The sequence below is a fragment of the Homalodisca vitripennis genome, chromosome 2, assembly GCF_021130785.1.
Source record: "Homalodisca vitripennis isolate AUS2020 chromosome 2, UT_GWSS_2.1, whole genome shotgun sequence".
Classification (NCBI taxonomy): Eukaryota; Metazoa; Arthropoda; class Insecta; order Hemiptera; family Cicadellidae; genus Homalodisca; species Homalodisca vitripennis.
Genome location: NC_060208.1, coordinates 126,995,767 through 127,061,555, shown reverse-complemented (window position 1 = coordinate 127,061,555; position 65,789 = coordinate 126,995,767). Strand labels below are relative to the sequence as shown.

Below are 65,789 nucleotides of genomic sequence, written 5' to 3'. Positions count from 1 at the left end.
GATTGGCTGTGACGCTAATTGGCACAATAAGGCATGGGGCTACACCAACACAAATATCAAAGGCAAGTCGCTTCTGGAGTATATAATGTCCCGCAGTCAGGTAATTGTAAATGTGGGTAATGTTCCTACGTTACGCACACGGACGCGTAGGGAGGTGATAGATGAGACCTTATGACCGGGGGGGGGTTATGTTAATCGGATACCCGGCTGGCATGTGTCTGACGAGCCCCCCTCTCTGATCATGCTCACGTCTGCTTTAAAATCGGAAACCTGGAACTTCAAAACGTTCACTATAGGAATCCAAGAAACACAGACTGGTGTCATACAAGGTGAACCTAAGGTAAAAATAGAATCTGACGGTAGTAACCGGAAACGGATTCACAATACAGAAATACAGTGCAGTTGGATAAATCTGACGGCAATTTGATATCTGCAAATGTGGGTTTATTTGATCTAGTTGTCCTGTTATTTACAGGAAAAGATCCAAAGTAGCCTGGTGGACCTTTGAACTGGCCTTTTGAGGAGGAGAGTCAGAGCTCTATTCAGGAGAGCAAAAACTTGGGGTACTTGGGAGATCTACCACGAGGCTCTTGCACTGTACAACTGCACGGTCCGTATAGCTAAGAGATTAACCGGGAAGAAACTCTCTGCACTGACATTGACAGCGTACAGGGTTGTGCAAGGCTTCAAAAGCTATTAGCAAAAAATTCATCTCCGCTTAGTGGTCTCAGGGACGTCCAAGGTATATGTTACTTAAACGGAGGGATTTCTAAAACTCATGATGGAATCACACTCTCCGGACTGTATCCTTTATTACAAGGATAAACCACTCAACTGTGTAGGGAGACCTGCGGGGCATGCTCACTCACAGTGGAGTTTGGCTTGTCGTGCAATAACCTTCAGAAGGATTGAGTGGGCGATTACCTCATTTAGCACCTGGGTAGATGGAGTGAGACCGCTTTGCTTGCAACGGGGGTTAGATGTTCTCCTTCTCCTACTTTTGTAGGCTTTTCAGGGCCTTCGTGGCCCACAGGCGTATTCCTCTGTTCTGGAGGGTATCCAGGGTAGTGTTTATACCGAAGTAGGGGACTTCTAGCATGTCTGTCCTCCTCAAAACCATGGAGAAGATGGATTTATTTGGGAGGGATCTCTCTTGGAACGCCCTCTACATCCAAATCAGCGTGGTTACACTCGAGGAAGATCATGCGACTCAGCCTTGCATCAGGAGCCATAGTTTTCTTTATGGACATGGAAGAAGCTTGTGACAATACAGGCACTCAGGCGATTGACAATGTTGCCTAAATACGTGGTATTGATGGTCAAATATGCGACCGAATATGACCACAGACCATAGAATAAGCACCAGTGCTAGGACTACGTGGGGCTGTCCCCAGTGAGGTGTCCTTTCTCCTCTTCTGTAGAACCTAGTTGCAGACGACCTGCTCATATCTTTGAACAACAGTGGTATCTTAGCATAGGGGTACGAGTATTACATTGTTATTCTTGTGAGCGGCAAGTTCAACACAACAATCATGGAACTGACCAATAATGCTCTGAACATGGTGGGGAATTTGTGTGATGGGATGGGCCTTAGCGTCAACCCCACCAAAGCTGCCATGGTTGCCTTTACTTCGAGGCGTCAGCTAGAGGGTATTGGGTCATTCTTACTGAGAGTCTCTTCCATTGAGTTGAAATCTGTTGTTTAGTACTGGGGTGTAATCTTTGATAAGGTCCTGAACTGGGGACCCCATCTGGAAAGGGTTATCGCCAGAGGGAAATGGTCTTTAATTCAATGCAGACATATGATAGGTGGGTCTTGGGACTTAAGCGAAGGCATTTGTATTGGCTTTATGTCCCCGTGGTTAGATCTGCAATAATGTTTGGGGCTGTTGTCTGGTGGCCAAAGACGGAGGCCAAGATATTAGCAGCATACCTGGCTAGCATCCAAAGGTTGGCTTGCCTTGCTATCACTGGGGTTTTCCAAGTGCGCCGGGCAAAGCTCTAGACTGTTGCCTTAACCTCGCACTCCTGGACATTTTCATTCGGGCTATGGCCAGGAGAAGTGTCTATACTGTCTTCAGCAGGCGGGACTTTGGTCGGCCTCGGGCTGTAGCAGGAGGCACTGCAGAATTAGCATCCTTATTCAGGGAAATGCTCTGGGCATGCTACATACTCGTATTCTTGCCATATCTTCTAGGGAGGCTTAGTCAGAGGGAAATAAACTTCTTCCATCAGCGGAGCTTAATTATTTACAGACGGCTCTAAAACCAAAACTCTAAAACCATGGCACAGGCGCTATGGAATTGTGGGGATCATGTAGGGAGCTGGTGGTCCGTAGGGGTCCTTTTTCCACAGTATTTCAGGTTGAAGTTACTAGCCATTACGGAGTGTGCTCTGGGACAGATGTGGCTAATTTCCTGGCTAACTTGGACTCATCGTCCAATATGATGGAACCTTGGCAGTGTTTGGGGCATTTCTAGATGTCAATCCTTTGGGGACAAGGAATGGGTTCACATTGAACATGAGAGAAGGTGGAGGTTTCAACCGAGTCTGAAAATGAGTACAATGATTCTACTGTCGCCTTCCCCTAGGGTCCCGTCTGACCTCTCATTAAGTAGATCGGTGTTTTTTCGGGTTGTGGGTTTGATTACGGAACATGGTCACCTGAGGAAGTATCTTCACAAAGTCGGTATCCTTCGGGAGGATGCGCTCTGTAGAATGTGTGACGTTCAGGAGGAACCTGCTGAACACCTGCTCTTTGACTGCCCTGCAATAGTAAGGGAGCAGTACGCCATATTTGGTAGTTTGGACAAGGGTGGCGAATTTCCCCAGGAGGACCTGATGGGTTGTTTTCTGTCGTTTGTAGAGCTGTTGAAACCGTGGACTGGTCGGCTTTTTTGTGTGCTTTCGGGGTGAGCGAAATGCATGGTAATAGGCAGCCCAATAGAAGAAGAACTCTGAAGACCGTATAAATGGTATGACCAATTTAAAATTGGAAATGAATCGGTTGAAGACGAGCAACATTCGTGATTTCCATTAACCTCAAAAAAACAACCCAGCAGCAGTGGTCACTTCTGACTAGTTTATACCTTCCAGTTGAATCCACCCTGGGCACAGCCAAAACCGATGTGTCACTTAAATCTGGGCATCCTTATGTATGTCCAGGAGCGGCACATCACTAACCTCAAATATAGAGATTCTGGGGAGCAAGGGTAATTCGATAGGACTCCTCTACTGCTGGAGATTGTTGTAGTTGGTGGGGTTCGTTCCCTAAGTGTCAAAGTTTCTTGCTAGCTAAGACATAAGGTTGTGCTACTCCCTGCTTGTTTTGACTGGAGAGGCTGGTTCTGAGCTGGCTTCCCATTCTTCCAAGGGACATGACTTGTGATTAGTGTCCTAAATCACATTTACTAAATCTTTGAACATTAGGTTATGCCATTGACTATGTCCAGATCTGATAATCCTGACTTAAAATTTTTGATTTTGATTTCTTACCCATAGGGGTTTTGTAACCACCAGTTGTTTTATAATCAAGAAAAGTGGACTTGAATATTAGGCTAAATAAAATAGTATACAATACTTTAGTTTTATTATTTACATTCTTTAGAGTTCTTGTTGGGTTAAAAATGTTAGCATGATTTATCCACTATCTCAAATGTATTAATGTTTAATTCAATTGATTGAAAACTGTAATAAATGGTGATTCAAAAAGAACGCCGGTTTTGATATATCAAATTAAGAGATTTATTTTAACGAAAATCTGAAATCAAATTCATAAATATGTTCATAAAACCTTCCGATTTCATGTATGAAAAATAATGTCATGCATTGTCCTCCTCTGCTACGCTGGCACGCAACAACTCTGTCCATGAAATCAGCCATGACTGCACGACAAGTTTCCACTTCAATTTGGCCGACAACCCGTCGAATTTCCTCCTTCAACTCATTGATGGTTCGGGGTTTATTGGCATAAACTAATGACTTTAGATAACCCCAAAGGTGAAAGTCACAAGGTCACACGACCTTGGTGGCCATTGATGGTCGGAATTACGAGAAATGACGCGATCCTGAAAGCAATCACGGAGCAACACAATTGTTTCACGGGCAGCGTGGCACCATCCTGCTGAAACAACAACTGGTCAATGTCTACGTTATCCAAATGAGGCCACAAAAACTCCCTAATCATCGTACGGTATCGGTCTCCATTTACTGTCACAGCTTGCCCTTCCTGATCTTCGAAAAATAAAGGCCGATGACGCCGTCCGACCAAAAGCCGCACCAAACTGTCACTCGTTGTGGATATATTTCCCTTTCGTTAATCATGCGAGGGTTTTCTGAACCCCAGATACGGCAGTTCTGTTTATTAACAATTCCATTCAATTGGAAGTGCGCTTCATCACTGAAGATGATATTCATTGCGAAGTTTTCTTCCTCCTGCGAATTTCTCATTACCCAATCAACAAACTGTCGTCTCTTCTGGTGATCTGCCACTTTCAATTGTTGCGGTCAGCCGAATTTTAAATGGGTGATATTTGAGATCGTACCTAAGAATTCTCCGTACAGAACACCTTAAACCCAATGGTTGAGAACGGCGACGTATTGATTTCGCTGGGCTAACAGCCACACTGTCACGAACCACCTCAATGTTCTGTTCAGTTCGGGCACAACGACGACATCCAGAACTTTTGAGGTCGACTGTTGAACCCGTTTCTTGAAACTTTTTCATGAGTCTGCGAATTGTTGATTCATTCGGTGCTTCATTACGTCCTAGAGTACCGCGAAGTCGCCTAACAGTAGCCGCATAACTCTCTCCACTCTGATAAAACGTTTTCACACGTTTGCAACTATTAACACTCGTTGCGCACAAGTAAACTTCTCCATAGTTAGACACAGAATGCACTAATGAGAGAAATATCAGCTGCGTCAACAATCAAGGTCAAACATTGTTGCCAACCGATAAAATAAAATTTAATGGTCTTTTCAAAACCGGCGCTCTTTTTGAATCACCCATTAATACTCACAAACTTATTAAATAAAACATTTTATTTTGTAATGCAAACTAAACATTAAACAATTAGTGATATGTATCTAGACACAAGTCAATAGAGTTATTAAAATGGTTGTACTGAAATGCTAGACATTCTTACGCTCCCTGGTATGAATATAGGCCTATTCTTTTTTTGTAAATCCCTCCGGGCTACTCTCCACTGATGTTTTATGTAGCAAAAAACCCACCTTGATCTCTAAAGTTGTGAGATATTTATTTAAAGAGCCTGTCAAACGTAATGAACTGTTCTTTGTAAACATTGTTTTATGCCATCAAGGTTTGTTAACATATTGTGATTATGTCAATGTATTTTCTTTCTTCTTCCCCAATATATGATCGTTGGGTTCTACACTTCAAAGAGCAGTTGGGGCACCTTGTTTTATTAGCTGAGGGTTTATACTGTAGTATCATTATCAACATATCAGCAGTAAAAATAAATTCTTATGTCATTTATTATTTACATTATTTAAAGTTCTTGTTGGGTTAAAAATGTTAACATGATTTATCCACATTATCAAATTTATTCATGTTTAATTCAATTTATTGAAAACTGTAATAATACTAATAACAGACTCAGATTTTTTGCCTCTTTTAACTCATTAAATAGAGCATTTTATTTTGTAATGTAAACTAAACATTAAACAATTAATTATATGTATCTAGTCCATTTCCCACTAAAAATATTATTTATGTTTCAACTTTCAAAGAAATCTCAATAAAATGTATAAATTCAAACCATATATATATATTTCAATTTACGAAATATATGGGACTGCACATATAATAATTTAAGCTTTTCAACTCCCAATATAATTCTACCGTCATGCTCCAACCACAAAAGCAATGTTAGTTCTTTCTATTTCTACCTGTATCCGGTACTTCAGTAACCGAGTACAAGTTGTACTAGTCCTTATTTATTTACACTCATACGTTACAGAGTGCTCCTGAAATTTTCCAGTTACTGCTACTGCTAAACTAGTCTGAGTACTTTGTACCAGGAATGGCGGTAAGCGTGTACCAAGTACTTTCCGTTTACGATAACTTGTACGCTCTGTACAGACGAGTAACCGATACAATAAGTATCTTTAGTAGTAGTCCCAAGTCCCAACGTGATCAGTTGTCTCAGTAGCGATTGAGTTGCCCAGCTCTGAGCAGTTATGTACTGTGTTAGTTTGTTGTCATTCATTGCCATTAAGAGGCAACACCTAATTTTATTTTAATTAAATACACTTCATATAAACTGTATTTGTTACAGAAGATTTGAATTATCCCTGTATAAGCTTCCCCTGGTTATTGGTACAGTAGATCGTTTTTATTATAAACTTTATACATTCTGACCTGATCTTTGCCCTCCTTTTATTACTTCAGAAGTACTATTTTAACGATTTATAACCTAGTATTAAAAACTTTCCTTGGAGGGGATCCCCAAAGAAGATATCTGGGTGCGCCACTGGCGAGTGGCGAGGTGGCAGGTGGCATAGGATTACCGAAACGAAACCTATCCTATCGTATTCGCAGGCCCTCTTATCTCTACATATGTACATGTCAAATACAGTTCACAGCATCAATAAGTGATAGCTCTTATGAGAGAAAGATAATTGGATAGCCTATTTTATTTGTGGTTTAAAAGCTTTGTATTGGTTGCTGTGGGGCTGAGGTTTGTTATATCTGTTACAGTGCTAAATGTTATATATTTGGAGGTTACTATAATGTAAATAATACATTTACAGCCTAAGAAGATACTAGGCTTATAAAAGTAAATTTTTACTGTCAAATAATGATAGTAATTACAAGTCATAGGCCCTAGTATTTCACTTATCTAGAATGGTTAAATTCAATGTTTATAATTCCTACTTAGCAGGTTTTCTTAACTTTTTGACTAGAACATACTTAAAATGTAAATAGTATAGCAATTATATTTAAATAAAAGTTAGGAAAGACCTAACAAAAAAATAAATATTCAGAAAAGAGGATAGCTGTCAATGTCTAATGTATACTACCATAAGTTAAATCTAAATTTAATTTTAACCAACAATTCATTGAAACATTGACTAAGTATAACAGTCAAAAATATCCTTATAAGAAAACTATGAAAAAACTTGCCTTTACACCTAATTACCTGACCATTTTGCACATGCTTAGACCTACCCTGTATGAGGGCCTACCACCCCTCTTGAGACACAATCAGGCTGTAGTATAATAAGCGGCCACTAACACAATTGAATTACAATTGAATAATGATTATAGAATCATCAATATTCATGACTATCTAAAAATACTGATAACAAAACATCATACCAAAGGTAAATCACCCAGTGTTTGATAGCTTACCAGTGTTCTATAGGCCAAACATATTTTAGTTTCTGCTAAGCTCAGATGATATTTAATTATATGTTTGAGATTTTAAAAAAGTACAATTCTTTTTTAACCTATCCAGCTGATTAATTCTGTATTTGGAGGGAAGCAGTTTTGGTGGTAATTGTTAGAGTTAGTTATCAGCAAATAGAGCTCCCCTTAATAAGAAGGCTAAGTTAAGTATTTTAAATATATATTTTTTTAATTGCTAATTAATATGATATATACAGAAGGAATTTACATTAAATTCTCTTCAATTCTGTGTAAAACACAATTATCTAACCTTAACCTCAAAAAATAGGGTACTGAATCAATTACTGGATTGTAAAATTGTGTTTTAACCCAGTGTTTGAGTATAACAAACTATTAATCACTAGATGGGTAGGGTACGATAAGCGTACCTGGTCTTTTACATCGAAGAAAGTAATCATCAATACCTAATATTCACATCTCAAATCCTAGACTATCAATCGATATAAAAGTATCTATAGTCCTCAATGACAATCATATGTTTTAAATTAAAACATCAATTTAATATTTACAGTGATCAAACAAATTATTATAACCAAAATAGGAAAACTGAAGACGACCATATTTGCTCCTCTCACAGTTACTTCTTTCCCACAAATTTCACATAATGGGTTTTTTGATACGAGTCCAACATGTTGAAGTCACGAAAAACATGTCTCATCATCTTTCAAAGCAATGTTGTGTAGTTTTCTAAAATTGATTGCCATTTTTAATAATCAAATGCTACTTATATAAAATTGAAATATTACATTACGAGTATTATTTGAAAGTGTTTACAGCTGGTGTTATAGATTATTTAAGTTAATTGTTCAAAATAATTAATCAGTATCGATTGATTATATTGATGGTTATGATTAAGTAATGTCATTTGCCAATTTCGATATAGAAAACCGGGTCCGCTTATCGTACCCTACCCCACTAGATGACACGATTTCTAATGTTTGATAAATGGTTTATGAAGCTTTTAAAAATTAAATATTTTATGTAGAGGTTACAATTTTAATTAATTGTAGTTAACAATGTTACTAGGTCTAATAACAAGAACCTGAAAAAATTTTATTTTTCACTGATAAAAATCAAAGTTTGCTATAAACATGAAGACCTACTTGCATTGGATGCTGATAAAAAGAGTGAAAGCATCAATTCTGCCAGCAAGCGCTTTGGAATCCCACAATCAACTTTATCATACAAGGTATCTGGGAATACACCACTAGATAGGAAAATGGGATCACAGCCTCTTCTTGGGACTCAAGCTGAGGAAATGCTTTCTAATTAGGTAAAAGGTTTAGCTGCTCAATGATTTCCTGTCAACAAATTGGACTTTCTCACTTTTGTGCAACAGATCACTAAAGATCTTCACTTTACAAGATAAATTCCCGAATGGGTCCCCAGGGAATAAATGGCTTAGTCTGTTACTTTTAAGGGATCCTGAAATCTCTGAAAGAAAACTAGAGAAGTTGAGCTCTGTTAGAGTTTCAGTAAAGGAAGAGTTCATAAGAAGTTGGTTTTCTCAGATCAGCATATATCTGAAAGAAAATAATTTGTACGATGTGATTTAAGACCCTGCACAGGTGTTCAATATGGATGAGACTTTTTTTTTCTTGTGTCCAAAAAGCAGGAAGGTACTTGGCATAAAAGGATATTGCATTTTTTAGATATTTACATAAAAAAATCTTATAAATAATATTATATAAAGTCATTTTAACTTTAAAAGTGACAACCTGTTATAGTTGTTTGAAAGTAGTTTCTTTACAAATGCGATTTTGAAGACTATCAAAAACTGGTAATATTGTAATCAAACACTGGGTAAAGTGTTTTTCTTTGAATTTATACGTTTTTTTTTCATAAAACATATAAATTTTACTGGTGTATACACATTTAATAGAAACTAGATTTATAACTTGATAATTTTTATGTCTCTACAATAAAAAGTTATTGAGGTATGAATTTTTGTCTCACTTTTTTCCTTAATATTGATAGTATTAAGGAAAAAAGTGAGACAAATTAATGAGATTTATTACTTTTTTATATATGAAAAAAGTTGAACTGAACTGTTATTTGAAATACCCGTAACAAAATTTGATTAAACATTTTAGTTTCGATAGTTTAGATAAACATGAATATCGATTGTTTTGTTGGCTGCTTATTATACTGCAACATATAATTTGACCTATAGATATCATAATGAATAACTGCCAGCTGTTTTTATTTTACAGAATAACTATATTGTTTGATAAAATCTCAAAAGCCTATAAGTAATTTGGTTTGACATTATTATTCCAAATGAATTAAAGCAAGGTAAAATCATGAGTAAGGTATTTGAGTAAAGGCTGGCTGCAAGTGCACAATGGCGATATACATGTGTTATTTGTGTCACAAGGTGTTAAACACATTTATCCTTCAAAATAGCACAAAGATTCTAAGTGCACTTTTTTTTGTTACATTTAATAAATATACATAGCCTAGATAGTTTTTTATTCGTTATTACATTATTATTTTAAGATATAAAAACAGCTGAATTATACTGTAATTTGAAATACCTATAACGTGATATGATTTTTGTATTCATATCGAGGATTTGTTACTCTTCAATTAAATAATCATGAATATCAATGATCGATTGTCGTGGTGGTTGGTTATTATACTGCAACCCAGAACTCGTACTCTCACTCTGAAGAAACAAGATGACGAATTAAAAATGGAATACATTAATTTTGTAAAATTTTAATTGTTGTTTAAAATAGGTACTCTAATTATTCTCAAGGCAGTCAAGCCTATTACAAGGGATGGTTGTCAGTGTTGTACTAGGCTGTTCTGACCAAAGAACACTCAGATAAGCTATTGGGTGCAGATAACACTAAAATTCATTGATAAAAAAAATTAATAAAAAAATACTATAAAAAAAACGATTTAATTGATTTTTATTTTCTGCTCTTCGAGGCATTTATTATTGAATCATGACCATAATTATAGCTTTTAAGAGATAAAGAAAACCATTTATACCACAATAACACCCAAATTGTAATATGCAAAAGTCTGTAATCATTTATGGTAGGTTGGTTTCATGCCACGTCATATGATGTGACTACTCCTTAAAAGGTTTGGGTTACTACTCATTCAATTTTTGTAGTAAAGACAAAAAATGCATAACGGGTGTTTTTGGTCTGGTACCTTTTTGGTATATAAGAAAATCGCTTCCACCCAAACCAACCACCTTTAATTTAAGGTGGGCCCTCTTAATGGCTTTACCACTGACGTGTGGTAGAGCAGACTGTACAAATGTACAGACTGTATATTTGTACAGCAGACTGTAAAAATACCTAACGTCAGGCATGTGAATCAAAACCAAGGCTAACTCCCATCACTGAGAGTACCTTAGACCACACAGCCATCCTGACTTGATGTCTAGAATGTGCAGATAGCTCACTTACGATAGCCTGAGCTTTAATTCTTATTAATAACTACAGAATATAATTTTGTTAGCATTGTTAATATAACCTTTTAAAATGTATTCTCTAAACCGTCATACAATTTTTGATAGGATAATAGTCTGTCACAGCGTCAGATCCCAGACTCTCTCTGCACTAAGAGGAAGATGAATTGGAGCTTACCTCAATAATCACATGAAATCAACTCTTCCCACCATAGCTACTTTATGAATAGATTGTTTTTTATTAATTTTACTAGTATATCTCTAGTGATATTTATTGTGTGTGCCGAAAAAGAGTAGATATTTTATAATCCCTTATATGGAATTTTCTACAGATGGGGAAGGAATAACCAACTTAGTGAAAGACTACACAATGAACATGCAACATGGACAGGACTGGACCAAGCAGTGTGTTAAGCCAGTACTGTATGACTGTCGGGTTCTTTTGTGTCATACTCTACATGTATGGATTTTTTCCGATTAAGGCATCTACCAATATATTTTCCTCAAGAACAGACCTACCAACAAATCTGCATGATTTAAAGTAAGAACTAGATTGTAATCTACCTTATTGTAATATTCTTTATATACTTTAAAAATGTTATACCTTAAAATACATAAACCGTTTTTTAACCTTGAAATAGCCTACACAAAAAAAACTATTTTATCAATCAAAGTTATGTGCCGTGCTCTCCACTTCTGATGTAACAAATCTATCACCTGTGCAATAAATTTCTGAAATAAAATTACTCAGTTGCTTACCAGAAATCTCAAACTGAGATTCCTGAGGTACAAACATTACATTCATACATGTAATGTTTGTATTTCGTCTACATGTATAAATTTCAAATTTGAGATTTCTACTTAGTAACTGAGCAGTTACAGATTTCAGTCACCTTGGAGGTGGAGGCAAGGCACCTTTAACAAAATCTTCATAACAATATCAAACACCCAAGTTTGTTTATTTTAGATACTAAGCTATGTTTTTGTGCATATTGCAAGCTTTATTATTAATTTATTCTTTTTTAGATATTTTAGATATAAAATGCTCAATATCTGTAATTTTATTGTACATAGACATTTTAAATTTTAATAATTTAAAATTACTTTTCTATTTCTAATAAATAAAGTCAAGAGTACTATTAACTTTCTCTATTAATATAAACTATTCAATGAACTACCAACATAGTTTGAATCATTCTAAATAAATTATCTTGAACAGTTTTTGATAACTTAATCCTTGGTTATTGAATCTTATCTCTCAAGTAGGTGGAAAAATTCTATATCTGTCTGTCTGTCTGCACAATAACTCGAAAACAAACTGACCTATAGACTTGAAATTTTCCATGAAGCTTCATTTCTATGTAAATTCTGTTTGATATTGGTGCATATCACTCTATAATATGGTCTGTGATTGTTAGCAAACTTGTTTAGAATATGCGTATGGGTAACCATGGTAGCAACAGCAAATATTGCAAAAATAAATAAATAAAGTACAATCATATGATATTTATATATGTGACATATTAACACATGTATCCTAACTATCTGCAAGACATTTCAAAATTTAATCTGTACCATGACCATAAATATACAGTGTGCTACTTTAGAAAATAAGGAAATCGGAAGAAGTCCTTGGCAAGCTATGAGACCTGCATTAAAGAGTCAATGTCAATCAACTTCACAAGCAGTTTATTATACCATATGAATCTTATGTCCAACTATGAGTAAAAAAAGCAATGTCCCTTTACAGTCTAAATCTCGATAGGAGCCTAATGCCTAAAATTTATGAAATAACTAGCAATTATCCACGGATTTGCACTCAATTTTACAGCTGTTGTACCTGTATGAGCACTTCTGATTGGAGTGAATTATATTTCTTACGGCAATGTTGAGTTTGCCTTCTTCAAATCAAGAAAATATGTTAAAAAGTGTAGATTTATGGTCATTATAATTTACTCCGATATTTGTATTTATTGTTACATAGCTGATTTTTCCTCTTTCCCGAGCAAGAAAATATACAGGGTGTCCCATGAAGAAACGGAGAAACTGTCAGGACTTGTTCTTACGGTGAAAATAACGAAAAAAGTTCATATACACATAGGTCCAGAAACGCTTAGTTAGCGAGCTATACAGGGTGAAAGATTTCGCCCAGAATTCAGTGCCACCGTTAAAAGAGAGCCCTATTAAATTATTTTGGGTGTTACCCAGGACGTAAAATTTAATGTATATTATGCAAATTGAACTGAAAAATTGAATAAAATTGGTACCAGACCTCTAGCTGCAGTAATTTTTAAGATATCTGAAGAAATACGCAAAATTCGGTGTCCAAAAACAAGTTTCATTTAGGTTTCAAGTAGATTAACTTTGTTAAATGTGTAACAAACACGTAAAATTCTTTAACAAAACTTGTAAAGAATTAATTTCTTAAGATAATGATGTAAAATAAGCCACTAAAAATTATACGTAAACTTTAAGAAAATCAATTTTTAATTAAATAAATAACGTACGAAGAATAGACAAAATCGGTTACACTTTTTTTTCTTACTGAATGTACATCCTAATATTTTGAGAAAACAAGTTAATTATTGAAAATAATTATGTATAGATTTTATTTATAGAAACATTCTTCTATTTTTTCTAATGAATTACATACTAGTAAAAAAACTTTCGTATGATAAAATCTGAAACTTAACAGATTTAAAACAGATCTGAAACTTAACAGATTGGGAATTAATTTACGTTATTCTACAACTTTTGTAACAAAAATATTATTTTCATAGGTTGGCAGTACTAACAGCTGTTCAACAATCACAATTACGAACTCTTTTTGAATATTTTAAATTGAAGTGTCATACAGATAAGTTAAGTGTAAATATTGATACAGTAAAAAAGTTAATATGCCGTTTCAATTTTTTAATGAAGAATATGCCGACATAATGTTTTAGCTGCTCGACGTGAATATCAGGAAAGATTTCCTGCAAGGCGGATTCCGAATGCGAAAACCTTTTCTTCAGTGTTTCAGTTTTTAAGAACGAATGGATCATTTCCAACAATTTCGTTTTCGGTTGAACGGCAGGCACATCGTCGCGTTAACGATGAATTTCAAGTGATTCAACATATTCATCGTGGCTCGGGTACTAGTACGAGGCGAATTGCGTATTGCACTGGTTTATCAAGAGACAAAGTGTGGCGCATCTTGCGTAAAGAGAGACTTCATCCTTTTCAACTGCAAAAGGTACAACATTTGCTGCCGACAGATTACCCTTTACGGTTAAACTTTTCTCATTGGCTTCTAGACAATGCTGATAGGGTGAATTCAATTTTATTTACTGATGAAGCAACTTTCACGAGAAACGGGTCCTTCAATTGTAGAAATAGTCATTTATGGAGCGAAGAAAATCCACATGGTACCGTAGAAACCTTTTTCCAACACAGATTTCACATTAATGTTTGGTGTGCCGTTATTGATGACAAAATTCTAGGACCATTCGTTTTTGAAGGAAACCTTACAGGAAATATGTACGAACAATTTCTGAAAAATGATTTACCGGCTCTTCTGGAAGATATCCCTTTACAAAAAAGATTAAAAATGATTTTCCAACACGATGGTGCAACTCCTCATTTTTCTTTAGTAGCTAGAAATCATTTGAATGCTAATTTCTTGAACTGGATTGGGCGTGGTAGACCAATCAACTGGCCACCACGATCGCCTGACTTATCGCCTCTTGACTACTTCTTATGGGGATATATCAAAGCTATGGACTGGTGTATAAACGTAAAGTTGATACCAAGAAAGAATTACTCGTTAGAATTCGCAACGCATTTGACAGTATAAGAAACAATCCAGACATAATTCGCAGAGCCACCACAAATATTTTACGTCGAGCAGAGTGCTGTGTGCATTATGAAGGAGGGAATTTCGAACAGTTACTAAACTAAGGTTAGTTATTTTGTTAGCATTTATTTTTTTTTGCAATAGTAAGTGAAAATAAAAGTTTATAAAAACATGTACGTTCAGCAAGAAAAAAAGTGCAACCGATTTTGTCTATTCTTCGTACGTTATTTATTTAATTAAAAATTGATTTTCTTAACGTTTACGTAAAATTTTTACTGGCTTATTTTACATCATTATCTTAAGAAATTAATTCTTTACAAGTTTTGTTAAAGAATTTTACGTGTTTGTTACACATTTAACAAAGTTAATCTACTTGAAACCTAAATGGAACTTGTTTTTGGACACCGAATTTTGCGTATTTCTTCAGATATCTTAACAATTACTGCAGCTAGAGGTCTGGTACCAATTTTATTCAATTTTTCAGTTCAATTTGCATAATATACATTAAATTTTACGTCCTGGGTAACGCCCAAAATAATGTAATAGGGCTCTCTTTTAAAGGTGGCACCAAAATCTGGGCGAAATCTGTCACCCTGTATAGCTCGCTAACTAAGCGTTTCTGGACCTATGTGTATATGAACTTTTTTCTTTATTTTCACCGTAAGAACAAGTCCTGACAGTTTCTCCGTTTCTTCATGGGACACCCTGTATATACATACACAGCCCTGAGAAGCCTACTTCTGTTAAAAGACTCATCATCATCGTCAGACGTTTCCGTTAAAAGACTATTATAGATAAACCACTTGCAAAGAAATCTGCGCAGAAGCAAATATCTGAGAGCCCCTAATCCGGCGGGGGTTGTGGTGGGGAGTGGGACCAACACCTTCTTGTCTCTGTTTATCAGCTGTGTGGATCGTGTCTCGCTCGAACAGTTTTGTTTACACTGCAGCTACTTTATCCTGTTCTATAACTATATTTGTGTGTGAAGGCCTATACAAGTGTTGCTGTCTAAAGTACTGTGACTGGCCCGGCCTACCACCGCCCACTGCCACCGGCCTGTCCGGCCTCGGTCGGCTCTTGGGGCAACTGTGTAGGCCGAGTGTCCCGGGCCTGGTCGGCCCGCTCGCAGTGGTCAGGTGTCTATTTGATTGTGTGCATTTCAACTTCACAAAAAGGCCGGGTTAGGCCGTGCCATCGCAGTGGGTGCCGTGCCTAAGCGTAAAGTATTAATTGAACAGATTAATATACCCATAGACGTATCCAGGAAGTTGCATTTTGTTATGAGTTTAGCTGCGTAGTGGCAGTGGCCAATAGAGATGTGTCGTTCAATTTTGATCTGTTCAATTCGAAAGGGTCAGTTAGGTGAACAAGTAATCTGGATCAGAGTGTTTCAAAAGACCCGTTCACCGCGAGCGTTTTGTTCACTTTTCCCTGCCAACTGAAGTAATTTGATATTTTTTTGAAACCAGTTATATTATCTTTCAGGTTAAAACTTACAATATTATAATTAAGTTCATTTCAAAACTCTTATCCAGGAAAAATAGCTAATAAAAATCATTTGGAACTAACTAAAACTATAGAGTTTATGCGTTGGTTACACTAGGTCTCCAAAATTGTTCAGTCATTCCTTTCATTCACTGCTAACCAATTAAAAATAAAACCGTAATTGTATAACTCAAAGGGGGGAGTAGGGAGTCTGGAGTATTATGAAAAGTGGTGGCAAGTTAATTGGTTGGATAAAAAATCATTTGTAATTTATAAAAATGAATTATTTTCAAACAACCAATGCGTCTGTTTAACTTTCAGTAATTTGTTTAAAACATTTGTAAGAGAATAACCTTACTTATAATAATTAAAGGCATATAAATGAACCAAGTCCATTGATTATAACTATAACGTTTAAAATATTTAGTAATGTATCTGGTAACGTACAATTAAATTTTTTTAATCAGTTTTAATAATATATTTTAATCAGATATATTTACATTTACTAGTTTCCTGAAACAATACATTTATTGTTATATATCTATCCATTCACTGTACGATATGCTGTTTCTTCCTCTATTCGAACACTTTTTTGCAACCGGATCCTTTCGTTCACTTGGTCATTCCTTCCATCCATTAATTTTGTTAGGTCAACACGATGACCGGTAAAACACGCTCTAGCGGGAAGGCTCAGTAACTCTGCACTTGGCGGTTTGTGGAACTGCTGAAATCATGGACAGGTAGGCCTCATGGTGTTCTTCCGGGGCGCAAAAGGCCCTCGAGGCTAAAGTGCATGGCAATAGGCTGCCCCATAGAAGAAGAAGAAGAGGAACTCTGCACTGACCGGTTCATCTGAACGAATTGCAGCAGTGAACGAGACTGACTGAGCCTGATCGGTCAGATGATCTGATAAAGCAAGTAAAAGGATTATATTGTCTCATATATTTGTACCGCAAGCAGTTACCCGTTGCTTTGATCTGATACCAGTTTTCCCAATCAAGAAAATATATATCACAGTTCAGAGAAGCCTACCTCCATCAAAAGAGAACTAAATGGGTTTTATTTAAGTTTTTTAAATTTATAGTAAAAGTTTTAAAAATATTTTAGAACAGTTAGAGCTGGAGATGGTACATAGTTGAAATGAACAGACCAATGAAATTTCATCTAACAAAGTTCTTGTGGACTGCTTCAACCCTTTTTAACTCCCTAGTCTTCGGAGTTAAATTCTGACCGTATGTTATAGAGTATTTTTTAACGTGGATTATTGGTACTTGCCTAATCGCTGAAATCTAAATGGGCTTAAAAAATTATGGTTACTCTTTTGACAATTTACACACTGTAAATGTAAACAAATTGAAAATAATAAACAATGTGTAAACAGAACTGTTGATTACATTTGACTGGATCATTTCATTAATATTACACAACTTTAGAGACCAAAATGAGATATTTTGCTGCTTTAAAGACCAGTGGAGAGTAGCCCAAAGGGATTTTCAAAAAGAGAATAGGCCTATATTACAGGAACCGTAAGAATGTCCATATAAAATTTCAGTACAATCAGTTGAGTAGTTTACATGTGAAAACCCAACAAAGGCACTTTTGCATTTATAATATTACTAGCTATATCCCGCGGCTTCGCACGCTTTACGTAAGCCTTGGCCATGTATTTGCACTTCTGGTTCAAGCGCATTATATTTCTAACACCGGTGTAGAGTTTGCCTTGTTGTCACGATCAAGAAATTCTGTATGCTTATTATATAGCCATTATACATGTACATGTGTTTTATTATAAAGCGGTCTAACAGTCAAGCTTTAAGTTCAACCATATCATAAAGACAAACATATATTCTAACTTAGTGCCTTCAAATAGTCTTTGGCAAATTAATATACGTAATTGTCTCGTAATTGCAGTTTATAATGTGCAGGCGCATTGAAAACTTTTATATTTTGCAGCGCCACCTCGTGGTGAGTTTTATAAATGAGTATAGCATATAAACCTTCTCCGTCGAAAAATACATATACATTCAAATTTTCATAATGATTGGTCAAATAGTGTACGATTCCATAAAGGACAAACACACAAACATTCATTTATATATATATATATATATATATATATATATATATATATATATATATATATATATATATATAGATTATGATAACATTGTAAATTTAGCATTTTTGAAGTAATTGACATTTAAGAAATTATGTTTTTATAAGCATACATTTGCTAAATGAGATACATGGAAGAACCCTTATTTTAAAAACTTTTTATATTATATGATTTTTTTAAAATTTACTAACAATAGAACATTTTGTATGTTCAAATTACTTATATGTTTTAAAACATTAAACCACACAGATTCTGAGATGTTCCTTTTCACTCAGATTCCATACTGAAAACTTGTACAACGGCAGTGTGAGTAAGACTGTACTGATGGTGATTGATGGAATCAGGCTGGATTTTGTGACAAAGGACAACATGCCATACACAACGGGGAAGTTGGAGGGGAAAGAGGGTTGCCACCTGACTGCTAGGGTGTCTGCCCCAACAGTCACCCTGCCCAGGATCAAGGTGAGATGTAACAGTTGTATCAAACACTACGGGTTCCATACTGGTATTGATAGTTTATTTTACATCAATATAATAAAATGAGATCATTCAGTTTACAGGGATGTATAGTATTCTGTGCAGTGTCAGCTTCTGTGATCTGTATCAGTTTGAAAAGTAAACAATAAAATATACAAATTCCAGTCTTTTGGTTATTGATTAATTTTAAAAAATCTATCTTTTGATATTTTCTCAAATTAAGAGGATTCAGTTTTAAAATAGTAAAAATAAGAAATTCAATAAAAAATTACATTTTTATCTAGGTGTCTGTACATAACAAAATAATTCTTAACTAGAATAATAAAACTAGAAACAATAATAACGTACCTTCGTCAAACAGTTCAAACTGTAGTCATACACTACTATAGTTTCAAATTTGAATATGTCATCTTCTGGTGTCAGTGTCAATAAATATTAAAAGCAAGGATTACCCATCTGTAGTCATCATAGTTTAAATTTTACAAATACAGTACAAAACGCAACAAATAACTTAATAATAATGAGAAACACAACATTTGATAACATTAAGGCCGGTAGAAGACAGGACAACTGAAACTAGGTTATTTCAGTTCCTGGTGCATCAACGTTATCAGCTGATTGGTCGGTTGGCGAAACTAAGAAACTTAAATTTTTTTGGGCTATCAAGATTACTTACAGTAAAAAATAAATTTATGCACAATCATTATGTTATGGAATTTGTGAAATATATAAAACATGTGATAGTACAGAATTTTATTTCCTGAAAAAACTTAAGTTGTTCTGTTAATGTTGTCTAGTACGTGTATATACAACAGGCATCAGGAAAGTTCTGAGAAGACGAAAAGGTTTCAGTGAACTCTTGACCTGTAAATTGCTTGCCTTTCAATTTCTTATGAGGCTTATTTTGTAGTTTTTACTGTAGAAATTAAATTATATCAGACTTGTTGAAAATTCAATATAGAGCAGTTACAAAGTTTTTAACTCAATAAAGAAATTTGTTAAAGAACTTTCTTACTTCTGTGACAGTTGTATTGGAAAACAACGCTCATTCTGTGCTACTGTACAATTTTGATACAATTCTTAAAATAATACTTATGACCAGGAAAATTAGAAACTGTAAAACTTTCTTTTTTATGACCATGTTGTAATTTTTTTGGTTGTTATGGTAAAATTATGTTTAGATAAATTTTACACTGTAAACAGTAAAAAAGCCTCAAGGAATATTTTGCCTGTTACATTTGTAATTTGTAGGATGATTATCTCTTTGTTTATTTGTTATTCTATTGAATATTATTATATTGAAAATGTTTAGTTGCCCCCCTTTACTCAATTGTAAATTTGTCATAAAATCTGTTAAAATAAATGTAGAGACCTCTAGTTTGCATTATTGTATTTCTTTTTTTATTCCCTTTAAAATGAGGGGGTCACATGATAGGGGTTTGTATTTGAAAATTTTTAGTTGCCCCCCTTTAGAAAAGGGGGGCAAAATTTTCAACTACTTGAAATATTAAAAAAATATGTTATAATAGGTAGGGTCAAGGTTTCACATAGATAGCTCGGGCCGTTTAAATTATATCCAGTTGTGCCAGGTCATAAAACTCGCTCTGTATATATATATATAAATGTCTTAAAAAATCCATATATATACCGTATATATATGTATATGCCTTGAAAAATGCTTCAAGTTTCTTTACCTTCCATTTGTGATATACTGCACATCTTTGGGGGCTGGATTTTTTCCAGTTGCAGGAATCACAGTTATGAGGACTATCCAGAAAGTAGATTATGTATGGATATAAATAAAAAAACAAAGTTCAAGAAAAGAATTGTATTATATACATTTGAAAGTGACACAAACATACTATATTTCAACATAGTCACTATACAGATTTAGGCACATCATAGTGGTGAACTAGTTTTGAAATTCCAGCGTTATTAAATTCTGCTGTCTAATACTTCAACCAGGTATTCACACCCTCCTGCAGTTCCATGTTATCATCAAAGTGGTGCATATCAAGCCAGGTCTTCATTGTGGGAAACATGTGGTAGTCGCTGGGTCCGGACTGTGAGGGAGATGTGGAAACACCTCCCACTTAAAAGCATCCAGGACTTCTCGAGTCCGATTTGCCGTGTGTGGTCGGTACCCATCTTGCACAACATTTTTAGTAACCAACTTCTTCATAACAATTTCGTGTAACTAACTCCTTGAAATTTGAGGAAAACTCGACTCTACTTTAGAGACAATTTTATTGGTTACAATGCTACGCCATCCACTTTGTTCGTCATCATGCACATTAGTTTGGTCATTTTTAAACCTTATACTTCCCACTTCCACTTTACAACTCGTGGGATTTTCAATTGTGTCATACATTTTAAACTGCTATTGTAAAACAAGGAGCGATAATAACCTCTAACTAGCTTGGCTGGATACTAATGAATGGAGAAACGCCTTGACATCAAAATGGCCACAATAGTCTGCCCATGGTGACTACTGAGTGAAACGTAATCTATTTTCTGAATAGGTTTTCAGAACGCAGAAAATCACAAAACCAAAATGTTCAAAATAAAATGTTAGACGAATACACATATTAAAAATATCACTTATAACAATAACCACAGGAAATGCCAACATTGAGTTCCCCATCATTGCCGCACCTTCGTTAGTTCAGGTGTGACGTGTTGTTTTTAATTTTGTGTCCTTTACAGTGAAATTGGTTAGTTAATTCTCTTCAGTCTGGACTTTATGCCTTTCATCAGATATCACTTAATAATTATTGTATCTTTGGGTGGTAGTACATTACCACATTCCGTAGTCTTTTGATGTCTTGGGACATTTTTTTACACCTGAGGAAGTGGATAGATTTCAATCCTCGAAACATAGTGTTATACTGAGTTATACTTTTTTTGTATCATATAATGATGGGAAATGTCCGAAATCCCACTATCCTTTCAAATCGTCAATATCAAATTTTAAATAAAGAATTACAATTAAATGTAATTGCAGTTATAAAAATAGAAAAAAAAAACAACAAGACCTGATGTAAATAAAATATTCAAACATCTGATTTAACCTTCTAACACTAACTGTTTAGTTGCTGTCTGTCATCAGCTAGCTCACAATCAATGGTTTTTACTACATGGAATAGAAAACTTTAAATTGATGTGTAATTTTAACTATTTAATACCATAACTCATTTCCTTTAAAAAGAATATACATATCTAATACATTCATCTGAAAATAATTGAATATTTACTGAATGAAGAGTTGAAATTCACAAAACTGAGTATATCATGGTACAAGCTCATTGAAATAACATGAACATGCGATGTATGTCGCAATTCGTTGAAGGGTTACCACCCTACTAATAAGTGAAGGATACAAATTTATTAAAAGGTAATTGGTTTCAGTACTGAATGGGAAAAATATATTTAATATTCATGGTTAATTTGAAATATGTCCCATACAAGTTAATTTTAGAATGTAAAAAATGTTTAAAAACTGAATTTGAAACTTGGTAACAGCAACAGTGTGTTTAATTTTCCTACAGGTAAAAGAGCTCCTTCTATCGTATTTCTGATTTATCGTATTAAAAATAATCTTAACTTTTTATCTCAGAAAGCCAGTATTCTTATAGATAAAATACCACTACATTCATGACTTATAAAATTATTGTATTTGATTACATTTACCTAATTTTAAAATTCAAGCCAACTTGGAATGGCTACCATTTTTGGCTCGATTTTCTGTTTGAAGGTCGGGTTTGCGACATTGTAGTGTACTAATAAAAACTTTTCATTTGAAATGCATACCAACCTATGCTTAAATGTAGGATTTTCTGACTACTTATGGGCTGTCCCCCTGAAGAAGTAGCGAGCCACTGGATATGTGTTAAATTAGATTTTTATGTTCAGTAACTTTATACTAAGTTTTATAGTTCTTTTAAACAATATACATATAATTGTTCTGTAACTTTTTGAACACCTTGTATAACTACATTTAGGTGATAGGTCTTTACAATGAAAAATGAGCATCTTTTATGAAATTAATTTTTTACTATGGATATAATTACTCAAAATTGAGAAATTAATAATGTAAATATTTTTTAATTGTTCTGCAGGCCATAGTGACTGGCACAGTGTCAAGCTACATTGACGTAATGCTCAACTTTGGCACCAAAGAATTAACTGGAGACAACGTTATTCGGCAAGCTGCACAGACCAAGAGGTTGTTATTCTATGGTGATGATACGTGGATCAAACTTTTACCTCATCATTTCATCCGCAGTGAGGGAACATCATCATTCTTTGTCAATGATTATACAGAAGTAAGGATGAACTTATATAAATTAAAATTACATGTTGTTAGTAACAATTTGAATAAAATGTCCTTATACGTATTGTTATTAATGTGTAAACCTTTGATAGCGATGTCATTTGAGTTCTTTTTTACATGAAGCAAAAAAGAACTATTTGGCTATAAATAAATAAACAGGGTATTATAAACTTTATTAAATAATTAGCTGCATAAGATTTGCCTTTGAATAAATTTCTAATGTTTATAAAAAATGAAATGAAAATAGTGAACAATAAAGTAGGAATATTACTTAACACAGTTTAGTATTAAACAATATAACGCTTTGGCCTAGACTGATCATTTGTAAGTAAAGTGAAATTCTACTATCCCGGCATCCTATAGTTCGGCATGCTTGGTAATCCGGCATGCCTTTTAGAAAAAGTAGAATATTCCTAAACAACACAAATTATCAATCATTTAATACGCAACAATTTTTTTTCTGTTCATGGTGGACACAGCATTTAGGTGACTGGCCATAGCCCTCGGCTGTCGGCCTGTGTAACCAGTTGCACTTTCGTGTTTTCGAATCAGTTCCATTGAGGTTAGTAATTGTAGGTTAATATGCTCAGCACAGGTTTGTGATGGAAGGACAACTAAACGACTGACGTCTCGCCATTGCCTTCTGAGATAGGCAAGCATTGTCTAGAGATGCTGGCAGTAGCAGTAAGGTATGGGGCTGTGATAACCAGGATGAACGCACTCTTGACCTTGACCATGTTCTGCCGAATTTTTGTGATGCGTAGACTACGTATAATAAATTGACTGTTTAAAAAAATAGTTCTTGTAGATCCATATATAACAAGGATTATCTGAAGGTTATTGTTTGAATAATAAAAACTGATTCTTTGTTTATATCATGTCTACATTATTTCTCTAATATATATATCAAATAATCCAACCAAGTTGATAATTTGGTATGTCTCAAAATCCTGTGCACGATTAATGGAAGTTTACTGTAGTTAAGAATGTTTTAGTATTGTTTAAATATATAAAAGATACAATTACATTTATTTATTTTATATGAGCAAAACTAAACCTAAACTTCCTTTTGTACATGATTTCCTTGGTGATTAAGGTACTTATCTAAAATCATATGTTTTCCAGTATCAGTGTTATATTCAGTTGCGATCAATTACTGACATGAAATTACTGCTTGTTTTAGCATTTTATTTATTTCATTGTTGCGACCCACTCAAAAAAACCGTCTCACTTTTTGGAACAGGTAGAAATCATTAGGCGTCAGGTTGACTAGTGAGAGATGGCCAAAAGTGTCCAACAAAGTGTATTTTAAATGCTTCAATTAATTCTTATTGTGTTGCAGCTGCTGTACAAGGTTGAGAGCTATGAACAAAAAATTTAATCATTGGAGACAACATTCCTCATATCTAAGATTGTTAATAGGATGGTGAAGTTATTGTCCTCTTAGCATAAATTTAAATGAAAGTAAGCAGTTATACACTGTTGTAATGGCAAGGAAGTTATGGCTTTTGTGTTCTTTTTTTCTTCTTTCTGAAATTTGGTATTGTTGACCTGCATTTGATGTCATTTCATGAATTGGTGTTTGGATTCAGGAGGTAAAACATATTTCACATTAAACCAAAATAACAGTTCAAATGTCAGAGCTAGACAGGAAGTGGAGCTAACTGATTCACTGAAATGTTGGTAGGGGTTAGAGATTTTCTTTGGGAGTATTGCACAAACGTACCTTACTTTCTGGGTGGATATGTTGCAACCTCTATTACACTTTATGCTTTATTAGTTCCGCACCTTTATACAGCCCATAACAACAGACAGGTTTAGACTCTAAAGGTGAAAAAGTCCAGTAATGATTGGAGTAATGTGACAGGTAGACAGTAATGTGACACGACATCTGGACTTCGAGTTGCACAGGACTGATTGGGACGTGATGGTGCTGCACTATCTGGGTCTAGACCACATCGGCCATATCGAGGGTCCCAACAGCCCTCTGATCAGGCCCAAGCTGCGAGAAATGGATGGTATCATTGCTCGTCTCCATGAATATTTACAAGAACAGGTATGGACCATACTATTCATGTTTTGGGAAATGTATGATCATGTGTGATAGGAAAATTAATCTCTTTTAATTATCTGGCCACGATCCCAGAGGAAAAGGACTTTTTTTAAGCTAACTCTGGGCGTTCCACTAATTTTGTTTTTGAGGTTTGTCTGTAGTAAATAATTAAATTAAGTATTTTATTGGTGTGATTTATTTTCCTTTCCCGTTTTAGTTCTAACAGCAAATATTTACATAAACAAAACAAAAATATAACAACATCATACACAATCACTACATCTTCTAACTTTCAAGAAGGGAAAACAGTGACAGCTTGTAAAATATAAATTAATAGCAATAAATTGTACACAAAATAAGATCTTAAATAATTTATAAACAGTACTAGCACTTACCCATGGCTTTGCAAGAGGTTCCTGTTGAGTATTAAATTATACAGAAACTAAACGAATTGTAACCAATAATAATAATTATTATAAAAATAAATATAAACAAATTTCCATCTGCTGTTATGGCAAATTTGTAAGTTAAAAAAATATTTTAGACCCTCTTGTTGCAAAATTACCTTATGTGCGATTGAATATGCAGATTAGTGATCTCTTAGAATGTTGGTAAACAATATCAAACCAATAAATGACTAATCGTTCTTACTCTTTAAAGAGTCTTTGATCTGGCAATATAATCTTTGTGATAGAATTTACAGGTGGTTATCTTTTTGTGGGCCACCCGCCACGCTTGCTTTTGTATGTACTCGTGGTATTAGTTTGTCAAAGGTATGAATATCTGTAACCTCAGCTCAATATATAATCTTACTTCCAAATCCTTGTTCACTATATCGTCCTATTTCCTTGATTTAGTCTAGGAATTATATCAGTATATACAGGGTGTATATTATGTCTGGAAACACCCAAATATATCCTTTAATAATTTAAATATAAATTTGAAACCTCTTACAATCGTGATAGAGATTGGGCATCTACTTTTTGGAACAATGTTTTGTTATGTCACACCAACGGGGGACGTCCTGCCGAGGGTATCGTGAATATTCTTAATGGAAGCCTATACCTTGTGATACATAATTTTAAAGGTAATAGCTTACTGAATTGAATGCCACAAACCGCATCTCAAAGGAATTATTCTATCAGAAAATAGAGCATTTTTAGTATTGAAAATTTACTGATGTTCAACAATGTAATTTTAACATGGTTCTTGCCACAAAATGTGTTACACTAATTTTTTAGCATTTTTTTAAATGTTCAATTAAATAAAACAAAAATTTCATTTTAAGCTGGTTCTATTAGCACAAATTTGCCAGTTTTTATTACAGTACAATTATGGAAATACTTATGTTATTGATTTCTTATTACAAATAAAAAATAATGTATGCTGTTAGAAAAGTCTTACAACAAACGTTTTACCTGCATTTGGTGTCAAAGCAATTGTTCGAACTGTGTTCCTTCTACGGTTTGACAATGAGCCAATCTTGTGTAAAATGATTCGACAGAGTTGCCTAACATTTCTTCAGTTATCAAAGCAATCTCCTCTATAATCCTGTTTCTTAGGTCTTCCAAATTATGAGGCTTTCTTCTATAAACATTGGATTTTAAATGACCCCATAGGAAATAATCGATTGGTGACAAATCCGGAGATCTTGGAGGCCATTCGATTTCTCCTCTTCGGCCAATCCATTTATGAGGAAACCTTAAATCCAAATACTCTCTTACCTGTCTCCCATAATGGGGTGGAGCACCATCCTGCTGAAACCATACATTATCAAAGTATTCTCCTGATGCAATTTGAATAGCTGGGATTATTTCATTTTGGAGCATATTGTAGTAAAGTTCGGCATTTAAATTTCCATTGATGAAAAAGGGTCCAACAATTTTGTTACCTAAAATTCCACACCATACGTTCAGTTTTTGTGGTTGCTGTGAATGGGACTCAGTAATCCAATGTGGGTTTTCACTAGCCCAGTAACGGCAATTGTGCCTGTTAACATTGCCATTTAGGAAAAAAGTTGCCTCATCAGAAAATAGTATGTTGGTCAGAAAATCTCTATTGTCATCACATTTGCGCATCACAAGTTCACAAAACTCAACTCTTCTGTCGTAATCATCCTCACTTAACTGTTGGACTAAATGAACTTTAAATGGTTTGTATTTATTAATTTTCAAAATCTTACTCACAGACATAGGGTGCATATCATGTTGCTGTGCAGCTTTTCTGAGCGATGTATGTGGGTCTTCAATAAATGTTTGCAAAACATCTAGTGCATGTTCTTCATCTGTTGCAGATTGTATTCTACCCGACTTTGGCCGATTACGTACACTCCCTGTCATTTCAAAACGCTCAATAGTTTTTGATATTGTTGAAACACTTATGGGATTCCTTTCTGGGAAAGTGTCATTAAACAAATTACAAACTTCCCGATAAGATCTTTGACGATCGCCATATCCTCGCATCATCAACAGAGTAATTCGTTCTCTTTCAGACAATTCCATTAAAATGCCAAATAAAAACTGAACTACTGTAATTAGATAACCTGTTGACAGCAATGCTTCAGAGACACTGATTAACTCGACAGGAATGATATGACCTTTGTCCATTTGTAATTCCCAAGCTTAGACCTGTCTAGTGAAAGCTCCATGCTCAACAAACTGAAACCTGTAGACCAGATGATTAATAACACAATAATGTTTCTCATAGGCTAGTGACCTTTGTCTCTTTAAACCTTCCTGCTGACTGGAAAACACCAAGTACAGATTCATAAGTAATCAGAGAAAGTGACTCATAAGTTTTATTCATTGTAATAAAAACTGGTAAATTTGTACTAATGAAACCAGCTTAAAAATAAATTGTTTATTTTATTTTAATTGAACATTTAAAAAATGCTAAAAAATTAGTGTAACACATTTTGTGGCAAGAACCATGTTAAAATTACATTGTTGAACATCAGTAAATTTTCAATACTAAAAATGCTCTATTTTCTGATAGAATAATTCCTTTGAGATGCGGTTTGTGGCATTCAATTCAGTAAGCTATTACCTTTAAAATTATGTATCACAAGGTATAGGCTTCCATTAAGAATATTCACGATACCCTCGGCAGGACGTCCCCCGTTGGTGTGACATAACAAAACATTGTTCCAAAAAGTAGATGCCCAATCTCTATCACGATTGTAAGAGGTTTCAAATTTATATTTAAATTATTAAAGGATATATTTGGGTGTTTCCAGACATAATATACACCCTGTATACCTAACCAGTATCGTATCCCTCATCAGTGAAAAACACATACGTTTTTCTGCAATAAAAAAATTGCATTTTGTTTCTTGTGTGTTGCTTTGTGATTCCATTTGCTATGGTCACGGCCTCACTGCACTCATTTGTTTCCTAAAATTATAGTCATGAAGCATATGCTTCATTAAATCGTTTTAGTGCCCAGTCCTTTTATTTTTGTTCCTTTGGCTACTTTAAATATACTAAAACATCAAAGGAAGTCAATTTCAGGTATACTGTGCACACATGTTCATAATTTTGTTCATTAAATTAAATTTTTTAACAATTTATTAATGAAATAATATCTTGGATAAACTAAATCTTTTGAATTCGTCATTGCAGCTATCTATTGTAAAAAGTAGGTAATACTACTGTACTTGTGAATGCTATTTGCTTCACAATATGACAGCGGATATTTATTCATGGAAATACAAAGCAATATTTGCCAAATAATTTTGGAACCACTTGTTTAAATCTTCTGTGATTCCAATTTTTTAGAAAATCAAGTGGTTTAGAAAAATTGAATTTAATTACTATATTTTTCTCATCTAATTAATTATTTCTACAAACTGGAAATCACTTTAATGAATCATTTGTACAATTTTTTTTGTAAACATATTGACTTGATGCTATGGTATAGTTTTCTTTTAAGTATTTTGTCAAGCAGTTCCCAACATACCTTTCAATTATTTCATCTAATACAGATAATATTGATATAGGATGGTAGTTCTAAAACTTCTTGTAACTATTTCTTATCTCCCTTGTATATTGGCTTTACTATTGCAGTTTTGAGAAAATCAGAAAAAAAGTTGTATATATTGTGTGTTTTTTTACTGTTCTAATTTATTCCATCCAATTTAGATACTTTCTTAATGTCATAAACTTTACCCTCATCAGTTTCCATCATCTTAACCATTCTTAAACCAAATTTATTTAAAATCTGATTTCCTTTCTCCTTTTACAGATTTCAGAAGTAAATGCAATAGTCAAGAGCCAAAATTTCAGTTGCATAAATACATTCTCCATTTTAATCCTGTTGTTTCTTGATTTGTTACAATCTACCTCCGGACCAATATATTTAATTCTTTTCACCATCTGTACAATTATCTTAACCGGTCATTTGTCTGAATGTGTCTTTGGAAGTAGACAAACCACCTTTATCTTCTTTTTTCACTTCCACTCCCAACTTCGTAGCTATATTTACGGCAGTCTGTTCTACATCTTCTTGTCATTGCAGACCTCATTCAGATCAAAATTTTGATTCCATCCACATTGTTTTAAACTGTTTAGTCTCTCTTTCAGCTCTTCATTTTGTTTGTCTTTATTATGTTCTGTTTGTTGCAGTTCAAATATGTTTTTCATTTTCTGGCAAACACTAAAGTTGGGTTTATATGTATATATATATATATATATATATATATATATTATATATATATATATATATATATATAATTATATATATATATATGTATATATATATCATATGATCATACCAATTGCCCAAAAACACTGACTTTCTTTATTTCTATGCATCTCTTCCTGATGTTTTCTAAGTAATTTATGATGTTATTACAATTTAGAGCTATTTTACTATCGATATTTTTAAGGATTTCACAGTAATTCCATTTTTAACATGTGTACTTTTTCTATTTCACTCTTGATTGAGTTTCTTTATCTTCTTCCTATCACAGATATAACCCCTAAATTTTATGGCTATCAGTAATTTTTCTAAAAATCAATTCTTTTATTTCAGAACAATAAAAATAAAAATTGTTCCAATAAAATTTTCATGAACAAGATAGAGTCGGCTCTGCACTGCCCACATTCCATGATAAGATAAGAATAGTATTGTATGTTCCTACTCAACCACATCCAACTGATAACTGCATTTTTAAAATGTTGTATAACTGATAGAACTATACCAGTGGGACTATCATAGCAGATGTAGAGTCCTTTAGTTGGCTTTATTGAGGCAAGGCTCCAACCATCATTTTGAAGAATGAAATACAGTAGATGATGAGAGAATGTGCACAAGGAGTACTGAAATCTGTAATTTGGAGGTCATAAAGCCTCTCATACTAACCTGAAATGGGATAGGCATATTTTTGTTATAATTATTTTAATCATTTGCTCTCAGAATTGTGTTTTAATTGTGTCTCCTAAAGTAAGATGGCTGCTGGCCACTGCTATTTCTGTGTCAGCTCAGTAGTTGCACCTACCAAAATATTCTCTTAGGTTGGGTGACCAGAACTGTTGGCTATTGTGTCCTTTCTATGTTTCTTTCCCAGCAATTTCATAGAACACAATAAAAAAAACCATTGAATAGCCAGCTGTGATGGACATCCAAGAACATCAAGAGAAAAAGCAAATTACTACTTATTCCGAGCTAACACAGAACTCACAATGGTCTGTAGTAGTAACCAACCAACCTTAGAAGCTAATTCAAACTAAACAACTCTTCAGTTAGCTAAGGAACAGCAGTACTGGCTATCCAATGGCAAAAGAGGTTAGACCAAGTAACAAAAGCTTCTGAGAAATTTAATGGTTTTTGACCTATTAATTTTGTAACCTAGTTAATATTTAGCTTACTCTAAAAAGGAATTTTCATTGAATTTCAGTCTTTTTGTATAGTTTATTATTTTATTTGACTGATGTTACACAATTCTGACTGATCTATAATCACAATACCTGTTTTCTGTGTTGTATCAGGGTGGAGGAGTGTTGGTGGTGTGTGGTGACCATGGCATGAAAGACCAGGGAAGTCACGGTGGAGTTTCCACTCCAGAGGTTTTGGTGCCTCTTGTGGTGCTTGGTCTTGGTTGTCCCACTCACAATAAGTACATATTATTTATCATACCATGTTAAGCTTTTTCATTTACATACTTACATATCTTGAGTTCCAGGTATGAACAGTAACATATTGTGTCTTGTTTTGTTTTATTTTATTTTATCTAAGTACTAGACAAAGCTCCCATTAGAACAGTTTGCAGATCTATGACAGTTTTTTTGTCAAGCTGCATGTGGCATGTTCTTGATTTTTTTAGAAGGCTTCAAACAGAATGAGGAGTTATTATTACTCCAAGTGTAATGAGAAAAGTTCTATACATTCCAGAAGCTGAGTCTCACTATAAATGAACGGTCAGAAAGATACTTTTTATATTAATCCATGGATCCTAAATATATGATTTTTTTCTTAAAAAATAAAACCCATTAAATGTGTAAAAAAGAAATAAAAATTACAAAAAACAAAATCAATACCAAACCAATTTCTGCTATTCTTAAACCTTTGGAGACTGTCCGATAATCTAAAAAGTAATCCAGAAATACCACTCTCTATTGTGTTGGGATTTGCAGAGGTTCAGAGAAATAGTTATATTTTAAGAACATAGTCATATCTCCCTACCTTCTACTTCCTTAATTTGGTAAGTATAATATGGGCTTCCAGAATATATGCCTTTTAATCTGCCAAAAATATGAGCATAAATTTGTATCACTTATTAAACATATTTTTAAAAACTTAAAATATTTGAACAAATTATAATTACCCTTAGTCATAATAAAAAAACCATTAAACTATAAACATAATAAATTGTATAAAGGATATAATATATTTTATATATATATATACACATATTATATATATATATATATATATATATATATATATATATATATATATACATATTATATATATATATATATATACATATATATATATATATATATATATATATATATATATATATATATATATATATGTATATACATATTATGTATACAAGTACAAAAGTTTTGAAAAAAAAACAAAAATTAATAATCGCCTGTTTGCTTCAAGTGTAGTTGCTGTTATCTGTGACAGTTGAAATTGCACAAACATAAAGATAAAAAATAAAAATTGCAAGGGAAATATTATTTACTAAAGCATGACAGTTTGTAAATAATATTGGTTTACTATTAGTTACTAACTATATGGTTATCTATCTAGAATTTTGGTTTGAGTGATCAGTAATTTGTTTACTATCGATCAGCAAACACAAACGTAAAAATATAAATTACTAACTGCAACCAAAATATTTACGTTTAGCATAATTTGTTAATTAGACTATCTATTTCTGAGTTTTTAAACACAAAGTACAATAAAAACACGTTTTAGCAATTGGTAATTTGCGCCCAGTAAAGCTGCTGTCCATAAATACATGCAGCAGACTTGTGATGATCTATTTACATAAATATTGGACTGAAAGCAACATATTAATTACAAAAGTACGACAATTTGTTAACTGTTATGGTTACCTGTTAATGATTTTAAAACACGAAGTATCCCAAAAACATGTTTTAATAATTGGTAATTTGTTTACTGCCTATAATTAATGATGTCGCAGATCTCCGTAGCGTAGACTGTTGATTCTTGTTGACCAATCTCGAATCTAATCCTTGTCGACCAATTCTTAAATCCGAATCCTGTGGTTTTGGGATTCGACTTTGCTGCATTACTAGTATTTGTAAGGTCTAGTATAATAACATCAAATCTTCTCTTAAGATTACCACATTGTAAAAACTAGTTCAACCAAGGGGTTGCATATCTGCCTCATTTTTTGACAACACCTGATTGTTACAGAGAGGAGGTGCTCCAAGTGGACTTGGCTCCAACCCTGAGTGTGTTGTGGGGAGTTGCCGTACCTGCGGATAATATTGGTGTGGCAATATTTAGTCTGTTGGCACACTTGTCGCCGGCTCAGCGTCTCTTCGCTCTACTCCACAATGGGCAACAACTGGCGGCTAACTTTCTTCGCAACAAGGGGTCCACGGTACACGGTCAGCTGATACGGTATTGCTTTCTTCTGTGCCCATAAGATTGGAACTCACTAAGGATGCAGTTATAAGGAACTTTGTAGATGAAGTTCTGGTGTATTCAATCTCTATAATCAGTTCACTATGTAAGATGATTTCAAGGACGAAAGAAAGAATTTTTTAAATCAACTGTTAACTGATCTAATTTTTAGTATGTTAAATTGCACATCATTTACAAAAGTAAACACCATATTGCGGCTCCAGAGGGCAGTTGAATGGTACTCGACTAATACCCATAATTTACAACAGTATCAGATACCACTTTATTGGTAAGGCTATTCTTTCTTAAGACCCTTTCTGTGACACACTTGTTACTTGAATTAAATTGTTATGGTTTATATTTATACGGAAATGAGATTGATCATAAATACTGATAAACACAGATAAAACGCAACATTATTAATTTTTGTGTGAATACAATAGTTAAAAATTTGTATTTACTTTTTTAGGTTCATATTTAGTAATTTTACTAAGCGTAAACATCTAAACCAGTTCATAAATATGGTTATGTTGTTCATCACCAATAAACAAGGAACAATTTCATGATGATTTGTATTTTACTAATTTTCAATCAACAAGTAATAGCAGGAAGTTTCCACACATGCAAAGTTCCAAAATACCACCACTCCAGGCCTGAATGTTTTGCAGTAATAACATTTTGTAATACTCCACAGTATTTTAAATATCATCAGTGTAAAAGAGGTTCTGTATAGATAATTATATCCTTATGATATTAGATAATTGCATCCTTAGTGTGCTCTGCTATCAATTTTTTTCCATCAGAATAAAAAAAGGAAATATATTTCTATTAGAAGGAAAGTTTTTAGTGAATTTAGGTTTAATGTTGGGGAAGAAATGCTCTCTAGTGCTTTATGAGATTTTTTTCAGTACCAAAATTTGATCTCGATTATGAATTTGATACATATTCTATCCTATCCTACTTAAATTTGTATGTTACAACCTACTAGGGCTTTGTGCCCTTTTAAATCATAAATACTAAGAATGTAATATGCACTTTCAGTACTCAGTAGGCTACATTATTTTGTTATTTTCTACTTTGAAAAGAAGGTGAGAAAATGCCTTAAAGAAATAATTGGTATTTGTATCCTCATTTGAATGAAAACCTCTTTGTTATTCAATTATGATTTATTATACAGAAAAAATAAAAATAAGTTATATGATATCGAATGTGACTTACTCTTGAGTATAAACAAGATTAACTGTTTGTTTATACAGCAACTGAATTAAAATGACTAAAACATGTGTTTACAAAAACTGTTACTACACAGCCCCCCACGGAAACAGGAGGTCAGGGCAGCTTGAAACGAACATGTTGTCCTGATCGAGTTATGTAGTCTGGAGGTGAAGTGCCTTTCAAGGGAAAATTTATCGGAAGACTGAGGGGCACTGTTGGATAACTCTGATGGTAGTGCAGTCTTCAGGCAATGAGTGTAAAAGTTGTCATTTAGGGTTAGGTAGGTTTCACTTTATCTATAGTAACTTTGACATTTTGACCTTTGATGAGTATAGTGAGGGCTTACTACGGGGTAAGGGCTGATGTATGGAGGTTGTACAGATTTCCTGACAGTTTCATTTCAAAGAAAAACACGGCTAGATGTTTTCAAGTCTTGAAAGACAAATGTTTTCTGTTTACCATTTGACATCCAGGAGTAGGCTGGAGGTTTTCCATGTGACGATGAAGTTGACTGACAAAATTGGTTGGATCTTCTTGTCGACGTGAAGTTTCAGGTGCAACTATTAGTTCCAGGAAGATGTAGGGGTTGCGTACACCAGCTCAGCAGCAGAAGAATTTAGATCAGGTCGGAAAGCACTGTGGACTCCAAGGAGCACAATGGAAAGAGATTCTAACCATGTAGTATTGAGGTGGCATATGACAGCAGCCTTGAGTTGCCTGTGAAATTGTTTAACCCTTTTAACCCCAGCCATTTTTCCATGGACTTGCCAGAAAGCCCATGGCGATAAGGGTCCGTAGTGCAGAATTGAGGAAAAATACATCTAGTTTTCTTATTTTTGAAGATAACTTTTAGGTTTTTGTTTTAAATTGTTCACAAATAAGTGTACTCTTAGATGTAATAGTTAAAAAGTACTTTTACAGAATGATTTGTTTTTTTAGCGTATTTATACATAAAAAAAATTTTATTTTTTAAAATTTTTTATAGTTTGGACATACTTAAAAGGGTAGAAAAAAAATTGTAGCCCCTGAAAAATGAAGCAATTTTGTTGTACACATATTTCTTACTACACAAACAAAATTTGAAGAACTTTCCTTGATAAATGCAGGAGATATATCCAATTAATTGTATTGCTGCATAAGCACTTCTTCATATATTTCCACATACACGTCAGTAGAAGTATACAGATATGTCTTGTTACTTGTACACAAAATTCCCTTCTGGCAGGAACATCTTCAAAAAAATTGTAGAGAGCCCTAAGAAATTTAACTAGATTCCACTTAGCCCCTGATTTGAACACATTTTTGAGGATGTGCAAACCACAGGTGCCTATAAATAAAAAGTATAGGATCATCATCATTATTCTCAGTCTGAAGTTCCTACTCCAGATCTTTCACAGACTTTAAATTTACATTAAGTCTATCGATAGACAATGAGAAATGTTTTTTTTTTACATTTATGTGCTTTGATTGTCTTCTGAATTTTAAAATCAAATTGCTCCCAGTGCTTTTAGTCAAAGAAGTAGAGGTAAAATATCTTGTGGTCACTTCATGACTTACAGGATCCCAATACCTTAGTGCAATACCCATTTACTATTCTGGCTAACTTTATTCATGCTTTCGTCCAATATAGAAACAAAGGCAGATGATTCCTGGACTTCCTTGTCCAGTAGGTCTCGAAAATACTCAACAATACCAAAGTTCACCAAATAACCAATTTTAATACGCTCAAGTGAAATTTTTCCTGCGATTTGACTATCCATAAATTGACTCAAACACTTTGGATGCAACTCCTGATAGCAGGAAAACCAGCCTAAAACAGCTACCACAAAATTTTCCAGGACCAACTTTTGAATTTCAATGACTTTCCATGACCTACTTTATTTCCATGACTTTCCAGGAATTCCAGAAGCGTGGCCACACCTATGTATATTGCGATAGAGTTAAATAATTACAGAGTTTTGGAGTTAGACTTGCATCATAACTGAAGTAATGTTAAATCCAATTTACTTCACACTGATCTCCCCACAAATCACTTCAATTTCAAAATCGATAATTAATTATGAGAGTTTACAGCCTTATATATGGCATTTATCTTAGTCAGTTGAAATATTTAAGAAACTTATTCTAGAAATCAAAATAAAACATTGTCTTCTTCAAAGCCTTTGTCCACCAAATCACCGGAATCATGTTCATGACCAAATTCAGCCACAGAGATCATTGTAAAATATTCATATTTAATATGTTTATTATGTAATTGTTGAAATTAGTAACTATGGTTATTACACATTCAGCAAAATATCATTCTAAATTCCAAGTTAGTGTGACCTATACATAAAATCTGAAGTATTAGTAAAACATTCACTGGAGGAAAAAACTACAGTCCACAAGAAATATACTACACCTATAAATGTTCCATCCGGGTCTGAGATATTTGTTCAGTATTTTGAATATTCTGAAATCGGCTAAGCTGAAACGAACACTTTAAATGTCAGTGAGCGGCTGGGACATCAACCCATGCAGCAAAAATTCTCCGTTGATTAAGAAGATTTTAACGGACACCAACACTAAATGTCAGTGAGCAGCCGGGACATCAACCCATGCAGCAAAAATTCTCCGTTGATTAAGAAGATTTTAACTGACACCAACACTAAATGTCAGTGAGCAGCCGGGACATCAACCCATGCAGCAAAAATTCTCCGTTGATTAAGAAGATTTTAACTGACACCAACACTAAATGTCAGTGAGCAGCCGGGACATCAACCCATGCAGCAAAAATTCTCTGTTGATAAAGAAGATTTTAACGGACACCAACACTAAATGTCAGTGAGCAGCCGGGACATCAACCCATACAGCAAAAATTCTCCGTTGATTAAGAAGATTTTAACGGACACCAACACTAAATGTCAGTGAGCAGCCGGGACATCAACCCATGCAGCAAAAATTCTCCGTTGATAAAGAAGATTTTAACTGACATCAACACTCTAAATGTCAGTGAGCAGCCGGGACATCAACCCATGCAGCAAAAATTCTCTGTTGATAAAGAAGATTTTAACTGAGACCAACACTAAATGTCAGTGAGCAGCCGGGACATAAACCCATGCAGCTGAAATTGTCCATTGATAATGAAGATTTTAACTGACACCAACACTCTAAATGACTGTGAGCGGCTGGGACGTCAACCCATGCAGCTGAAATTGTCCTTTGATAAAGAAGATTTTAAACTCACCCTCTAAATCTGCAATCAGGCCCGGACTTCAATGAAAGCACCAGAACTCATATCAATAACATATTACTTGCACGACAAACTATGTTTTCCCCAGTGTAAACTTTTCACTAACCCCCTAAAATTTTGGTAATTTACTGTTCATAACTAATTCTTAAATTCTGTAATAGCTTAGTGGACTCAAGTATTGCCTGTACTTGGGGGGTGGCGGAGGGTAGCTCGCAAATAAAAATGTTGATAATATTTCTTGTTTTTATTTACAACACTAGTATGAAACTAAAAATGAAATGTCTGAGTTTAATGAACCAAAAATTTAAAAAAATTAAATATTACTATAATTAGTGTATTCAAAAGTACGTGAAACTAATATTTTTTTACATTCTTGCTGTCTGAATATTGCCAATGGATACGTGACAGTTTGTTGAATCGTGTAAATATAACACATATACCTTCAAAACCCTTTAATACTTTCTGGAGTAAATATATATATATATATATATATATATATATATATATATATATATATATCGTCAGTAGAAGTATACAGATATGTATACTTGTTTTTGCACTTTTGAAATAATAACAATTGTAAAATAACACAAACTAATTGTAATGGTTTGTAAGACTAAAACTTGTTTAATTTTTCAAAAAAGTAAATAAAATAATATTTACAATATATACATTTTATATTAACAACTCAATTCATTGTCTTCAAAAATAGCACAATCACCAATAATAATAGGGTACTTTGGGATTATACCGACCACACCAGTATGAAGAACACAAAAATATAAATTTATAGAAACAAACATGATAGAACGAAAAAACAACTCTTTAATTACAAAATTACAAGCATTTCCAGGCATTGTGATTGGTATTGTTGTCGCTGTTATCTTATCTTTCTCGAGAATCCCGATTACGACAGGCCACGCGGCATCACGTGATTTTCACGGTACATAATTGCCTTTCCATTACAATTCAATTTATATTTCTGATCAGATCCTCTAGAATTTGATATTTTACTGATATGTACTATCTCGAGGGATGTTTTTCTTTCGTTGAGATCAGCGCGAAGGCATGGCACTCGCATTTGGGTGGCGGAGTGTGATCAAGAATAAAAACAAGTTTTGAGTGTTTTTTCAATAAAGAGTTTAGTTTTAGTTTGATCATGTTTGTTTTTATTGAATTTTTGTGTTTGGAGAAATGTAGAGGTAAAACACGGAAGTACAACAAAGCGACGCACCAGCTGAACGGGCGGCGAGACTCTGCAATCACGTTATCTACTACACCGCTCGACTTTGACCTCTGTCTAAGGATGGGGAGGGGTTTGCGATAAGACAATTCCTGTTTTGTATTGACGAAATATTGTTCTACGCTAATCTAGTAATCAGTAGAAGCAAAATGTCAAATAACGATTCATGTCTGGGTTTGGTCGGTATAATCCCAAAGTACCAATAATAGTGTTTATCAAAGTGTTTTCACTCACTGGTAACTTTTCTCTACGACGTTTACTCATGTTTTTTTTTACTAATAATACAATAAATCACACGAAAAACAACCGCTTTCAATCACGCAAACTAATTGAGGTTATAAGTCAGCATACAACAACAATGCAACTGAAGTCGTCTGACAGCTGACATCGACAAATAAACTACGCTCAATGACGACGACATACAATGCCAATTGGAAGGTTTATTGTTTTTGCATGTAGCCCGTTTCTTCACCGACTACTATACCGAAACTGATGGCATTTGGACATATTATTAGCCAGCTACATTAAATTATCGAGACGTCCGGTATATCGGACGTTGGGCATTTTAGCTAGACCACCTCTGTCCGATATATCGGACGCCGGGGCTAAAAGGGTTAACCATACCATTTGTGCAAGAGTGATAGCTGTAGGTGTGATGATGTTGGCTGCCAAGGAATATTCTAAGATGGCAGAATAGATTGGACTCTAATTGAATTCCTTGATCTTTCGTTATTGTGTAAGATGGCGTCAGGTGATGATAAGTGCATTTGTGGCTCTTGCTCTAAAGTCGTTACTGAGAGGCATAATGCAGTTATGTGCTATGGAATATGTAAAATGTGGTGGCATATTGCATGTGCAAATATTTCAAAAGTTAATTACGATCATCTAAAGTGTATAGTAAAATTACCGGGAGTGAAATGGTATTGCGAGTCTTGTTTATCACGTATTCAGTTCGCGGCGGAGAACGGTTCAGTGAACGACTCGCAGGGAGGAATCGAATCTTCGTTTGAACACAGTGACAATGAATCCACTTCAGCTAAAAACATTTTTTCCGAACTGTGTAAAATGAACGAGAACAATTTAGCCATGACCAAAAGGCTTAATGAGTTGGGAAAAGAAAACAATGAAATGAAATCACAGTTAAATCACATCGCCAAATTACTTCTGACACCAACGTCGTCTGCTACCGGTGGGAATGCTCAACATAATAATATTACGACTCCAGCGTCGTCTGCTACGGGTGTGACTAATTTGAGTAAAATCAATGAGGCACAGCAAACAAAAGATAAATCAACTGAAGAGGGTTCTTTAAGTACTCCTGGGCCCGAGTTGCATAACAATACTAATGAAAATGCTAATGCCGAAGGGTTTTTAACTCATGACAAGGAATATCCACCGCTACCTGATAAGGAATCAGATTTCATAGTCAAAACATATAAGAAGAACAGAAAAAACAAGGAGAATAACAAAAATAAATTAAATATTACAGTACCATCAGCTGGTAAAAGTCGTCAAGGGCAAGGAGCTAATCTTCAAACCAGGAACAGTGAATCGATCCCAAACAAATCATTGAACAGATCTCAGCAACAGGTTAAACGACCTAACCTCACTTCAACTTCAAGGCAAATTGTCGTGGGAACATGTGAAACAACAAATGTTTTATCCGGTGATAAAAAAGCATGGTTCTACTTAGGAAGAGTGAAAAAAGGCACTGAGGTTGATGCTGTTAAGGATTTCATCACGAATCAGTTCCCAGGATCAAATCCCATTGTTGAGAAGCTTGATTGTAAAGGAGCAAATGACAGCTTCAAGATAGCGGTTGACTTCGACCTGAAGGATGACTTTATGAATGGATCTGTTTGGCCCAAAAACGTACAGTTAAAGCGTTTTTTATTCAAAAGAATAAGGCCAGAAGTGAGAGCCTAACACAAAATCCTTCTTCCGAAAGCAAACAGTGTTTAGGCCTAGAAATAAGCAATACAGGCCTAGAGTGTAAACAGGCTAAGATAGGCCTAGTTAATAATATAAAGTTAGTTTATGTCAACGTCCAGTGCCTAAGGACTAAATTGAACTTGGTGTCTCTTTTTGTTGACAAAGTTGGTGCAGATATTCTCTGTGTGAGTGAACATTGGCTGACTGAAAGCGAAGCCCAGTTTTACAGCTCAGTTCAGTCGCTGACCCTGGCCAGTGGTTACTATCGTACGGATCACAAGAACGGTGGTGTGGCAATCTATTCGAATTGCAGCCTAACTGTACACCCTATCGACCTAAGTGACTTCTGTGTGGAACTCGACATCGAACTGTGTGCAGTCGAAATAAAAGAAAGAAATCTAATAATTATCTCAGCCTACAGGTCTCCAAATGGATGCTCCGAAAACTTCTTCAATGTGCTAGATAAGTGCTTAATGTGGATATCTAAAAAATTCCAAAGTGAAATAGTGTTGGGGGGAGACTTCAATCTCCCCATTGGTTCTGATGTTGCCCTGGGAAAAAACTTTGACTTCGTACTCAAGAGCCACGGCCTATTTGTGGCGAATCGTCAGCCAACCCGAGGTACAAACTGTCTCGATACGATTGCAACCACAATCAGTTCCTGGGATTACTCAGTCAGCGTTGAAGACCCTGTGATTGCTGATCACTGTCCTCTGGTTATGAGTCTCTCATCTGGAAGGGTGAGTGCTGATAATAATAATCCTGCATGGTGTGACAACTATATTAAGTCAGTTAGAATCATAAAAGATGAGAATTTACCTGTTTTCAGGGAAGCTTTATTGAAGGTCGATTGGAATGATGTGATTAGGCTAAGTACAGAGGATGCTGAAAAAGCATTTGCTAACTTTTTCACGATCTTTAGTGACATTTTCAATAAGTACTTTCCAAGCAAGATCTTGCCTAAATCTAGGGCTGGTAAGCTTAGGCCTAAGCAAGCTGATAAATCATGGTATACTGCAGACCTCGCTAATCTTAGAAAATTAGTTATTGCATTTCATGATAGGTTTAAGGTTACCCAGGACATCACTGAGAAAAATAGGCTTTACTCCTTGTACCTTAGAACCAAAAGACAATACAGAAGTAGTGTGGATGCAGCAAAGAAACGTTCCAATATGCAAGCAATCGAGACGGCTAAAAATCCTTGTAAGGCAGCATGGAATCTAGTAAATAGTACTTATAAGAAAAAATCTGAATCCAAATGCAGTGCCAGTCCGGATGAATTTAATTTGTTTCTCTTAAACGAAGTTGACAAAATCGTAAATTCTGCTGCAACCAACAACACCAATGCCAATTCGCTTTTGCCTGGGTGCACAGGTTCCGTACCACAGTCTAATAGGCCTACTACCAATCTCTCGAGCTGGTCCCCAGTAACACCTAAGCAAATATTACAAATTGTACAAAACTTTAAGAGCTCTCAGAGCCAGGACATCTACGGAATGAATGTAGTTATGTTGAAGCATGTCATCGATGCTATAGCCTATCCTTTGAGTTTTGTTCTTAACGCCTGTATGAGCTGTGGAGCTTTCCCTGAGTCACTTAAAGTATCTAGAACCGTACCGGTCTTCAAGAAGGGTGACCCGGAGGCTATGGGGAGTTATAGGCCGATATCGGTGATACCAGTTTTCGCCAAGGTTTATGAGTCTGTGATCAAAGGTCAAATTGTAAACTACTTTGAACATGAAAATCTCTTCTCTGAATCTCAACATGGATTCAGGAAGAATAGATCTACTGTGACAGCGGTTCTGAGTTTGGTTAGCCAGGTCCTAGAGAGCTTCGAGGCTGGTGATTCAACTGCACTTGTTCTGGCCGACTTAAGCAAGGCGTTTGATTGTGTTCCGCATAGTCAACTGCTGGATAAACTGAGAGCCTATGGTGTTGATGGAATGGTTTTACAGGTTTTTAGGTCCTACTTCACAGACAGAAAACAGATCCTGTGCACCGGCGGAGCGCATTCCCAACCTCAAGCAGTGAAATATGGTGTTCCTCAGGGTTCGGTCATTGGCCCAGTCCTATTTCTAATTACAATTAATGACATCAGCCAGCTGGGTGACATGCTTCTGTTTGCAGATGATACCTCCATCTTTGCTCGTGGCGATACACCAGAAAACGCCAGGCTTGCTGCTCTACAAACATTTACCAGCGCAAAGGAATGGTTTGCCGCGAATGGCTTGTGCCTGAACGAGGGGAAAACCCAGGAGATGATGTGCACTCTTTCCAGATCTGACAACAATTTTGGCCTGAGCGAAGTTAGGCTCCTGGGATTTATTCTTGACCCAGGGCTTACATGGAGGAGCCATACGAATAGTGTATGCATCAGACTCTCTAGAGCCCTGCATCTACTGCGGAGACTGAAACCTATGCTGACTAATAAGTATCTTTTGACAGTTTACTTCGCCATGTTCCACAGCCATATCAGCTATGGGCTGCACATATGGGGCCATGCTGCTGGATGTAAGGATATTCTTCTCCTCCAAAAGAAAGCTCTTCGTGTCATCTCGCCTCCAGGGTTTCTGGATAGCTGTAGGCCTATCTTTGTGAGTCTTAAAATTCTCACAGTCTATGGTCAGTACATCCTTTCCTGCCTGACCAATTTAAAACTTAACATCTCAGACTTTGCTGAAAGAAACGAACTCCATACCTACAACACCAGGAAGAAGCACCATCTGGATGTACCTTTTTGTAGGCTTAGTAAGAAGAAGAACTGCTATCCTAGCTTAGCGCTTCGCATGTATAATGCCCTTCCAGATAATCTCAAAGAACTCAACCCTCCTCACTTTGAAACCCAACTTAAAAGCTGGCTATTGTGTAGGCCCTTTTATTCAGTCGGGGAGTTCTTCGATGCACTATCATAAGCCCTGGCGCCATGTAAAAATGTAAATATTGTAAATATTCTAAAATTCATTTTACTTTGACGCTGTCTATCCAGTTGTACTGGTCATCGACTAAGGTGGAGGTAATTAAGGTAATTAAGGTAGGTATTCAGGTGGGTGTGTCGAAGCAAGATATCCAGCAGTTGGTGAGCTGAAGGCAGTGAGAAAGTTCTAAGAAAAGATTGTCTGATGATTTTGGCTTTCTAGCATTGTTGACAGGCATGGGTTCAAGATTGACAATCACTATGCATGTCAGGCCATACAAAACATTGAAATATGAGTTTGTAACTTTTACACTGGGATAAAAAAATGTTGTGAATGGAGTTGAAGACTTGTGATTGTAGTGAAGCAGGGATGAAGTGTCAAGGTTGATGTGTAGCTGTGTCACAATACATTTGTAGGTCAGTTCTTGGTGGTGTCACTAGCTGAATATTCATACTTGTGTTGTTTGTAAGTATTTCTTTGAGTTATGAGTCATTCTTTTGAATGGCAGTAAGAGCTTGCAGGTCAATTGGTGGATATAGATAGAGCATAGATCCGAGAGATTAAATCTGCGCACATGTTGGATGCTCCAGAAACATACTGAACATCAGTTGTGAATTGAGCAATGAAAGAAATCTGTAAATTGTACAGATGGAAGTTTGTCTTTATTTTGTAGGTAAGCATACGTAATAGGTTTATGGTGTGTAAATATTGTACAGAATTGTTTATTATGTAATTGTTGAAATTAGTAACTATGGTTATTACACATTCAGCAAAATATCATTCTAAATTCCAAGTTAGTGTGACCTATACATAAAATCTGAAGTATTAGTAAAACATTCACTGGAGGAAAAAACTACAGTCCACAAGAAATATACTACACCTATAAATGTTCCATCCGGGTCTGAGATATTTGTTCAGTATTTTGAATATTCTGAAATCGGCTAAGCTGAAACGAACACTTTAAATGTCAGTGAGCGGCTGGGACATCAACCCATGCAGCAAAAATTCTCCGTTGATTAAGATTTTAACGGACACCAACACTAAATGTCAGTGAGCAGCCGGGACATCAACCCATGCAGCAAAAATTCTCCGTTGATTAAGAAGATTTTAACTGACACCAACACTAAATGTCAGTGAGCAGCCGGGACATCAACCCATGCAGCAAAAATTCTCCGTTGATTAAGAAGATTTTAACTGACACCAACACTAAATGTCAGTGAGCAGCCGGGACATCAACCCATGCAGCAAAAATTCTCTGTTGATAAAGAAGATTTTAACGGACACCAACACTAAATGTCAGTGAGCAGCCGGGACATCAACCCATACAGCAAAAATTCTCCGTTGATTAAGAAGATTTTAACGGACACCAACACTAAATGTCAGTGAGCAGCCGGGACATCAACCCATGCAGCAAAAATTCTCCGTTGATAAAGAAGATTTTAACTGACACCAACACTAAATGTCAGTGAGCAGCCGGGACATCAACCCATGCAGCAAAAATTCTCTGTTGATAAAGAAGATTTTAACGGACACCAACACTAAATGTCAGTGAGCAGCCGGGACATCAACCCATACAGCAAAAATTCTCCGTTGATTAAGAAGATTTTAACGGACACCAACACTAAATGTCAGTGAGCAGCCGGGACATCAACCCATGCAGCAAAAATTCTCCGTTGATAAAGAAGATTTTAACTGACATCAACACTCTAAATGTCAGTGAGCAGCCGGGACATCAACCCATGCAGCAAAAATTCTCTGTTGATAAAGAAGATTTTAACTGAGACCAACACTAAATGTCAGTGAGCAGCCGGGACATAAACCCATGCAGCTGAAATTGTCCATTGATAATGAAGATTTTAACTGACACCAACACTCTAAATGACTGTGAGCGGCTGGGACGTCAACCCATGCAGCTGAAATTGTCCTTTGATAAAGAAGATTTTAAACTCACCCTCTAAATCTGCAATCAGGCCCGGACTTCAATGAAAGCACCAGAACTCATATCAATAACATATTACTTGCACGACAAACTATGTTTTCCCCAGTGTAAACTTTTCACTAACCCCCTAAAATTTTGGTAATTTACTGTTTATAACTAATTCTTAAATTCTGTAATAGCTTAGTGGACTCAAGTATTGCCTGTACTTGGGGGGTGGCGGAGGGTAGCTCGCAAATAAAAATGTTGATAATATTTCTTGTTTTTATTTTATAAGCATACGTAATAGGTTTATGGTGTGTAAATATTGTACAGAATTGAGCCTCTAAGATGTGGCAAAAATTCTGAACTGTAGATTAAACAGCTAGGAGTTCTCTGAAATAAACAGGCAGCTCAAATTGGTGTGGTCAGTGGTGTAATTTTCCCCGAGAAGAAAGCAAGATGTTCTCAGTTGTTTTCAACACGTCGTTGAAGAGAAGCATAAACAGCTAAGTTTGACGCATCGGTGAAGAGTCCTAAGGGTACTTTGGGATCTTGTTGTGCGAGAAGCATGATTTATTTCAGGTGTTATTTGCAGGGTTCAAATGCTTGTTCGAATTCAGGAGTCCAGGAGATACTGGTCTGTTTTAGTCCAAAGACTGCGGTGTGCAGTGGAGCCTAATATTTTGACTTAGGGGATGAAATGTCAGTAGAAATTAATTATTTCTAAGAAACTATGTAATTTGACGGCTGTAGAAGGGTGGGTGAAGTTAATCAGTGCAGAAAAGTGGTCAGAGAGAGGCTTGGAGCTATCTGCTGAAACTTCATATCCCAGAAATTTGAAAATAGGAGAGAATAGAACTGACTTTTTAGTGTTAACACGTTCGCTACCGAGTACCGCATATGTGCGGCGCCGCGGTCATTCCGATAGACTATCGGTAAAATACGGATCTTTACTAGAAGACTGAGAATAATGTGTGTGACTTTCACCACAGACCACAAGAAATTTTAATTTAAATCCATATAATACACTTTAAAATAACCTTAATTTAACATACCTTTGTGATTCTACAGGTTTTTAAAATGTTTTGAGCCTTTTTACGGCGCCGCAGATGTGCGGCGCTCGGTCCATGGCATTAAAAACTCTAGGTTTTTTGAGAACCAAGCGCGATGACAATGCATATATTCACATTTATTGTAAGTTCAAGGCAATATTTATAAAGTAAAGCTAAGTTTGATGGTAAGTGGTATCTTTCCTCAGACATATATCTATATGCACTTCCTATTACAAAAGTGTAGAACATTCTAGTGAAAAGAACAAAGGCAAAAAATACCAAACTTTTTACAATATAAAGCATAGGCTATAATTGGACAATCAATTGTACAAAGTAGGCGACACTGTTACAAATGTGTACATTTACAAAAGTAATGTTATTAGCCTATTACGCCCAAATTAATACTAAACTGACAATTAGTTTATGCATCTCATAAATTGTTTGGGTCTACTTTTCATGAAATTTGTTGAAACAAATTGGCATACATAGGCCAATTAGTTTGTTGTCTTTGTCTTTGCAAACAGAACAAGCGTAGAAAGTTTCCTTTCTCTTCTGTTGTTCAACTCGGCAAATTTTGCATCTCAGTCTTTTTTGAACTTTTACGGGTAAGTGACCTCCTGAGGAGCTAGCACGGAAAGGACGTTGCACTTGTTCCACTTGAATAAAATGTTTAATTATCACGTCCCTAAAGCTGAGGTATGTCATCTTGCCACTTAGCTTCGAAAAGATGTAGGCACTGTTCCAGAGTGCGATATCCATGAGATGAAAGAATATCTTCATATACCAGCGTAGGGATTTCCTTGGACTGGAATAGTAAGATAGCATTTGATCGCTTTTGTCAATGCCGCCCATTCCTTTGTTATAAGCTACGATCATAGAAGGCTTCTTCATAACTGTTCCTCTTTTGTTTGTGGTGTCTGTCATGTCAGGCCCATGTGCTGTAGAAATACTTAGCACATTACGTTTGTCCCGCCATTTCATGACGGTTACTTCGCTTTTTTGCCGGCTGATAAATTCACCCCTCTTCAAGTTAGCCTGAATAACTTCTTGTGGGTTACCTGACCTGCCAGCTTGCAGGGTCCCACATATGTTGGTTTGGTTTTTGAACAGGTCTTCAGCTAGCTCAACGCTATTGTAAAAATTGTCTAAGTAGACAATATGGTCTTTGTGAAGAAAGTTTTGCATTAGTTTCATCACCACCTCATATGTGTGACCCTTTCCTTGGTGTTGTAAGGTTCCTTTGCCTTCATAAATGATTACGTTTAGAATGAATCCATCTGATATACATAGTTCATACAATTTAACTCCGTATTTGTGAGCCTTGTTTTTTATGTACTGCCGGAATGATGACCTTCCCCGAAACAAAACCATCGCTTCATCAAGGGACAGTGATTTTCCGGGTTTGTAAGTATCGTTAATATTTTGTAAGAGGTGATGTAACACTTGGCTAATTTTGTGCATTCTGCCATCAGTAGGATCTGTTTCAGAATCATAAAAACACAAACATTGTAGAATGGTTTCATATCTATTGCGAGTCATTGTATTGCCAAATATGGTATGTCCGTATAATGGGTCATTTGACCAATAGTGTTTCAGTGTGGGAAAGCCTAAATTGCCCATAAGCATGGTTAGGCCTAAGAACTTTTTTAGTTCATCTTTGGTAACATTGGCCCATTTGTTAAGAAGTGAATATTTAGGAAGAGGGTTTCCTCGGTAGACTACAGCTCGTTTGTTCGTCCAATGGACAATTTTATCTAGAAGACAATCGTCAAAAATGCTGCTAAAAACTTCTATTGGATCATTAGTTTGTAGGTTGATTTGCTCCCTACCTGTAAATTCAAACACGTGTGGATGATTGTTTGTATCTTTCCAGATACCTTGCACATTATCGTAACGGTCATGAACAGCGTTGACAACAAACTGTACATTAGGATCGAGATTTATTACGTTACCTTCATTATTATTATATCCATCAACTAGTTCCATGTGAACATCTTCTTGCACATAACCGAACTTGATTCAGTATCAGAACAATCAGAGGGAATATAATCACTCTCACCTCCTGAAGAAAACAAACTAGATTCACTGTCACTCAGAAAACGATCGATTTCACTGTTTGTGCTAATAAGCGATGTATCTCTGTTACGCTTCATTGTCAAGATAAACAAATAAACAACTCACAAACACAGTTTGGCGACTGACAAACATTGAGGTTAGGCCTGTTTGGTGTTTTTAATGTAAAACATATGGTAGTTTAGTCAGCTGTTGTAAGACGTCACTAATTGTCAGATCCACAGACCAAGTGCCTCACATATGCGGCAGACATCCCTGTAGACTGTTACGAAATGATGAAGGCTTTAAAATAGACTGCTACTTTTTGTCAACTATTGCATTATAGGAGAACAGCGCCGCAAATGTGCGGCGGCAGTCTATTTTAATGAGACCAAGCGCCGCAAATGTGCGGCGGCAGTCTATCGGTGGAATCCAGTCGCCGCACAATTGCGGCGCCTAGTCTATATTTATGGAAGATTTTTAACATTGTGGTAGTGAATGTGTTAACCAAGATCCCATATTTAATAAGGCGTTTAAATAGTGCACGAAGGTGTCATGCTCGTCATCAATATAACAAAAAACGAAGATGTCGTCGACATATGGAAAGCATCAAATCAGTGTGTCACTTTGTTGATAAAATTGGTGAAAGGTTTGGCCAGCATTTCAAAGTCTGAAACTCTTGTACAGAAATTCGAAAAAGCTGAAAAGAGTGGTGATTGCTGTTTTTGAGATGTCTTCGGGAGTGACTGGAATCTGAGTGTATCGAGATCAATGACGAAGAATTTGGTGCAGCCACAAAGTCGATGAGAAAAGTTGTGTATGTGGCAGATTGAATATCTGTCAGTAATCTCCTCATGTTGTCCAACCATTAGGTTTCTTGGGAACTATGTGCAATGGAAATGACCATGGGCTAGCTTTTAGTGGCGTGTTGTTCCTTCTTGGAGCATATTGTCAAATTTCTTCTTGGAAACTTGGAGACAGTCTGAACCTAGTCGGTGAAAGTGAGAATTTAATGGAGATCCAGATGTCGTCTTTATGAAGTGGCGAATTTTAAGGAGCTCCTGCAGGACGAATCAGGTCTGGAAATTCAGTGAGTATGTGGAAATCAAAGTTTGTTCGGTTAGTGCTTTGACGTTGGTCGGAGTACAAGCTGTAGGTATACATGAAGCAGAAAGTTGTCAATGTGTCATTGGTTGTGGCAGTTAGGTAGGAGACTGAAGAATACTAAGAAGTCATAGCCAATTATAGGTTAAGTCTCAATGCAATCCTAGATGGCACACATACACACACAGTAAGGTAATATTGTTGTAAAGAGAGTTTCTTCAGTCTATGCATATATTTCCCACGTTAATAAGCGAAGTATGCCCTAAATTATTGCTTTGTGAAGATGTTGCTCTTGTACACTACTTTTTTAAAAACAGGCCACCAATATTTTGCTTCAAAGGTCACTGAAAGTCACCAAAAGTCACTCTTCAATAGTAGACAACCTGCCTTGAATTGTCCAAATTTTATATTTCTTTGATTATTCAGAAGATGTTAGATTAGTTTTGTAGAACTTCTGGAACTTTCTGGGGTTGGGTTGTACATTCTAAACACCCCAATGTACTGCAGATACAGCCTGTCATTATTTTTACTTTGACTAATGTACTTGTTTTACTTTGTCCAAGTAAGCATTATATTTTTGCTAACTTTTAAACTTACTATTTTATTTTGAACAGTATTCGTGATCATATTTTGGCACTCACATTATTTATAAATAAAACCAACTTTTTAAAAAACTTGATTTTATCGGTAATAGGATTAAAAAAATTGTTTTTGTGTATAAAAGTCTGGGAAATTCTTCAAGCCACTTTGATAGATACCCTGCTAGAGATTGTAAGTGATGCAAAAACTGCAACAGCTTACGGTCACCTAGTTCTTCGTCCATCAATATTTGTTTGATAAGTTGTTCCTGTTATATTGATAGTCATTTAATGAGTTAATTTTTCAAAGTAGAGTAAGGGTTATCCTCTGGTTTATTGGTGAAAATCTCCTCAACCTCAAGAGTAAAGTGCTTATCAAAGTGGGAAACTACATGTGAATATTTAGTTAATTCCGAAGACGTATTTGCAATTGAAAATTTTGCTTCAGCTAGAGCAAACTAAAGAGAAGGATTATGTCTCCAAAATGGAGGTAATTTTGTACTTACTCGTACTTCAGCAGAAGAATGTGCTTCAGTTTTGGTTGTAGGTTGTAGTTTAATGTATTGAATTTGTTCTAGAATATCTTGAAGTTGTTGTAATTCATCCATGTTCTTGCAATCAGTGTCACTAATAGAGTGATAATTGTGTGTTGGGTTGAAATTTTGCTAGCAAGGTCGGCGAAGCCTAGTACACGCTATGTAGTCCGGTGTTCTATTAACTTTTATTTATATCAAAACCACAATTAACTTTCAGTCTTTACATCTCTAATTTACAGGTGCAAACGGTATTCTTTCTTAATATGCTGACTTAAAATGTTGCAATGAAAATATTTTATTTTCCACAGTCATGAAATATTTTTAATTGATAAAATATAGTAGAATTCTGTCTAAAATAGATTATTGTAATCGTTTAATATTAAGTGTCTCCTGAACTGCTTAACAAGTGAGTATGATCTGATGCAGAGAATTACTGCAAGTTTGAGGAGGCCAGACAGAAACACTACGAATGGCTCATCAACTCTAGTTCCGTGTCTCACCTTGAGGTGGAAGCACTGTACCAGTCCAGTCTCCTAGGCATGTCTCGTTTCTTGTCTGATGTCTTGGCGAACTATGACACCTGGGCACTATTCACTGCCAAGGCTATTCTGTTACAGGTCTGGTTAAGATATACAGTTACACAGTTTAAGATTTTACTTGTAAAAACAAATCTTTGCTTAGTTTCTGTAATATTAAAAAACAAATCAGTATCTTGCACCAAATACTATATGGAATAAAATAGTTTACTAAACAAATATAGTACTAAGAAGTTAAGTAAATCTTTGTATAAATGTGTTAGAGGTCATCCTTAAGTAACTTATAAATTAAACTAAAATAAATAGATTTGTGACTTTTAAAATAGTATAAACCTTAATGATAAAGAGGGTGAAGTTTATTAAAATGGAAATTAAAAATGTTTGCATCTAGAAGTTTGGAATAAATTCACAAAATACAGTTTTCAATAGTCCGTTAGTTAAAAAGTGTGTAAGGAATGCATGTGAGCCCTCTTATCATCTTGGCTGAATGAAGAAAAAGGGATCACTGAACAAGAACTGAATGTATCTACAAGGGCACATCAACAACAGGCACGGAATATCCCAATATTGTATTCCTCTTGTATGTATCTTCTTACTGAGATTTAATGGATTCAAATATGAATGAACTGATTATAGATTATAATTCTGACCCCAACATTCAAGAGTAAGATGAGCAGATTGCATTTAGCCTCTTGAAGTGGTGATATTAAGACTCTCCCTGAAGGATAACGTCTTGGTGGTAACATCCTTCAAACTATGAAATGCACTCACCCACATCCCCCGTATTTGTTCTAAATTTATTCAGTAAGTAATATCTGAGCCCAAGCAGTTCACTCCTTGACAACCCGCAATTGGGCATCATAGTAACGACTGGAGACAGAAACTTGTACAAACAATGCAGCAACTTCACAAGCTAAAACTTCAAGGCAATTGCAGCCATTGCTGAACTGAAGCATATATGCCTTCCAATATTAATTTACTAAGCCCTTAACTGTAGTAAAGGTGGAAAAAGATGTAATGGGTGTAAAATGTTAATTTGGTTATTCAAAGGAAGCCTTGATTGTTTAATCAAGATACAAGAGATATCCTTCCTACCACATAATCTTCACTCTTCTGTTCTGAATTGGTCTGCATGTCCAGTTCAATTTAAAACAAGGTCAACAAGCCAACCCCACTCTGTTTACAGACTGCTTATCTCCTCATATTCTCCACCAGCAAACTCTCATTTTTATCATTTAGATTTCGATTCATTTGTCTCACCACACACTACTTTCTCTTACAGTGGTTCATTGTAAATTGTTGATACTCAGTCTCACCAGAAAATTCACAGTTCTCTTCTACCCTGAAATGAATAGTTTTTAATTACACAAAAACATTATATCTAGTCAATAAAGCAGTGGTAACAATATTGTGTTAAATGTACATCTATTATAATTATATGACATAGACAGTAAGGTCAATTTAAAACACATGCAAAACAGAAAACCCTTCTGCTGTACAATAACAACATGTGTTCAAAGGAATGATAGTAAAAGTCTAAAATTAAATAGCAAATCTTCAGGAGTATGACTCCTTATTCATTTTGAAATAATTAAACTATTTTGAAATATTTTTTTACATTAAGTTAAGGACAGTAGGATTGTTACAAACATTTGCCATTACAAGACAAATGTTTATAATAATCCTTGTATTTTAAATCATCCTTATTCAACAAATAGTTTTCAATTGAAGATATTAGGTAAATGTCTACTTAACTTACTGTTCAAAATGAGTGATGACTTTCTAAAAAGAGTAAAGAAATACTATACAAATATAAAAACTGTTTTTTTTTTGTTGCAATAACTATATTTATGGAAAGATGTGGAAATACTGATCCTGACACAATTGTAATATAAATGAATAATATTTATCTGTCATATGAACTTTTATGAGCTATTAACAAAGTCGATAGATAGTACAGTCAGTTGAATCCAAAAAGTTCTTGAGACTATACAAGATTTAAAAAATAAAGTAAACATACTTTAAAATATAACATTTAAAATAGATTTCAACATACTTTGATGGTGTCAAATAAACATACTTTTACGTCATTATTTATCTTAAAGAAAATCTCTGCAAATATTGTGGTTGATTCAAGTAATTAATTACAAAATATTACCTACTTTTAGTAAATCACATAAATACTAGATACTATTGTAAAATAAACTAAAGGGTGATGCGTTTACAGTTTTAAAACGTAAACATAATATGGTCTACAGTTGCTAAAATTTTATGTTAGACACATTGAAGAAACTCTTCCAGTAAATGAAAAGGCATATCTAGTTTGAAGAATCTTACTTTTAATATTATAAATGTAAGATTTTGTTAGTGGGAATTTTCTTTGGTGCATTATTTTAGGCTTACTTGTAGTGTTTTATTCAAACAAATATTTTAACATGTACTAATGCTCAAAATTTTAACATCAAATGTACAAAAGTGTTCTGAATAAAACCCAGAAATACATGATTTTCACAAATATACAAGGGCTGTCCAAAAAAACAGACATGTTTTGACATGAGACGGCAATGAGCAGGACTAGCACCACCATCTTGGCGTCAGAGTGTTCCTACCTTAGGACCTAGGTGGTAGGTCTTGTGAATAATGAGTTGGTGACAAAAATCAACAAAACAATCCGTGAAAATCATTATTTCACAATTACTAAACTTTTAAACCATTTCCCCTAGTTCATGAAATTGTAGTTGGTAAGATTGCTTATCACAAATTTTGTGCCAGGTAGATTCCGATAATTCTAAAGGAAGTACCGCAAAAAACAGAGACTTGCTGTAGCATATTTTGGAAAAAAAAAGACAAAAGTGGATACCAAGTCATCGATCATAACGTATCTGCCAACAAGACTTGAGTAAAGCAAGTCAACTAGAACAGAAAATGGCAGTCGATGGAGGGGGACACACGCATTTGCCCAAGAAATCGAAGAAATGTTTGCAAACGCTGGGAGCTAGAAAATCATGGCTACTGTGTTTTGGGATGCTCAGGGAGTGATTCTCTTTGATTTTCTTGAACGTGGCCAAACTCAACTCAGAGAGGTATTATCAACACTCTGAAATTTGAGACGTGTGATACAAAACGAGGGGAAAACTCAGCAAGAAAAATTTGTTTCTCCACACAAATGCTCATCCGCATAAGGCCAATCGTACTCAAGGATGGTTTTGGTTGGGAAGTTTTCAATCATTCTCCTCACAGGCCAGATTTGGCCCCGAGCGACTGTCACCTGTTCCCAGCGATTGTGACTTGTCTCGCTAAGGAACGGTTCGACACTGACGCTAAACTGCATGCTGGTGTAAATGAGTGGTTTAACTCGCATGTGGCAGATTTCTACAGAGAGGGTATTTAAAAACTTGTGCCACGTTGTAATAAATGTCTTAATTTAAATGGAAATTATGTAGAAAAATAACTTAAGAGTTACATTTAAAATGTAAATAATAAAAGTTGTTATTTTAAATTTGTTAATTTTTTATTTTGAAATGTCTGTTACTTTTTGGACAGCCCTCATATATAAAAATTGTTTAAACATTTTTTAAATTTTCAATATTTTCTAAATTAGCTTGAGGAGGTAGTGGGTTATTCGTCACAGTAAGCAGGTACCAGTTCACCTGGTGTATCATCCTCTCCTGGAGCCTTGCTACTTTTTGAATGTTTTCAGTATCGACTTTGCTTCTTCTAATGTTGGAGTTTATTCTCCTTTTTGTCTCTCACTTAAAGATAATTAATTCAAGTTCTTGGGGAAATCATTTGCACATACAGTAAATAATAAATGGTCTTAAATATTGCCGCCTGTGGGATACTCTGTTTAATAAGAATCTTTACTCCACTTATCCTTCTAGCTTATAGGGCTTAAGATGGCCTATGGTTTTATATAGAAAAACAGTTTTTTTACATGTTAATTTTATTTGTTGACCTATTACACTTCTGAGATTACACTTGAGATATTCTGTACATTGTTATATTTAATTTAACTCTCAAATATGTGCTGATGTGTATATACAGGTAGTATGCATGCTAGGCCTGAAACTAGCTGGAGTTTCCCCACCACACCCCAGCATGTCCTCGGTTCTCTCTGTCTCAGCTATAGTCGGGGTTGCTATGGTTATACTCTGTTCATTACCACCATGGCCTCTCCCTATCTTGCTATGCTGTATCTCGCTCCTCAGCGTCAATTCTGTGCTGCTCTACCATCAGTTCAGAACCTTGCCATCTTTGTTCAAGGTAAGAGGTTATATGCACTCTTCTTATTAAGTGTTTTGTTGAACAATCTTATACACTGTGAGATTGAGAGGGTAATAGTATGTTGGTCATGTTTAAATGTTAAAAGAAATTAAAACACTTTATTTAGACATCACACTTGTATGTTTTTCATTTAGAAGAAATCCCTTACAAATAAGGATACGGACTCACAAATATTCTAGTAAATGTCTTACAACAATCTCCTAATATTCCAAATATTTATTACATTAAAGTATAATTCTGAACTCTCCAATACGTGAATTCTTAATTAGTTATTAAGAATAACAATTGTACATTTTAAGTTCTGGATATACAAGTTGAAATATTTTCACAAGTATGATTGTACTTCCCGGAAAAAGTGTATCGAAGTTGAAATAAAGAGACTGGCTGAGTTCTTTTTGTTGATTAACAAAATTTTAACAGAGTAACTAAGATTATGATGGCAGGCAGAGGTGAGAGTTAGAGAGTGGTGGCGCTTGTTGCTGCCGGTTGGCACTGCAGTCCACTGCTTGGCGCAAATGTCCTCAAGCCTGTTAGAGGAGGAGCATCAACTTTGGTACTGGCTGTGGGTAACAGTAGGACTACTGAGGCTGCGCCAGAACTGTGCCCGCTGGCTGTGTGTACTCGTGATCCACCGGGTGCTCCGGGCACTCAACCAGACAGGAGACCGCTGGGCTCACCTCCCTGACCTCAGTGACTGGCTCACTCTCACGTCTAATGCTTCCATCCTCTCTGCCTTTTGTGCACTCAGTGAGTTTACCAATAATAAATGTAGAATAACATAAGATATGTTATAATTTGTTTTGGATATATCCAGAATTACTGATTGTCAGAACAGTTTCTTAAGTGCTTTTCTCAAATAACTGCATGTTAAAAATTACTGTTTCACCCAAATATTTCAAAATGTATACCAATTTTACATTTGTATAATATTTTAAAATATTATTTTAGGGTGGATATAATATAAACTCAGGACTAACGTATAAATGAAAAGTAAATTTTACAAGTTGATTTGATTTTTAAATCATTCAACGTTACTTTGTGTTTCTGCACAGGTTTGTTATGGCTGTGCTGGTACTGCACACAAGTATTGTCTCGCTCTTGGATACCAACCATTCTCTGTGCCATAACAGTTTCCTGTATATATCAACACAAAGCAGCCATCCACCAAGCAATCCCATTTATATCTCCTTCTTCCAAGTGAGTAAAATATATTGTTTCGGTTCTATTTTGTGTAATGGTTTTTTCAAGTTTTTCTGAATTTAATATTACACCATAACAAGCCATTGTAAAGTTATTTATTTGTAGAAGTAATTTATATGTTATATTTTTATTTGTAATTGTCAAAAAGGCTATTGATTTTTGCCATGCAACCTACAATAAATAGAACCTTGTTAATGCCACTAATAATTTAGTTTTTGACATACCCAATATAAGCCCATTACTGTATACATAGAAAACACAACCCCTCAGTAATGTTCTGAAGGATATGTAGTGCTGCACAATAGAGCATTTGGCATGTATGAATAAATGTCTTGATAATTTTTTCTTTCTGGTTGTTATAATTTATTTTCTACGAATATCTCAATGTTAGAAGTAAATTAACTATTACAGAGTAAATATTGACTTAGATAACCAATTAAGCACTGTAAGTGTGAGAGTATTAACAGATAAATATTATCAATTTGTTAAATTTAAAGTACTCTGTTGTTTATAGGTTAATAAATGTTTTATTTAGTTTGTTATCATTGTTATTTTTAAATTTTGATTTCTGTTGTTAAATTTTATTATAATACTGTTTTAAACCTTGCCAATTCCATAATTTTCTTGTTTAGTTTCAAGTCTATTTTGATTACAATATAATTATTTTAACCCTTTCCTGCTTATAATAGTTTGAAGCGCTCACTGTGTTACTGAACCCTATTAATTAGCTATACCGACTTGTAACGTGTGACACGCAGTGACCGGGATTCACACAGCTTTTGGTATTATTTAATTATTTATTATTCGGCCCTAATAATGTAAATATGTAACTAATTGAGTATAAAATACCAGGTAGGGGCAGACGGAGAAGTGCAGGCAGCCTACGGCGGTGTCGAGCCTGAGGTGTTGATTGGGCAAAAGCAGTCTCAAGGTCATCTACACCAGACTAACCGCCACTACTATCACTGTGTTCACTCAGAACAATGTATTTAACAATACAATTATCTCTAGAATCGTCACAATCACAATACACCAAAATCAATTTCACTGTGGTGAAGCATATTACACCACCGCCTGGTGGTGGTTGGTGTACCTGGTCATGTTTTCCACTTAACCAACCAAAATTTACAACAAAAACTTTTATAAAGAAAGGTATAGGAAAAAATAATAGTCCCCTTATAGCAAAACAATCGTAATAATATAGAATATTGCCACTAGAAAGTAGTACTTCACAGAAGGTTGAAGGAAAAGCAGTACAAGTTGATCTCAATCGTAATAATATAGAATATTGCCACTAGAAAGTAGTACTTCACAGAAGGTTGAAGGAAAAGCAGTACAAGTTGATCTCAATCGTAATAATATAGAATATTGCCACTAGAAAGTAGTACTTCACAGAAGGTTGAAGGAAAAGCAGTACAAGTTGATCTCAATCGTAATAATATAGAATATTGCCACTAGAAAGTAGTACTTCACAGAAGGTTGAAGGAAAAGCAGTACAAGTTGATCTCAATCGTAATAATATAGAATATTGCCACTAGAAAGTAGTACTTCACAGAAGGTTGAAGGAAAAGCAGTACAAGTTGATCTCAATCGTGCATTCCATATTGGAGTTGGAGTCGTCCAAGTCGATTCAAGTCTTGCATGTGGGAGAGGGTTAAGCGTGTTTCTCATAATTTTATCAGATGTTACTGAGCATTAGTAGTTAGTTTATTGGTTTTCTTCAAATATCAGTTTCAATTAATTAATTTAACTTTTAAGATTTAGCATATTTAGGTAAGATAACTTTCACTTTAGGTATAGTTTACAACAATGCAAATTATAGGGCTGTACGGTATTTTTTGTAAAAACTATATTGTAAATATGATATTAGATTTAACATGAGGTGTGTTTGATGTTTGCCTGTACTGCTTTTGTGTTTTTCGACAATAAAGACATTGATTTAAACTATTATTTCACTTAAAATGTATTATTTTTTTGTAAATTTGTACCCTATAAATTTTGTTATTAGTACACAATGTCTATTCTTGACTTGCCAGCATAACAAGATTTACTCAGCGTGTAAGCTAACTCTCTGAGAATGTTGTAGTGGCGTGAGTGAGGCTCGCATGTGTTGGCTGCTGCTGCTCTTACTGCTGCTACAGGGCAGATCTCTGAACACTCTGCTAGTCTGCTGGATGTTAAGCAGCAGTCTGCTACTTCGCTCCCACAACACAGTGCTCATCCCTGCTTTATACTTCTTCAGTCAGTCTGTAGCCCTCTATCCCTCTCCAGCCCACACTGTCCTCCACCACTGGCTTGGGGCTGTCTTCTTTTTCTATCAGGTATCTGTGTGATTATTGTGTGGATTAACTTAGGGCTAATCTTATTTTTCAAATTGCTGCAAAATATAATTACGAATTAATAACATTGTATATTTTCTTTGTCACCACTAAATTGTATTCATTTCATTTTAAACATTTTAATCCTTTGCATGCGTATTACGTGAAATCTCACATGCTAAGACTAACTCCAAATGTGTTTGGCAAAAACTTTTGTAATCAATATTTTCCACCTCCATCATGAACTGTAGTTTGTAAAACTGGTGATGAAATGTGTTAAAATGTTAATTAAACATCAGACAACACCGGCATTCTATTTGTAGTACTCAGCGGCTTGTTATCAATCCGAAACTGATTTCAGAAAGTGTCATAGCAACTGAAAGCCATTTTATGCTGTACACTTAATGCTACCATCAGTGCTGGCTGGCAACCTGAGTGTAAATTAATGGGAGGTAGGATGTAAATTAAATGTAACAATTATATATGTACTATTAATTACTCCATTTAATAAACTTGTTTTATGAGACATCTTGAAGCATTATAAGTCTTCCACATCACAAGTTGTACATAACAATTCCGAAAGTAACTTAGGTGAATATTTTAACATGAAAAACTGTTAATCCAGCTATTAGAATCATGTTTCTGGAATATTTTAATGCAGAAACATGAAACATTGCAGAGCTCAGTGTCTAAAAGTCCTTGATAGCAAGAGTTTGGGAATTGCTACATTTCTAAAAATATTTATTTTGATCTTTATATCTACTTCATTATACAAAATTGCATCAGAGTTATACATGTTATGTAAAGTAACATATTGAAGTGTAGGGTGCAACTCATATTAAAATAACATGTCCTCTTTGTGTGTGTTGTAGCTCTAATTAGAGAAATGCAAGGAGACAGTATTTTGTATCAGGATAACTATTGTCTGTATGTATTTTTGAATATAAAACTTTCATTATCAGGAGCATACCATCAACAAAGAATACTGCATAAGTTTGCTTCAAGTTATAACGAATTTAAACTAAATACTTTTTACATATGATTTAAACATATTTTGATTGAGCATAATATAGTTCTTTTATAATTTTTCAATCTCTTGGGGAATTTTTGTTTTATGTTCCTGTAATTAGTCATTTAATATTTAACTTTAATTGTTTATACATTTCTTTACAGTGTGCCTCATTAGATTTATATGGAAAGTGTCGGTTAACTCATTAGTTAGTCTTGAATTGATAAACAAAGAGTCGGTGCAAAGGAGCTTCTCTCCGTAATGGCTAGAACTGTTGGGAAAGGCGAGACAAAATTTGATATCTAACATATAAAACATAAATATTCCTTTAATTATCTTTTGTTACATATACATTGCGGTACCTTTTTTCCTTAAATTTCTGTTGACAATTCCCCCCGTTTCAAAACACACTGCAAAATAAACTTTTGTTCCTTCTCTTATTCTAAAGTAATTGGGAATTTTATCAAACTGATGAATTTAGCCATTTTGACAGTCTATATATTTCTAAATACATTTAAATTTATTAATGGGTTCTTGTGTATGTGTATAAAAGGAGTGATTATTTCTCAGGGTAACCTCAACACCAGCCTGGCCAGTGTGGACCTAGCAGCTGGTTACATTGGTTTGGAGCAGTACAATATAGTCATTGTTGGAGCACTGTTGTTGGCTCACACTTACGCAATGCCAGTGTTGGCTTATACTCTCAGTGCACATTCCATAGTCACTAATCAAAGGTAGGGACACTTTTCTTTTCTCTAGGTTAATTCATTAGTATAATTTCCTTTTCAGAAAAATGATTAACGTATAAATTATATTTATAAAGATACAAAAAATGTTAAATTTGAATCATAGTCATCAATTCCTAGTCGGCGATTTTAACTATAATGACCAAATCTATAATGACCCGCAATCCACAAAATAATCCCATTTTGGAAATACAACTGAATATTTAAAAGTAATAAACATTTTATAATCTTACTTTGCATAGAGTAAGTAGAATTATATTTATTCTCTTTATTTTGTATTGTTGGAGAGTGCAAATTGGTTTTGTGGATTTGTATAGAATTCTATGGACACTCGTTTCATTGATTATTTTAAGTCTAAAAAATCTCTTAACAGTGAGGTCAAAATGATTTAGTAACAAGAAACAAAAACTGTAAGTCAGTCACCGGACTGACCGACGGAAGTGACTACTTTTTATAACGGGCTGGGAATTTATATTTATAAAAAGTAAACGTATTTTTTCAATTAAAAAAGTACGTTTACTAATTATTAAATGTTTTTTTAATATTTTAAAACAATATGCGATAATAGATTCTTTAAAATAAAAAGGTTTTATATTTTATATTAATTTTATACATATTTTTTACATTTAATATCTTACAATGATTACTGACTTCTATTTCTAAACATTTATGATATAAAATTTGATTACCTAAACTATTAGCTATAGTTACACTTACAAACATAATCTTTTAATTAGTACCCGATTTAGGATATTTTAGGTTATCCGAACGATATAATATTCCGCAACCCTGTATCTCACCAAATATGCATTTTTTGAAGAAACTTCCAAAACAATTTATGTTTAGAATTATTTATTTATTGAAAAAAAGTGCTGCTGTCTTATAACTTTTATCAATTTAAATAAATGTAATTTTATAACCTACAGAAATCAATAAAATATTATAAACTTAATAATGTAATTCATTTAGTAAAACCCAATATTCAAAATGACTTAATTTCAGTTATATTTTCATTATCAAGTAAGATTAATTGCACTTTTCTGTGGTAAATACATGAAGACTATTGAAAGTAAATCTAAACATTTAATTTCTGAAGAATACCTCAGTGAATAAGCGTTTTTTCAATAAAATCTCAAGAACAATTTCTGTTTAGAATTATGCGTTTTCTCTGAAAAAATATTCTTGTCCTACAATTTTTCATCTACTTACCTCAGTTTGACCTAGAAAAATTAAAAGTTCAATATTAAAAAAACCGTTTTAAAATCAACGTCAATACCTTTATGGTATACAATTAAATAGTTATTGACAAATATCACCATAACCTTTTAATTAGTATGTGATTTAGGATCTTTGAGGTTATCTGAAGAATATATTATTCTGCAACCCTGTATCGTAATAAGTATAAATTTTTTTCAAGAACACTAAAGAATTCCTTTCATCGATTCATTTTTTTAAAATCCCAATAAAAGTCTGGATAGCCACTGAACGGAGAAACACACTTACATAAAAAATGGCTGTGAAAAAAAATGGCTGTAGAGCGAACATGTGTGATGCTTGACGCTCCGTGACCCGAAATGAAAGTTTTCCCCCTTGCAAAACATACATCCAGAGCCTGTCAAAAGAAGTAGTCACTTCCAAAATACCGAAAAAGACAGGCAGATGAGTATCTCATCATGGTCCAATGTCAGATAATTATGTTCTTTTAGGGGTGATATCCTATTAGTGGTGAAATGGATACTAAACTTTAAATCTTTGCACTTGTAAGACCACTAAGTGTAATGGCTTACTTCGAATGAAATCTCAGTTAGCTTTCTTATCAGTTTACTGGAGCACATCTAGTGGCTGGCTGAGTTCAGACTTTCCACTTGACGATTATGTCACTTCGATTTGTATTTAACCCATTGAGGAAGTATTTATTGAGGACTCTGTAGGAACGATAGCAGCAATTAAATTGGGCAAAAATGTAAGACTTTGGTTAAAGCCTTCTAAACTAAATACATAAAAGATAGATCAATAATAGATTTACCACAGTCTTTATAGTACAATCTTCGTTTAATATTTGTAAAGAAATTTTAAATTTAAAAAAATTGTTAATTTTGTAAATAATTTTACACAAATTTTTAAAAACAAACATTAAAATAATTTTTTAGTTATTTTCTAACTAACTGTAACATAATTTACCTACAATATGACAATGTTTTTACATAAAACTTTTTCATGCATGGATCTAAAATAATAAGCTCAAAAATAAAATGAAGGAAGCTATTATGATTAATGTTTTTTATTATTTTACTGTACATTCACTTAAATTTTTTTTTCTAGAAAATTTAGATGTTTTTGTTCACTGTATACAAAACTAATAAAACTTATTAAAAATAATAAAACATACTGTACAATTGTAAAATAATCCAAATAATCTTCATCTTGACATTCAAGTTCTTCATTCTCACACAAACCATGAATCATAACCGGCTTTTGAGTACAGGAAATATTTACATCTTCAGCGCTTCCATCACTATCACTGATATCAGAATTGCATTTGTAATCATTGTCTAAAATAAAGCAACAACAGAGTCTCACAGTTTTTTTACAACCATTACGATCAATCTCTCATCAAAACAAAAACAAACACCAATGATACATAGTGGGTATTTTTTGAACTAGAACAGCCCATAAGAATAAATAATGGCTAAACATAGACGATGAGACCAGCCCGTCACACGGCATTCATCGCAGACTGCTCGGTACAAAACCAGCTTGTCTGTCTTCCCCAATGGGTTAAATACCAGTAAACACTTTAAATGTCTGGGATTTAAAAGCAATTCTTGAAGACTTAATGTTTTCTAGATTTAACCGCAAAAATGTGTATTATTAGTTATTTATTACTTTCTTGCAAACTTACCAAATAGTATGTAGTTTAAGTTGTGGTTTTTTCCCAATTCAAAAATATTTTTATTTATAATATAAAAATATATTAGTCTTAAGTAGGTCTCTAATAAAAACTGAATATAAAAACTCATTTCAATATTTTGATGTTTACACACACACACAATGTGTTATTCCATTCTATATCTGTGTTGTATCTTTTACAAAAACAAGGCATATTTTGCATGCTTAGGCTTTAGTAACGACTGATTTTAATTAAAAGAAATATAAACTACTGAATTATTGTGTTAAAGAAGCAATCATACCAATATTAATTTAATACCTATATTTTGATATAGTGAATAAATAATAATGTATATTTCACCATTTTTTAATTTTAACTACATAAAATCGTTTAATTAGGCAGCTCATATCAATATTTACACATTCGATTAAGTACAGGGTTTCTTAAGTAGTTTTTGCTATAGTTTTGGATTGAAAAGGCAACTATTAGATATTTTTTCCAAGAATGGGGCAATATGGCAACAGTGACAACACACTGCATCACTATTTGCTGGATCCCAACCGTCCTCTTTGCTGCTCTCGGGTGTAGGTTAGCATTGTTATTGGCTCTTTAATGTATAACAATGTCTGATTTATAAATTAAAGTTATTGTTTTCTTCAAAAATCTCAGTTTCTCTCTTAAATGCTGAAAAATGTATTTATTTAAAAATTTTAAATTTTGAATAGGTCCTGGAGAGAAGAGGTACTCAAGAACGAACAGCTGGTGGTGTTTCTACAACTGCTACACATGTTGGTGTGTCTGTCAGCGATCTCATTGCACCGCTACCATCTGTTTGTGTGGTCTGTCTTCTCTCCCAGACTGTTGTACCTTGTAGCACATTCATTTGTATACCTGTCGCTAGTCAGTATTACCAATATTTGTATTTTCATTAAACTTTTTAACAAATAATTTTGAGTTTTATTAATATCCCTTTGACATGTGCACATATTTTAAGTAACAAATAAGTTGCAAACCAACAAACAGTAATTTAGCAAATGTTTACATTCATTTGCATAGAACTGAATTTTGTTAGGGTAAGAATATTCATGTGGTGATAACTAAAACGCTTAGATTAATTTTAATTATATTAACATTACTGAGAGGCTCTTCTATTGAGTTAAAGTCTTAGGTTAAGTACGTAGGCATGATGTTTGGTAGGGTCCTAAACTGGGGACCTCATCTAGAAAGGGTTATCACCAGAGGGAAATGGAATTAAATGCGATGCAGACGCGTGATAGGTGGGTCTTGGAGACTTAAGCTGAGGATTTTGTATTGGCTTTATGTCTCTGTGGTCAGACCTGCACTAATGTTTGGGGATGTTGTCTGATGACCAGAAACGGAGGCCAAGATGATTCTTTTGACAAACCCTTTAGGATTGTTTTACCTCCTAAGGACGATTGGTCGCAGGGAAGGAAACCTCTTCCACCAGCGTAGCTTTAATGGTTTACAGATGGCTCAAAACAAAAAGTGGAAAAAGCTGGAATTGTGGAGGAGAAACCATGTAGGGAGTTGGTGGTCCCTATGGGACCTTATCCTATAGTCTTTCAGGCAAAAGCATTATGGGGTGTGCTTGTGAGTATCTTCGTCTGCGGTATAGGACTAAGACGAGCAATATATTCACAGATAGGCAGCACTGATGGCGCTGGACTCTTGTGTGTTCAATTCCAAACTTGTCTGGGATTGCTATTAAGTTGTTTCTTCCCTTACCAGAATCAAC

General features: G+C 34.7%; 1 protein-coding gene across 4 annotated transcripts; it reads left to right on the top strand.

Annotated features, from left to right (window-relative positions):
* Positions 1–5,912: 5,912 nt before the first annotated feature.
* On the top strand, positions 5,913–64,981 carry LOC124354696 (GPI ethanolamine phosphate transferase 2). Of its 4 annotated transcripts, none has more exons than XM_046805342.1 (14): positions 5,913–6,053; positions 11,198–11,406; positions 18,577–18,763; positions 22,897–23,103; positions 24,979–25,167; positions 31,152–31,279; positions 33,061–33,257; positions 51,477–51,667; positions 55,631–55,849; positions 56,314–56,617; positions 56,923–57,067; positions 59,157–59,391; positions 60,968–61,131; positions 64,759–64,981. In XM_046805342.1, exons 2-14 carry the CDS (start codon positions 11,249–11,251, stop codon positions 64,979–64,981), a joined length of 2,547 nt encoding a protein of 848 aa, XP_046661298.1. In that variant the 5' UTR covers positions 5,913–6,053; positions 11,198–11,248. The 4 variants fall into 4 exon arrangements, 3 of the variants coding, with proteins under 3 accessions (XP_046661298.1, XP_046661297.1, XP_046661299.1); XR_006921705.1 differs by lacking the exons at positions 5,913–6,053; positions 64,759–64,981 and adding exons at positions 6,488–6,704; positions 59,750–59,840 and having other exon boundaries at positions 60,968–61,104; XM_046805341.1 differs by lacking the exon at positions 5,913–6,053 and adding an exon at positions 6,489–6,704.
* The last annotated feature ends 808 nt before the right edge of the window (positions 64,982–65,789 follow it).

Bases quoted from the DNA above. Each gene is read 5' to 3' on its own strand.
- LOC124354696 (XM_046805342.1), top strand. From the start codon at position 11,249: ATGGACAGGACTGGACCAAGCAGTGTGTTAAGCCAGTACTGTATGACT. The intron at 31,280-33,060 runs GTACATATTATT...TGATTGTTACAG, and splicing joins GGTTGTCCCACTCACAATAA to AGAGGAGGTGCTCCAAGTGG. The intron at 51,668-55,630 runs GTCTGGTTAAGA...GTGTATATACAG, and splicing joins CCAAGGCTATTCTGTTACAG to GTAGTATGCATGCTAGGCCT.